This window comes from Anabrus simplex, chromosome 11 (assembly GCF_040414725.1).
Source record: "Anabrus simplex isolate iqAnaSimp1 chromosome 11, ASM4041472v1, whole genome shotgun sequence".
Classification (NCBI taxonomy): Eukaryota; Metazoa; Arthropoda; class Insecta; order Orthoptera; family Tettigoniidae; genus Anabrus; species Anabrus simplex.
Window position 1 is genome coordinate 16293277 of NC_090275.1, and position 72089 is coordinate 16365365.

Consider the following 72089-nt stretch of genomic DNA (forward strand, 5'->3'; position numbering starts at 1 on the left):
ATCCGGAAAGTGCTTTCAAATGAAATTCAACATTTTTTTTTTATCAGCTCTTAACCTTACACGTTATAAGACGCTCGGAGCAACGAGTAGAGTTGTCTCATGCTTTATAATGGTAGGTAACAATAATAAGAAAATCTGTTCGTAATTTTATAGAGAGCAGATTTCTCCGTTAATATTCGCCGTATCGAAAATATGTACATAATGGAAGTTGTTTGAAATATAATTCCCTATCTTTTATGTTTCGTGCGATTTTAGCGTGTAAGAAAAAATAGCACATTTGCACGATTATAATATTTTTCACAAATTTCCAAATATCCCCGAACATATCTGTAAAACCTGTACGTAACAAATGTTAGAGGAAACGTCACTCCCGATCATTTGTCTCGCTCATTTTCACCATATGAGGTATCATGATGGATGTCTGTCTGTTAGGTCATCAGCCCAGAGGCTGGTTGGATCCTCAAATAGCACCACCAAAGGTTATGCGGTTATAAGGAAACCGCAAAAACCAATGGCAGCACCAAAATGAGGCGTACTAGGCAAGACGAGGAGTGAGGTAGTTTGTCATTGCTTTCCTCACTGAGTCAGAAAGTGTTATTGCAGCACGACTGACCCTATGAGCAACACCTGTTATAACACTCAGATGCACTAGTCGTGTTCTGAATGTCATTACTCAGCACCACCCATACCCCAGCAGCTTCCATATTGTCACAGCCATGGATGAGACTGGGACTTCGGTGGAAGCTACACTTTACTCTGGCCCGTGCCAAGAGATGGATACAAAAGTACTGTATCCATCAAGAAATGGCAGCAGGCAAATCATGATAGATATATTCTCATATTCAAGCTTTTATGGCTATTCATCTCTTGAAGGACGTGGTTATAAGTCCCGCATAGCATCGAGTTGAGTTTTCTCATACATTCTAATGTTAAAAATAATGGTCCGACTCCGTAGATGAATGTTCAGCGTACCGCCCTTCGGTTCAGAGGCTCCCTGGTTCGACTCCGGCTTGGGGACGGGGTGCTTGTGTTTGTCCCAACACTATCCTCTTCATATTCAGACAACATACCACACTACCAACCTCCGCAGAAACACGCAATAGTGATTACATCCCTCCATATAGGGTTGGCGTCAGGAAGGGCATCCGGCAGTTAAACAGGAAAATCCACATGGGTGACGCACCTCGCACCCACAACCCCACGGTCGTGGGAAGAGCGGTAGCAAAAGAAGACGGTCTTGTTAATAGTAATAACGATGTATTAGCAAAACCAGTAGTAGCAAATAGAAAGTTTAAAATACAGCGGATATCTACTAACCGAACCGGGCCACAGAATTAATAGCACATCACGGGGATCGAACCGCGGGTGGTCGGTAATAGAGTGCTGAATTCAAGTACTCGGGGCCAGTATAACTGCTTGTTTACACCGAGCAACAAGTAGTACTTCCTGAAACTATATTGTGTAGTGATACCAATATTTAATTGCTCATTTCGGTGATCAAACCGTAACCGTCATTAACAGAGCGCTTACAACTACCCCGCGACCATGGCAGTTGCTTGTTTTCACCACTAAAAAGTAGCAAGTTTTCGTTATTATTTATATTAGTACCACGAGTAGAATTGTGCAGTAGATTATGTTAACTTATCTTAACGAAATATGGAGCTAGGTAACACCATTTTTTCTACTCATCGGTTAACTAAACATTATTTTCTATCTTACTGTGTGTGGTAAGATTATATACACACCGATAGATCATACACAAAAAGTACATTTTAAATTTTTGTTTGATGATACTTCGTTTTATATTCTGATATGTAAAACCAAGGTACGTAGAATACAAGGCAGGGATCACGAGAGAGGTGCGCAGTGGCAAAGCAGAGCTGTGACGTCACGCAGGACCCTCGCGTTGAATCTGCTCAGAGTGAGGTAGAGGTAGTTCGAGTAAGAATCGCTGTGCACGCAGAAGCTAGGTGCTAATAATACACGATAGCAACATATCTGTGGTGTATAAGAAATCGTGTGTGTTTATTTTATGAGATAAAACGTAAAAAGCAGTAATAATGTACACTTTTCAGTATGCTTTGTCATGCCATTGCAGGCTGCACAAATCATAGCAGGCACGCGAAGGAACGAAACATACACTTTCATGAATTCCCTAAAACCACTGACGTAAATAAATGGCGACAGAAGTAATCAAGACATTATCGAAAGCTATCTTTCTCAGCTTCGAGGGTTCGGAAGGCTTTATGACGATCCTCTTCCGACAGCTGTGACGCGAAAGGTGAAATCATTGCTTCTAGCCTCAATGCTTCCAAGGCGATTAGAAATTCCAACTGTTCTCCGGAAGATTATAAAATATTACGCCCAAATATGTACTGATGAACTCGATCAAAACTCGGATATCGTGTGCCAGTCTAAGGCCAGCGTTGAGCCCACAACATCCTATTTTTTTTCGGAGGATGAGCAAGGGTTCGTTAAAGCCCTTGAAGATCTAGTAAAACAGCTCGAGGGGAGTCGTGAAACCAAGGAGCTGCTTGAAGACTTCACTGGCTATATAGCTTTTAGGATAAAGAAGAACCTCGATATAGAAAGTAATTACGGAGAGAAAACAGGTCAAACTACAAGGGGTGGAAATTAAATTTCAAAAAGATTCTTTTTTTTTTTTTTTGCAAGTTGCTTTACGTCGCACCAACACAGATAGGTCTTACGGAGACGATGGGACTGAAAAGGGCTAGAAGTGGGAAGGAAGCGCCCGTGGCCTTAATTAAGTTACAGCCCCAGCATTTGCTTGGTGTGAAAATGGGAAACCACGGAAAACCATCTTCAGGACTGCCGACAGTGGGGTTCGAACCCAATTTTCCGAATACCGGATACTGGCCGCACTTAAGCGACTACAGCTATCGAGCTCGGTAGTTTCAATTTTACCACGGGAAAGAAATGAAAGAGGGTTCTAACATCATCACAAACCTTACGGATATCCTGAAAAAGAAATTCTCCGAAATTTATGAGCTTGCAAGTTGCTTCGTGAGAAGCCATTCTTTTATTCGAATGGACGCTTTAAACAGAAGTAAGACATTGAAGAGACCGGGTTTCTGTTAATACAACACCGATAAAGAAAGAAGAAAAGCAAAGAAATTCCACTGATGCTATGGATAAGTGTGTTTTGTTATATATATATATTTAATATCAGCATTATTCTTTGTGTATAACATACCCGTTTTTTTATGAAAGGCAATTTATTATGTTGTATATGAAACCAGTGCTAAGAATGTTGATATACAGGCTCATGAATATGGCCTATCTAATGTTAACGTGGAATTTGTCATTTCTTGGCACTTGCAGGAAAACATTTACTGTACTGTTTGTATTGTGGACAGTTTCCTAACATTTGCTGTTTGTGTTGTTGACGGTGTACATAGTTTCCCAATACTGCTTGTAACAACGGATATATTTCTTGCAGTCATCAAGCTTTATGTTCGAGTCTGTAACAATTAGAGCCCCTTGTTATTGTTATCATAGGTGTTGAGAACATGAACATATGGAATGGCCATTCCACTGCTATCACAGTCTTAGCATTGGTACATCCTTTTATACAGATCGAAATACTTCAGAAACGCTGCTGAATTCACACTGCATTTGATCTCCTATTATTATCTCCTATTATTACTCTACTGTAACAGTGAAGTGGAATGCATTTTCTTAGGTGATGTTGAGATATCAATGAAGTTCTCTTGTGGCTAAAACAGAATAGCTTACAGCTGTGTATTAGCCTACCTCATATAGAGGACAAGGCGCTGAGGGTTCAAGTGACGTCATCGACAGCCAAGCTTGGTGAGGAGACCTGCGCGTGATCCCTACCTCTTACTCTAACTACCTTGTGTAAAACCATGTAGCCTGGAATATGGTAAGGCTATTTTTTAAATTTAAATGTAGGCTAACTTTACAGTCATCACATACATTACTCAAGGGCATAACTATACTATTTAATAATAATAATAATAATAATAATAATAATAATAATAATAATAATAATAATAATATTTGCTTTACGTCCTACTAATACTTTCACGGTTTTCAGAGACGCCGAGGTGCCAAAATTTAGTCCCGCATTAGTACTTTTACGTGCCAGAAAATATACCGACACGAGGATGACGTATTTGAGCACCTTCAAATACCACCGGACACAACCAGGATCAAACCTGCCAAATTGGGGTCAGAAGGCCAGTGCCTCAACTTGTGTACTAGTTTATGCCACGTGTATTATAACAGTCCGTCTCTGTGGCGTAGTGGTTAGCGTGATTAGCTGCCACCCCCAGAAGCCCATGTACGAAAAGTGGTATGAGGGTTGGAACGGGGTCTACTCAGCCTTGGGAAGTCAACTGAGTAGATGAGGGTTCGATTCCCACCTCAGCCATCCTCGAAGTCGATTTCCGCGGTTTTCCACTTCTCCTCCAGGCAAATGCCGGGATGGTACCTCACTTAAGGCCACGGCCGCTTCCTTCCATCATCCTTGCCTATCCCTTCCAATCTTCCCATCCCCCTACAAGGCCCCCTGTTCAGCATAGCAGGTGAGGCCGCCTGGGCGAGGTACTGGTTCTCCTTCCCAGTTGTATCCCCTATCCAACGTCTGACGTTCCAGGACACTGTCCTTGAGGCGGTAGAGGTAGGATCCCTCGCTCAGTACGAGGGAAAAGCCAACCCTGGAGGGTAAACAAAGTAAGAAAGAAGAAAGAAGATTTATTCTAATATAAATGTTGTTATGGGCCTAGCTACCAACATGTTGTGACTTGTATGCAAATGAAAACCTACAACCTGTTTTCCAGTCGTGATCGGGTCAGGGATATAATGAATGAGCCATACATATATAGGATATTAGTACACTAGGGTTGCCACTCCCAAGGTGATTTATGAACGACTGATAGATGCTATGAAATGATAATGGAAGGTGTTGCTGGAATGAAAGATGACAGGGAAAACCGGAGTACCCGGAGAAAAACGTGTCCCGCCTCCGCTTTGTCCAGCACAAATCTCACATGGAGTGACCGGGATTTGAACCAGGCCTACATACACACTATAAGCAAAATAAATAATTTCTTAAAACATTGAACTAGTATATTATTTATTGAAACAATAAGAGTATCACTCTCCCTCATCTATCAGCTGATTGGCTAAAACATGGCGGCTGGTTTGGACTTGGCCACACTGTACGCTGTAGCGCACCACAGCGACACTAGGCAGCCATGCCACGAACTTAATGAATCTACTACGTATAAATAACAACTTCCATTTCCCGTACCAATTTGAGCCCGATAAATGACACGCCAATTCTGTAGGGACAGGAAGCAGAAAGTTACGGCTCTTTAGCCGCTGCTTCCATGCAGGTGGACTGGAGATATCCTTGGTTTGTTCTCGAGTGGCGAAGACAGAGTTCGCCGTCAAGATGAATGGTCAGCGGTAAGCGTACGTAATGCATTTCTAGTTCATGAGTTGAGCTACTGAAAGTTATTTGTGTTACGTGTCAGTATGGTGACGTATAGTATTGTACAACGGGTATTTCTAGTGGAGACATTCCTTCTACGGAAGAAATCGTCTGACAGATCCGTTCACAAATTTCTATGTCGAGGATTTTGACCCCCCTTCGTTTCCCCGACGTACGTTTCTGTGTTTTTTTTAAATTGTGGTGAACTTTGATACAAGATTAATACAGTGGAAGGCCTGGAGAATGCACTCGGACGACTGATTCGGAGATACAACTCGAGTTTCGGAAATGTCTACGCCGATGCAATGTTTGTATCGGAAACGCTGCTTTGATGAACGGTAAGATCTACATTAGTTTTCAACTTTAGTTATTATTAACCCTTAAATCATCATTTTGGCCTATTTGAATGAAACAGAACGCCCGTCCACCGCTGAGTCTATAGCTCGGCAGCTGGAATTGAAACGCCGCAGGAAATGCCAACTTTGCATAACTTCCTCCTGCCCTTCTGTTCCTATTCATTCAAAAGCAATAGCTTTTAATCTGTTCCGTCTCGAGCCAATCGAAGTGAAGATTGCTCACCGCTGCCGAATAGTCACCGCAGGTCAGTGCTCCCCAGCTCCCATGGGAGATGTTTCCGTGCTCTAGGTCCGTGATTTGTCACAGCACACAGCTTTGCAACACGGAGGCCTAAATAGCCAGTGTTGGCGACTCTCAGGTGTTGCACCGTACTGAGTTTAGATTTTCGCTGACACCTTTGTTAGAATATGACAATTTATCCTATTGGAAATCTGTTACCTTCGCTTGTTAAGTAACGACAAGTGCTAAAAGCAAAGTTGTTGATAATGAAGAGAGAGAGAGAGATACAGTCCAAATACTTCGGAAATGTCCAGCGCGGGAACCGGCCGCGCATGTAGGGAGAGGCAATGGGCTGCCTTGCCTCCCACTCCTCTCGCTGCCCAGTCTTCGTTTACGTATCGTGCTAAGCGCTGTAAGCAGTGGCTGAACACAAGAGGTTATGGGACGAACCGGGAAAAGAGAGCGCGCGCTAATCTGACTATCCACATTACCTTCATGACCACGCCTCGCCCGTCATTCACAAGGACGTTTACTAAGTATTTAGACTATAGCAACAACACGTTCACTGTCTACTCTCTCATATTCACCCTCCACTCTTTCACACTGAATTAGCGCTAACGTAGTTTAGCTTCGAGGGTCTCACTTCAACTTGCTGTGCTATAGCAATAGATTGAGGACAATCGTCCCCTGAAATCTGAATATGGTAATATAAAATGACTGACTAATCAAAACGGAAGACAACATTAAAGCGATGTGTTCAAAACTTATTTCTACCTAGTGCAACACATACAGAGTGCAGGAAAAAGTATACCGGTACCTCATTTCCCTTTGCGAAAAACTAATGATCATAAATATGTCTCTCGGTCATGGCCATCTATCAATGTTTGCTAATTTCAGATGACCGTCAGCCATGAGACACAGCCTGCATGGTTGCTAGGAAACAACACTTTACATCACAGCCTGCACAGTTGTTATGGTTATACTTCCGCCACACACATTTTTGAACCACCCCCAGCCTTCAGACATATTTATGTCAAATTGCCGACCAATTATCACAAACCGTAATGAAGGGGGTGGGGATATGGACAAACTCTCTAACATCCAGTAAAGTAATGGGAGTCTTCCCGTTCGTTCTGTTTGCTCTCACAAGTGAAGTGTCACGCCCTTGATGTTGCAACCTACCTCAGTACTTTGGTGACGTAACCGATATGCTAAAGGAAGACATGCAATAGATTAGCTGCACTTTTTCAATGCAAGACCATGAAATAAACCCTAAACTACGCATGCGGCTGTAAAAATATGGTACGACCAAACTTTCGCGACACACGTAGAAGAAAATAAATTATATTGACACGGGTCCGGAAACTCTTTATTTCTATGTTAGAACACACATGGTACAACCCTGCATGGTACACTAATCATAAGAAACACACAGGAACAGAACGTACAAGCATACCACATGACACTCTTTCTTACGTGAAATGTTCAAAATGCCATCCATTAGCGAACATCTTCCACGTTAGCCCCCGTGTCAACTCCTTTTTCCCAGTATCTGTTATTCCCATAAGAGCAATGTATAGCGGCCATGTTCCACGTTAGCTCCCGTGTCAACTCCTTTGCCCAGTATCTGTTATTCCCATAAGAGCAATGTATAGCGGCCATGTTCCACGTTAGCCCCCGTGTCAGCTCCCTCACCCAGTATCTGTTATTCCCATAAGAGCAATGTATAGCGGCCATCTCCCACGTTAGCCCCCGTGTAAGCTCCCTCGCCCAGTATCGGTTATTCCCATAAGAGCAATGTATAGCGGCCATCTTGCACCTTAGCCCTCTGCCAGCTCCGTTCTTTTATCGCTGCTACATACACCAATCTTACTGTCGCAATGATTCCCGGTACAAGTGTCTTCGTGGCCGTATCAATGCTAACACGAAACTTCCACCTCTGCCATAGTAAATATCTAACAACATTCGAAATGAAACGCATGTCATTTAGAACGTTGTTTGTCAAAATCTGTTGGTTCTCTTGTTTCAGGAGACGTGCTGTGCCCACAATGTTTCGTGTGAACAACTTCTGCTGCTTCTGCTCACTCCAGTGCGGTGCCACCATAGTGGGGCTGCTCAGTGCGGTAAGTCACCTCACTGGATGTCCGGCTCCATGGTTAGCCTGCTGGCCTTTGATCTAAGGGTTTCCGGGTTCGATTCCTGGCAAGGTCGGGGATTTTAACCTTCAATAGTTAATTTGGGTCGAGGGCTGTGTGTGTGTGTGTGTGTGTTGTCTTTAGCGCAAGGAGGACATATGACATTAGTTAACCTCAGTGTGCCGTAGTTCAATTACTGTTGACTCCATATTAACTCTTGTGGGTGTCGGCGGTAGAAATGTCCACGGTATCTTCTGATTGTCGTGAGGGCTGGGAAGATTGGAAAGGAAGCGGCCGTGGCCTTAAGTTACGCACCATCCCGGCATTTTCCTGGAGAAGTGGAAAATCACGGTAAACCACTTCGAAGATGGCTGAGGTGGGAATCTAATACCTCTCTACTCAGTTGACCTCTGGATGCTGAGTGGATACCTGGTACCATTTTTCTAATTTCTTTGCAGAGCCGGGAGTCGAACCCAGGTGGCACATAATCACACTAACCACTACAAAACAGAGGCGGAGACGTTGATTAATGTTTTGGTTATTTATTCTTACTTTGAGGAAAGCAACAGGAAACTACCTTTCTCCGCATTTCCCTAGTACTCCTCTTCAGTGACACCCAGGCATTCTATGACAGCTAATGGTGTACCTGTTGAGGATCCTACCAGCCTTCGGGCTGAATATCCAATATATACACACACACACACACACACACACACACACACACACACACAAACAGTCTTACTTTATTGCACCGAGCTCGATAGCTGCAGTCGCTTAAGTGCGGCCAGTATCCGGTATTCGGGAGATGCTAGGTTCGAACCTCACTGTCGGCAGTCCTGAAGATGGTTTTCCGTGGTTTCCCATTTTCACACCAGGCAAATGCTGGGACTGTACCTTAATTAGGGCCGCTTCCTTCCCACTCCTAGCCGTTTCCTGTCCCATCGTCGCCATAAGACCTATCTGTGTCGGTGCGACGTAAAGCAACTTGAAAAAAAAATTATTGCATGAGCACATTTTTACAAAGAAATTAAATAAGATTCACATGTTTCTTGACATGAAAATAGCAAATAGCCTACCGGTACAGCCCCCAGTATTTGGCTGGTGTTAAAATGGGAAACAACTGAAGCCATCTTTCGGGGCTGCCGACGGAGTGTTTCGAACCCAACTCCTCCCACATTCAAGCTCACAGCTACGTAAGAAAACAGTTCATCCAACTCCCTCGGTGTCAATTCATCTTATTGTGAATGATATAGATTCTTTCATGGTTGGCGTCGACTGTTTCGATGGAAGCAGACCATGAACCAAGTATAATGTAGCCTATTCGTCTTATTACAGTAACATCCCGTTAACTCAACAACTTGACTAGGGATATCTTTTCCTTAATTTTTAATCGCTAAATTATTTTCACTGGTGGAGATGTAAGATCCATATTTCTCCCTCCTTAACTGACTTCGATGTATAAACCAATGGATCAGGGCATTTTGGAAACACTGAAGAAGAGATTACGTATGTATCTCTTCCTTCTTCTCTTATCTTGGCCGTGGAGGAACTAAACTTGGACGTAGTAGAGTGGATGTCTGAATCTTGGAATGAAATCAAGCATAAAAGCCTCTTTCACTCCTAGAGAAATTTGCAGACCTTTCTTGAAGCGAGTTTCAACGAAGCAGGGAAGAGAAAGGGAATTGTGTAATAGTGGACTTATTAAAGAAATATTCAGGCTGTGGAGATGTTACTGGACGTGATATTGAGGAATGGTTGGAGCAGGATGAAAACTGTGAACTTTAAGATAGTGAAATAGTTGTACTAGTGAAAGAGAACGAAGATCAAAATGAACACGAACCAGAGACGAAGAGATGAAGACGACAGAAAACGATAACTCACAGCGGAGGATTACAGAACACTTCAAGGAATTCTCCGTTACGTGGAAGAGCAAGGTGAATCTGGCTAAGGACGGTTTCTTTCCTCGTCGCCTACGTGACGAAGCTGCACAAGGACTAAATGAATGCAAGAGACACTCAAGCATTAAGACATATTTTCCAACAAATAACTTGTTATTTCTTCCGGTTTGTAAGTTTCTTTTCTTAAAAAAAATATTTTAGTGTATGTTGTATTGTTCTGTCTTTCTTTTTTATTTGTAACAATTATTTTAGGGCAAGTTGTACTTTTCTGTATCTGTATCGTGCTAGAATGTTCATTAGAGTAGCATGCAGTTAAGGGGTCTGGTACAGGTTACCATGGTAACATTTTAACAATTATCATTTCTTCCCCTTCAAAACCACAACAGTTACAGCAGTGACATTTTGTGCACATGAAACACTGGCGTTATTTTTTGTGAAAAAACAGCATTACCATAATGTTAAACAATAATTTGCGAATTTTTTCAAAATTCAAAATGGTGGTTGTCCATCATAACTTGTGTAATTTAACATTTTTAGGTTCTGTTAATTTTATTTTATTGCAAACATATCCCTCTAGAAATGAAGGTACTTTCAGCAACATATCGTAGCAAATAATATTTTTACTTTTGTATTGAGAAGAAACTGTCAAAATTTTACAATATTTTTGCTACATTTCATTTTTTTAAAAGAAACTACAGTATCTTAGAGAGAGACATGAATTTACATAGTTTTGTAGATATAGTAAGCAGGAGTACACGCAAAAACTTTCATTACTGTATGTCAGTTAGTTGTTGAATTATCATTAAAACGGATGTCAAAAATACAACTCTGAGAAAATGAGCGATAAACATTTGTGCATAAATATTACATGGCATTGGAAGTTAAAATGCCCCTGTAGCAAAAGTTATGTCGTTGTGCCTTCTACCTCTGATTTCTGTGCAATTTCTTCCAATCTGAGCCTCTTCTTGCTTTCCTTTTCTCTGCCGTCGTTACTCTTGTTTCATCTTCATCACATACAGCAAGTTCACAAAATGTTCCAGGTTCTACCCCTAACGCTTTCAGAACAAGCAGCCTACTCTTCATGCCAGCATTGAATGTGATAATTGCATCATTTGCAGCAAATTTTACTATCTTCTTCCCACAAAAGCCAGTTTTAGGACAAAATTTCCATATTTTTGTGTTCAAAGACTCATTTTCATTTTATGTGTTTGATCCCACACATCTTGACAGCACTTCAGTTGCAACTAACCTTTTAAATACAGGCTTGATTGCCTCCATTACTGCAGGTGGTAAGGTATTGTTATGTGTATGGAAAGACCACGCGGGGGCACTCCATCATGCCAGGATGAACAACAGTGGGTGCAGGACTTCACCGTTTAAATCGTAACTCAAAAAACGACAAAGGATAATGACATTTCTTTTCACCAAAATGTTCCTAAAGGATAGGAGAATAAAATAAAAAATATTTTGAAAACTGATTTTTTTGGAAGTCCTAAGCTGTACCAGACCCCTTAAACGTATGCGTTGTGAATAACTCATCCTTTATTCCGTAAAAATCGATACTGCGGAAACTGGACACCTTCTCCGTCCTCATTAAATCGAGTTTGCAGGACTCTGCTGTATTAGTTATATAAAACAAATCCAACACAGTATGAAGAAAGTACTGTTGGTTTGCGTTACACATACTCGTATCGACCTCTTAACTCAAATAGAAAACTTCGCATGCGGTTTTAGTAAAGTGTTAGCGTACTTGTAATTTCTATTTTTGACTTGTCGATTAAGAATTTTTCCAAACATATTTGATTGAGGGGAGGGGATTTGGACTTGCCCCGCACAGCACTCTTAAAATACTGGCAACCTTATTGAAACAAGTAATCAATTCCGTATACAGAACTTCTCAAGGAACAGTTTCAAGTACTTAGCATCCACTATGTCTGCTGATGGGAATCTAGATCTAGAAATTACCCGCCGAATTCAGATTGCCTGGTCTAACTGGGAAAGGAGACTAAACATCCAAAGAAAGCCTATACATGTGCAGAAACGTGGCTAAGAGTGCATTCACAATGTAAGCGGTTGGAAGTATCTGAAATGAAGATATTTAGATGGATGTGTGGGGTTACGAGGAAAGACCACGTCAAGGCCACCTCTACACGAGACAGCGTTAAAGTGACTGAAATATCTAAAAAGGTCCAAGAAAGACGATTGCTCTGGTATGGCCACATTAAGTGTAGGAATGCGAACTATGTAGGAAGAAGAATGTTTGACATGGAGGTGGACGGTAGGCGGGAGAGAGGTAGACCAGAAGAAGATGGATGGATTGCGTGTGGGAAGATCTCAGGGAGAAGCAGTTAACAGAAAATGCCATGTGGACCCGAGGAAAATAGGAAAGACTTGTCAGAAACGTCGACCGCGTATGAACGGAAAGACAAGAAGGGGAAGAAGAAAATCATTCACTTCTGTGAAAACAATTGCCAACATTAAAACCCCAACCCTCATAATTTAAAATATATTCTATTATTAAAAGGAATAAGATGTGTGTTTTGTTCCAGGTCATATCCGTGGGGCTCGTCATTAGCGGAGTACTATGTACAATCGCACCGCCCACTGGTGCAGACTTCCCGGTTAACAACACCATGCCAAATAACACGACGGATCTTATGAACGATTACAGGTTAGGTGAGTACTCACAAACACATTATATGTCATCATTAAAAAATCTACCATTTTACGAAATGTTTATTCTTTTCATAAAACTCCACCTCAGTGTAGAATTATAAATTACTTGTACACGATGATCCAGTAGGGATATCACAAGAAAAAGTTGTCAAATTTCCCTTTCGGAAAAAAAAAAACTTCCTCAAGGATAAGGTGTTTTTATTCACAAATAATGTGACAGACAATTCATTGCAGGAGTATATGATTAGAAATTCAGACAAAATTAAACACACGTGTCACAGTAAACAGTCGTATCAATACAGGGTCCCTCATATAAACTAACAAGGGGAGGTCACAATGTCCATATCACCGATTTTGTTCAAACTTTGTAGGTTGGTAGTACTGGCAAAGTAGTAGCGCACAACTCTCAATTTGCTTTTCGAATAAAGCGATTTCGAAAATGTCAAAAACGTTACAAGAGGTTTAGCATGCGAATTACCATCAATCAAGAGACTGTGGTTAAGGTTCCCGGATTCAATTATGAAGGTGGCGAGTTCGAGTCACACTCGTGTCAACTCGCTTTTATTTCCTGATCTTCTTCATCTGTTACAAATTTATTTTCTTCTATTATTGTCGAAATAGATATTGAAAATTTTCTTTTCCAATAATTCCGCCTCTTCTGTAATCTCTACAGAGTCGCCGGGATCCAGTATGCGATTTATATAAAGAAGGTGCTCAACGTAAGCCATGGCCCCTTCCAACTGTTTATTTGTTGCTTGCTCTCCCGGGAGCTCGTTTGCACTTTGCGTAACTTAATATTAAAAAACAATTTCGCTCGAACATAATTCAACATGCGAGATCTCCATGCCGATCGAACTTATAATGAGCACGTCCGGTTCAATCGCACACAACAGCTGCTCTCATTCGCAACACGAGGAAAACGGGGATCAGGAAAAGTCAGAAAAGAAAGCGAGTTGGTACGTGCGTGACTCGAACTCGCCACCTTCATAACAGAAGGGGAGAACCTTTAAACACTCGGCCATCGCACCACAGTCTCTCATTCGCTTGATGGTACCTGGTATGGTAAAACTCTCATAATTTTTCTCGACATTTTCAAATACGTTTTCGAAAAAATGTTGAGATTTGCGCGCTACCACTTTGCCAGTGTGTTTTTGTGATGTAGCACTGCCAACCTACAAAGTGTGAAGAAAATCGGTGATGCGAACAACGTGACTTCCCCTTGTAAGACCGTCAAAGCGGAGTTTTTATTCTCCGATACAGTAGGGCCTACGTAGCTACAGAACGGGATCCGCGCGCATAGTTGTTGACCTTGCAAGCAGCCTGCATGTGTTCGATCTGACAAGCATCAGTCGCCAGTCTGAATCTCAGCTGTTGAGGGAAAACCCTTAGTAAAGTCTGTTTCATATGTGCAGTACGTTGTAATCTGAGATTCCATTCAAGGCGGTCCGGTTAACAAGAAACTGGTCCAGTATCGAATACTCACTCTAGTTCACAAATTAAAAGCGGAGAATCGCCGTATACATTGCAACTTCCCTTGCAACATGCGCCCGAAAACAAGGCACATAACTTCTTTCCTGTTGCGCCAACCAACACAGTAAACGACCTTTGACAATTGCTGTCACCGCATCCGCGCCAAAACATCTCGGTGTGGGCATCATTTTACAGTTTGTGGACTATGTCTGGACAACTGTATTAGGTTTTGAATAATTTTCGACACACTCAATTTTTCTATTTTTGTTCATTAGAGGCGGCACGGTGCGACACCTATTTTTCAACTTTTTTTTTTACAAGTTGCTTTACGTCGCACTGACAAGATAGGTCTTATGGTGACGATGGGTTAGAAAAGGCTGAGTAGTAGAAAGGAAGTGGCCGTGGCCTTAATTAAGGTACTGCCCCAGACTTGCTTGGTGTGAAAATGGGAAAGCACGGAAAACCCTGTTCAGGGCTGCCAACAGTGGGGCTCGAACCCACTATCTCCCGGATGCAAGCTCACAGATGCGCGGCCCTATCCGCACGGCCAACTCGTCCGGTATCTCCTAATCTGCAGACCTTCAGGCCAAGCAGCGGTCGCTTGGTAGGCCAAGGCTCTTTCAGGCTGTTGCGTCATGGATTTTAGGGCGGTTGGTATGTGGTTAGAATGGTATACACAGCTGCACCGAATTAATTTTTATTATTATTATTATTATTATTATTATTATTATTAATTATTATTATTATTGTGGTGGTGGTGGTGGCGGCGAAACGTATACTATCGGAATTGGATTCCCCGTCAGCGGACACGACCTGAGACTTGTGATGTGTTTAATGTAATGTTTGAATTTACCTTTATTCGGAGGTTCATCTCCCTGGCAACGAACATGTGTTTTTTACGTTTTCTACGATCACAGTATTTATTTCATGAGTATGATAACTTTCTCTATTTTAACTGTGGTCTTCTCTTTCAGTATGGTACAGGATTGGCATCCTGACGATCTTACTATACTTTGGACAGTTCATAGTCAGCTGTCTCCTCGTCTACGGAGCCAACATGGTAAGTGCCGTATTAAAAACATCTTAACATTATAAACTGTTATGTCTTTTCTGTTCAGTCTGCAAGTCTATGTGAATTAGGCAAGCGTCTCCACAATCCCATATTTTCAACAAGTTTTGTACTACTTTCAGTTCCACGTCTAATTGTGTACATAATTAAAACAGAGTCTAACGATAGCCGCCTTGGATTCCCTCTACTTCTCTTACCCTCCATTCGCCTCACAAGACCCCACCACCGAAGCCAGATTATACAGGGTCTCTCATATAAAGTAAGGCCGTCGAAGCGGCGTTTATACTCTCTGATACCTAAGCTCCACTACAGGAGGCGCACGCATAGTTCAGACCTTGCAAGCATCAGTCGCCAGTCTGAAGCTCAGCTGTTAACATTTTGACACAATTTTCATTGCGACACCATATTTTTGTATGTAAAAGTTCTGGTTTCATCTTAATGGTCGTGGGAACAGTAATAACTCTTGCTATTGGTGTGCGGAAAATCCGAAATGTGTTTATGAACTCCCTCATTATGATAGGAAAATTGGTGTTTGGTGTGCTGTTAGTGAAAGACGAATAATTGGGCCTATTTATTTCGAGACGACAGTAAATGCAGAGAGGTACCAAGATGATATTTTGATGCCGTTCTTGCAAAAGTTAACGGAAGAAGAAAAATTGTGTGGGTGGTTTCAACAAGATTCAGCCTCCGTCCATACAGCAAAATATCTGAAGTGTTTGCAGGTAAAGTGATCAGTGCTGGTCTATTTCCCACTCGTTCTACAGATCTAACAGTGTATGATTTTTTACTTGTGGGATAAACTGAAAGAAACTATTACTAATGAAATCAGAAACATTACAGTGGCAGAACTCACTCGTGACAGCCGGATACAATGCCTGTATAACCCGGAAAGCATGACACTTCCAACATCTTTTATGCGGTGAGATTTCATATAAGACTAGCGAATGTACCCGTGCTTCGCTACGGTATTCTACATTGTATTCGAATATCGAAGTAAATAGTGTGCATGCAGTAAATAAGATTGTTTTAAAATTGCATGTCTCTTAGCGTTATCCGAGAAAGAGCATGGGGAGGTCCCCGTACGTTGTTTCCAATGTAAAGTGTTTGTTATGGATTTGTGATATAACGGCAGGCTCACTTGCCTACTGCCATTCACAATCGAGTTGGGAAGTTTACATTATAATTGCAGGCCCCATTGCCTACTATGCGGAGAGAATCGATTTGGGGAGTTTTCGTTAAAATGGCAGCCCCCCTTTCCTACTTCCACACAGATTACAGTTTTTATTATAATGGCAGGCAATTACCCTACTATCACTCGAAATTGAGTTGTGCAGTTATCATTATAATGCCAGGCCCATTTTCCTACTTCCAGCCAGCTTACTGCCAGTCACACCAAGTTGGTGAGTTTCCATGAAAATAGCAGGCCACTATGCCTAATGCCAGTCACATTTTAGATGAGGACATTTCTTTATAATGGCGGACACCCTTGCCTACTGCCAAACACAATCGGGTAGGGGAGTTTTTAACAAAACTGCATGCTCACTTGCCTTCTGCAAGTCAAATCGAGAAGTGAACTATTCATTACAATTGTAGACCTTCCTTACTAATGACAGTTACACAGAAGTTGGAGAAGGAACCCTTTCATACTGCCAGTCAAAGTCGGTGTGGGGAGTAATGATTACAATAGCAGACCCACCCTTTCTCGATCGCTACAAATCGACATCAGTGAATATATATAGATCGACATACGAAAGTATATGCGTGTTTACAATATTGAATATTGAAGACCTTCATTTACAGATTAACTGCTACTAAACGTACGTCATATCGACAAAGGATTATACCATAAGACACGCCGGATTTAGTGGCCTAAATGGCTGGTCCTATGATATGTCATCTATTCTTGGGTCAGATTGAGTTAGAAACGTGGAACAGGGTAACGTTCTTGTAAGATTATCTCACATTACATTACTTTTCGGATACATACATAGCATTTGGCTCATATATGGCTAATGGGTGGGCCAATTTTCGTGAAGAGTTTGATGATTCTGTATTTCATATAAGTAATCGAAGGTATGAATTATGCATGTGAAAATTCCAAATTGACTTAACATCCATTAATAGAGAAAAATCAAACGTAAAAGGGATACAGATACGGCAAATGTCATAAGACCAAGGTTGTAGATCATTCCAAATTGAACGGAGATTGTGCAATCTGTTATGTGATAGGAATTTCCGAAGGTCTGCACCATCATTAAAATTGCCTGCATATTTCGATATTCTTCGGGGATAAAAAGTGAAAAATTTAATGATCTTGGATATTTTCCGTTCGTTACAGGCTAAAACGTATAATTTTGTCAAATTTCAATTATCTTCTTTTTCTTCTGGCAGATTATGCCGCAATCTGGATTTTGGGCGAGGCGGGTAAAAATTAGGACTTTCAGGAAACTAAACCAAAAATTATGCAGATGGTCATTATTACCCCTTAAACGGAAAGCTGTACGAAAATTTCGCCAAAATAGTCAGTGTAGAGGCACACAGTCGTTACGATTTGATTTATATAGATAAGGAATCTGCTCCATGTAAAACACCTTTTTGGCTATGTCCGCTGGACTTAACCTGCAAAACGGACCATTCATGCTATCTCCCTTATTAATCCTCCTGACGAAACAATGCACATGAAAAAAAAAAGGTTTAGAGGTGGAATTCCATCACGTTTGGTCGATTTCCAGTCAGGTTGGTCTTGTTCTGTATATATTGTGGAAGAGTAAAATCACCATTTGTTTTCCCTATAAACCGCCAGTCCATTCCGGAACATGAAATGTTATTTACGTTTAAAACCTACCTTTGGACAGGTGGATGCTAAATATGAATTTTGGTTCGAATGTCTTCAGTAGTTTTCAAGTTGTAAGGAATACGCTTTACACGCACCCGCTCGTGAGTTAAGTCCGATGGGACTTGTACAAAAAAACGGTCCGTTAATGATATCTCCCTTATTAATCCTCGTATCGAAATGATGCACATGAGAAAAAAGGTTTAGAAATTAATTTCTACCAAGGCAGGTAGATTTAAATTAACGTTGGTTGTGTATATTTTGTGGAAGTGCAAAATCACTGTTTCGGTTTCGTATAAACCCCCAGTCAGTTCAGGGATTTAGAAACAATATTTGCCCTAAAACTTATCAAGGACAGGTGTATTCTAAATATGAGTATTTGTGGAAATACATCCAGTAGTTTGAAGCACTCGCGTACATACGGCGTAATTAAGGAAGAAAATAATACAGTTAAGAAAGTTGAAAGTAATAGAAAATGGATTATAACTGAGGACAGCCGGATAACGACAAATATGTAAATACCAAGTTAATGTATTGGAAAATCAAATGCCCCTCAATAAATTATGTTAGTGTGAGTTATGGATATAATAAAGCGGTAACAGAGGAGAAATTTAGGTCCATTGATTCCTAGGTAAACAAATAATAAGAAGATGACTAATGGTGTTATTACTTAATCTATTCGAAGGCGGTTATAACATCCAACGATATTCCGCCAATATCCCGAAGATAGGCCGATTGACGTCTCTCTTGCCTTCTACCCAAGGAACAACCACGAATTTAAAAGCATGATGAGAAAAATGGCAATACGTTACTTCCCTGCTGGCATGCAGTCAGAGACGTTGCCATGGTAACCTGTAGGTTCGTTGTCGGTCTGTCGGTCACTCAATGCAGAGCATGGTACCAGCAGAAAATTGTAAATTTCTCCGTCATGTAAAGAGTAAGGTAAATTATGAACATAACGAAAGTTGTTTATAATGAAGAGACGTTTCACGTACGGTAAACGAAGTTTACAGAAAATCAATAGTATAAGAGAAAATGGAGGAAAACCATTGTGGGTTTCCTATAAACCCCCCGTCTATTCAAAGATTTTAAAATGATATGCATATTGAAACCTTCCCCGGGATGAGTATACTCTAAATATGAAGTTTAGTTGAGATCTATCGAGCCGTTTCGACGTGATGGTGGAAAAACCATTCTGGTTTTCCTATAAACCCCCGTCTATTCAAAGATTTTAAAATGATATGCATATCGAAACCTTCCCCGGGATGAGTATACTCTAAATATGAAATTTGGTTGACATCTATCCCGCCGTTTCGACGTGATGGTGGAAAAACCATACTGGTTTTCCTATAAACCCCCGTGTATTCAAAGATTTTAAAATGATATGCATATCGAAACCTTCCACGGGAGGAGTATACTCTAAATATGAAGTTTGGTTGAGATCTATCCAGCCGTTTCGACGTGATGGTGGAAAAACCATTCTGGTTTTCCTATAAATCCCCCGTGCATTCAAAGATTTTAAAATGATATGCATATCGAAACCTTCCCCGGGATGACTATACTCTAAATATGAAGTTTGGTTGAGATCTATCCAGCCGTTTCGACGTGATGGTGGAACAGACAAACAGACAGACAAACAAACGGACACGAACAATTTTATTTATATAGATAGATGACGGATAAGCATGAGCACGTTGAAAAGTGCAGACTTCCACTTCGAGATTCATATCTCCTAAACGGTTTATGATATTAAGAAATGGTTTGCGCCATCAGACGCGTCATTATTCGCTCTACATGTTTGTTTCTAAACCATTTCCTCGTATCTCCCATATTAAGGGGGTAAATTGAGTTAAAATTTTGAATAGGGTGAAATTTGGGTACATTTTTAACATTTTACATTACATTTTGCCTACTTATGTATAAGCTAGAATCATGAAATTTGGTACATATATGTCCCTTAATCGTGCCAATGTGCGCACACAACATGATGATCCTATCATTCTTATAAGTGTGTCAAACAATAAAATATACTTGTAAAAATCACCAAATTTACGAACAATCCAGAAATACGGCCAAATTTAACGTATAAGGGAGAGAGATACGACAAAATGTCACAGGACCAAAGTTGTAGATCACTCCGAATTGAAGCGACATTGTGCCATCCGTTTTGTGATACGACTTACCGTTTAGCCAAAAAATAGCTCAAAAGGAATGTCTGCACAGTCATTAAAATTGCCTCAATATTTCGATATCTTTGGGGGTAAAAGGTGAAAAATTTGAACATCTTGGAATTTTCCCGTCGGTTAGGGACCAAAAGCTATAATTTCACCAAATTTCAATTGTCTACCTCGTCTCGCAGGTTGTGCCGCCATCTTGATTTGGGGGGATGGGGGATAAAAATGAGGAAATTCCCGAAAATTTTTAAGCCCACGAAACCTATAGGTTATCGTTTTGGATATACTATACGACTGTGTTCTTATGCTGAGCCCAAAATTTGAGCCCCCCCCCCAAGCGTGCCCCCTTCAGGGAATTTTGAGAATTTCCGATTTTTCTAGGGATCCTGGGGTCATCAGTTTCCCTCGTACCAAGTTTCAAATTTCTGAGATTTCTGGAAGTGCCTCATTAATTCACGTCTTTTTTCATTTTTAAATATTTATATATACATCGCTCCAGCCCGACTTGCTTTTATATATATAGATTGTATACACGCAAGCCGCGCGCGACATAGGTTCGGCTGAGCCAGCTGCCGCAGCGCAAAGTACAAACACTGTGCGTTCGGTCTTAGTTTGTATGAGACACCCTGTCGACGCGGACACCGGTCTGTTTGCTACATGGGAGTAAAGTCTGGGCGGACTTCGCATATCTTATTCATTAAGTGGGTCATGTGAGACGGATGCAATAAGGTGAAGCTACAGTCGACATCATGAGGTAGTCACTTCCCTTCCACAACGACACTTTGGAGATCCCCTAATTTCTCGTGGAACCCAATTCCTGTACCCTTCCTTCTCCTCTCACGACCTAGATACCCACAAATGAAGTTATCCGCTTTCAAGTCATTTGACCCAACTTTAAATTTTCCGCGAGAAGATAACGTCATTGTTTGTTATGAACAATGTGTGGCTCGTGGTGGTACACATACTGTACCACCATTTCAGAAAGTATGGTGCTGTATGTTTCTAGACTCTTGGTGTTGTGTTCCAGGATAAACCTCGCTACGTGAAGCCATGGATCGTGTACACGATGGTAGCCCTGGGAGAAGGCATCATCACTTACATGGTGGCAACACTGATGGCCTTCAAGTTCGTCGGGGTGACCGAGGGCCTCACCGTTCTGCTCTCTACAGTGACTGTTGCACGTAAGACGAGACGAAACTAACATTTACATACTTTAACAATTCATCCTCCAATTTCAGTTGCCTACCCTTTGCTCGCACTCACTTCCTACAATGCCAATTCATAAAAACTAGCTGAACATTCCTTCTGTACATACACAAGGAAAGAAACAAAATTTTAGTATGAAAATAACTGCCTGGCTATTGTGTATTAGCAGCAGCAATGCCGTCTACCGGAGACGAGACCCCGAATGTTTCGCCAGTAATAGGTTAGAATGCAAACTACCTTGGTTAGTGAAAGTCTAGTCCGTTTTTCACTTATGTAGCGGGAGTACGGTTCTGAAGTGCCGTACCCCTTATGTTTATGCAAAGGCCATAACATAACCATTGTGCAGGGTAGACTATACTTGTTACATTCTAACCTATTACTGACCTAAATTCCGGACTGTCAGATGTTTTGTTCCGGGCCGGCAATATTGTAGGGAATTTGAAGCCTACAGCAGAATTTTAACACCTCTACGCTTTCTTTATGACCCTGTTTGTCCTCATTCCTCGACCAATTGTTCCTTCCAGATTTCCCTCTCATTTGGACAGTCATCTTTATCATCTTCCTGTCATACAGACTGAGCTGTATTTTCATATCAGCGATGCTGACCGTTGACGAACTTGGCTACAAAAATCTTAAATATCTCTATTAATAAAATGTTAAAATGTATCAGATATCAAACAGACAGCACAACGTTTCAAAAAGAAATAGGCTACGCACTGCAGGAAGTCTTTGGCTTAATGATCGGAAGCCGTAGAACTACTCCCGAAATATTTCTAAATTTCTGAAAGTTATTTTCGGTTTCTAAGTGGTCGTTCTCGCACTAACATGTTGAATACAAATTCTGCAAAATCATTTATATTGTCTATGAAGAAAAATTAGGCGTGCTTGCAGAAAAACTGAATTTATCAAACAGTTTAACAATTATATTCAGTTATAACTTCTTTTTATAGCATATATAGTATTCTTTGTCTTATGGCTATCTGCAGTGGCAGAAAGAAAAGAAACTTTGATTTTCAATATTTTTTGTCATTTACCCTTCTAGATAATAATAATAATAATAATAATAATAATAATAATAATAATAATAATAATAATAATGGGAAATGACACCATCACCAGGAATCAATACTCACAGACTCCGTTACCAACCCACGTAGAATAAAAACAGAAGTACTGTAAATAAAACCTGTAAAGAAAACAATGTGGAAAACAGAATACAATAGTTTGTATTAGAACTGCGGGGTACTCGATTAATGCAGCGTTTCGCCACTGTGGAACGTAGAATGCGCTGCTGTCATCCATCTTGATGTTCGTACAACGTGAGTCAATGGCTGACAGGAAACAAAGCCTTTGTTAAGCACCTCTGACGTGTTACACCAATCATATTTGTCACTAGCCAGGACATGCTCAAAGCAGTGAAGAAAATAGTATCCAGCATACTTCATTAATTCAAATTTTCGTCACTGTGGAACGTAGAATGAACTGCTGTCACCCTAAGGGATGTTACACTCGTATTGGGGGCTTCGCTGCTATTATCTGCCTCCAGACCTCCTTTGCTTGCCCAAAGCATTATGCCTTGTGCCGAACAAACGAAGAACGCCTAGATGTCTGCGTTGCAACTCATAGTGAAGTTTTGCCTCCCCGTGCAGAAAAAAAACCCGCGTGAAACATAACTTTCACTACCATCAGTATTTTCATACAGCTTGCATTCTGGAGATAGTGGGTTTTAAACCCCACTGGCGGCATCCCTGAAGAGGGTTTTCCGTGGTTTCCAATTTTCACACCATGCAAATGCTGGGGATGTACCTGAATTGAGGCCACGGTCGCTTCCTGCCTACTCACAGCCCTTTCCTGTCCCATCGTGGTCGTAAGACCTATCTGTGTCAGTGCGACGTAAATTAAATTGTAAAAAAAAGGCGATTATGTAGATATCTTTGTCTTCTCTCTGTTTCAGTTGCCGCCTTCTATTTTATCATCGTCGTCCACAGCTTCCATTTCAAGATGTACGGAGAAGAGGGGCCACCCAAGTACTCTCCCATCTAACTGCAAATATTTCTGTCAAACATCTCTGAACAAATGCATTCAATGTATTCTACATGAATCAAATGTGTTGTCTAACTCCCCACAACCCGAAGTGCAACAAAAGCTGCTCGGATAACAGAAAATTCAGTTGATTTGTAAATACATCCTAATACTACTATAAACCGTACTGAGACTTTTCTAAATGCATACACGGTTTTTTTAGACTCAAATCGAGTGAGAAACAATTTAATAATCTGTCGGGTGAATTTCTTTACTGTACGCTATTATACTGTATAACACAAACATATACGTTATTAGTTTAAAATAATTATCGGAATTTGTACCAGGATTTGCCAATAAAGATATGTAAGTCGTAAGCAATAATGATTATGTATCTTTCTTCACTTTCTCGTTTCATTTTAGAAGTTTGGGACGCTGTGGTTATTAGCTGTGTACAAATGCGTGTTCTATCGAAAAACATAATCGAAAATATTGATATTTATAAGAGGAAAATAAATTTTAAGTTAAGAACAAAAACATGCCCCAGGGAACGTAAGAAAACAGGAAAACTACCACCACCGTGCAAAAAGTACTTTCAATTGGAGTTTTAAGAAAAACTGATTTTTTTCTTCCTTTCTTCCTTAATCTGTTTTCCCTCCACGATTAATTTTTATCTCTGACTCAGCGAGGGATTCCACCTCTACCCCCTCGAGGGCAGTGTCCTCGAGCGTGAGGCTTCGGCTCGCGGGGATACAACTGGAGAGGAAGACTCATTAATTTCCCATGATAACAAGAAACAAGCCCGCCTCTTTGGTGTAGTGGTTAGTGTGCTTAGCTGCCACCCCCGGACGCCCAGATTCCATTTCCGACTCTGCCACGAAATTTGAAAAGGGGTAAGAGGACTCGAACGGGATCTACTCAGCCTCGGGAGGTCAACTGAAGCCATCCTCTAAGTTTTGTTCCGTAGTTTCCCACTTCTCCAGTCAAATGGTAGGTAACTTACAGCCACGGCCACTTCCTTTCCCGGCTCCTTGTCTATCCCTTCCAATCTTCCAATTACCACAAGCATAACAGGTTAGACCACCTTGGGAGGTACTTGTCCTCCCCTCAGTTGTATCCCCAACCAAACGTCTCACGTTCCAGGACACTGCCCTTGAGGCGGTGGAGGTGGGACCCCTCGCTGAGTCAGAGCACAACAGTAAATTTGTAAGGATACAAATGTAGGTCCTCGACACAACGGTCTCTTAATTCTCACTTGCACAGGTAAGTGGCGTTGATATATCGTCGGACTTCTTTTCAGGCTTTCCTTCACTCGAGCAATGTTGTTCCGGAGTTCGAACTCTTTTCGGATAGTTACGGTTTCTTATTCGCTACAGAGCATGTTTCGAGCCATTTTGCCACTGAGTTTTGCATTGCAAACTTCGCTGGAGGTTTTGCCGAAACGCTCCCAGTCTTAAACACCTCCTCACAGGTGTTCCACGAATCGTGCTTCGCGTAACACTCGACAATGAACACGCGCTGTTTTATTGTGAACACATCTGCTCCTCTTACTCACGGACATGGAATGACTCGGCGACGGATGCGGGAGATGCGCGCGTTCAGACATGCGACAGCAAGCGACTGGTGCCACGGTTTACAGCATTTCATGTGATGGGCAATTCTGCGTCAGTCTTGTAAACATTTTCCGGCCCACTCTTATTTTACCCACCCGGTATTATGGCTCTGACTTAGAAGAAGGTTCTCTGGCAGGTGAAGGGGACACGAGAGCGGGAGTTTTTTTCTCAGTAGATGCATATTTCACAGTGGCCGTACACTGGTGGATTCCCTGTTGGTAGCCTCTCACAACAAGCAGATGTGGGTGTGATCCAATGCCCCCACACACAGCAATAGTCTAGTACATTCATCTAAAGCGTTTCAATATATACACGTGAGATGTACAAGTTGCAAACTTCTCAAGCACACCCTTTAAATTGATATCCACCAGAAACCCCACGAGTAAAATCAAGGAAGAGCTTCCTCAGAACAACAGAGGCTCTTGTCGGGACACCACAACATTCCCCAACTGATTTCTGGCGTGCAAGGTTTAACAGCCCTGAGGGATGGCTCACACACTGTGAAAAATTTTCCGCTGGATACACAGAGAAATGGACCATATCGAGACCGCTAAATAGATTTCGGTCAGGTGCTGCTAAATGCAAGAAGAACTTAATGAAATGGGGTTTCCGTACGGAGTCGCCGCTATGTGAATATGGCGAAGTGCAGACGTCCTCCCACCTGCTCTAATGTAGTCCGTGTCCAACATCATGTACTCTGGAAGACCTGATTTGTGCAATCGATGTTGCTAACTTCTGGGCGGCAACAGTGTAAACAAACTGTCAATTCAAAGTTATATTGTTCATGTATCATGTGCATATTATGTATTATTACTATATTCATTATTACCATATTAACTTCAATCATTGTAAGTACTTCTGACACGAATAAGAATAATAATGACGATAATACGACCTGGCCAATCACAATGAATGCTCGCAGTGTGTGGACGTGGTGATGATGATGATGAAGATGATGATGACTAGTGTGTTTACGGTGATCAGCTGATGAGAAGATTTATGAGCGAAGTCGGCCTAGTTATGCCATCTACAGTATATAAGTTTTCTGATAATCTAAAATAGAATAAGAAAATTGATGAAAGTAATACTACGGAGTGATTTCAGGTTATTTTTTTAAGAAATCAGAGTCAGAACTGTTATTAGCCCTAATTTACAATTGCGTAACCAATAGTTTTGTATAGATTTTCAAGCTTTCTTACCAGAATGAAAGAGGATTAGGGCCCGGATATTTATGACATGTCATATTTTTTCTTTATATAATTTCCATGTAAAATACAAGTTAAGCATGATTTTATCTAAGGGGACAAAAATTGTGCAATTTTTACGGACCACATAACGTCATATTTTGGTTTTTTAACGTTTTATGTGGTTTTCCGGTAATTTTTCATATTGTGGTGATATTTCCCCGTGATGTTTCGTATTTTTGTAATATTTTTATACTTTTGTTGCATTTTTGCATACCTGCTTGCAGTCTCCTCAAAGACGGATTTTTCACATCTCCCGAATGTTGTCTGTAATTTTTTACAATTAACTTTCTTAGACATATATATTTGTGTAAATTAGAAGGATAAACTGTCTACAAAGAAGAGCCTCCGTGGCTCAGGCGGCAGCACGTCTGCCTCTCACCGCTGGGTTCCGTGGTTCAAATCCCGGTCACTCCATGTGAGATTTGTGCTGGACAAAGTGGATGTGGGACAGGTTTTTCTCCGGGTTCTCCGGTTTTCCCCTGTCATCATTCATTCCAGCAACACTCTCCAATATCATTTCATTTCATCTGTCAGTCATTAATCATTGCCCCAGAGGAGTGCGACAGGCCTCGGCAGCCGGCATAATTCCCATTCTGGCCGCTAGATGGGGGCTTCATTCATTCATCCCTGACCGGAAAACAGGTTTTAAAACTGTCTACAAAGAGACAGATGCGTGTAAAGTGCCAGAATAGCGAACCTCAATTGCATTCTAATAATGATTTGACGTCTTTCAAATATGCCCCAATAACATCGTACGATGCTGAGCGGCCTTTTTCCCGTTACAAGTCAACGCTGCGTAAAAATACAAGATCGTTCCTATTTTGAAAACTTTAATATATATATAATTTGCTATTGTAATTCTTTCTAATCGCGCATCAAAATGTGACTTTTATTTCGTTCTGTGCAGAGTCGAGAGTAACCTCTGGATTGAGTAATAATATAAAATTCAAAATTTAATAAAATTAATATTATTAGTTATTAAATATTATTATTTTTGAATGCCCAAGATTTTGAAAGTATATTGTTAATTTAAACACCGGCAAGATGTTGATTTCGAAAATGTGACCAAAAAACTTTTAACTCATATTTATTGTCATATTTTAATACATTTTGAGGTCATAAAAATCCGAGCCCTAATTATTACTGATGAATTATGAAGTGAGGCATATATTCAATCATCATTAATCTGTATTTAGGACTGGATACTTCGACAAATTAATGTCAGTGCTTTTATTAATCCACGTTTACAACCAAATAACCTGTAGTTTTGTACACGTTGTTGGGACTGTTCAAGCTTCATTACCGGAAAGAATGAGAACTAGGGATGTTCTTTCACGTGTTATAATATCATTGATGAAGCATTCCATCAAGTCAATGTTCACTGATCTGTATTTAGTGCTATAACCTAGTTGGCAGATTCCCTATCACCTTACCTAGTTTTTTCTTAAATGATTTCAAATAACTTGGAACTTATGAAACATTTCAAAGTGATCACATATTGACACACCGACTTTCCCGTCCATTTACGCAAAAACAACTTGTCAGTCAATTGTCATCTTTACTACAAATCATACCAGATACTTTCGCAAAGGATGGAGGCCGCCGTCAGCCAGGGTGCGAAGTCGGAAAAATATGGTGATGGCGGGGGAGAAGGATCGTAGTGCTTAACTACTAGTGTTTATTTCAAACAGTATATAGGGGTAAATACTTCCCTTCTAAGTAAATTACCCCCTCCTCCTTAAAAATGTAAATTTAAAAGGTTTTTGTTTGAATTCTGTTGCTATAAAAAGAATGATGTTCAATGGAAAATTATTCCCGGGTTTCAGATGGACTTGCCACAATGAAATACGAAAAATAGGCTGCATGTGCGGAGTTGCCACCGCTGCATTTTATTATTTCTCATGTTCTGGCAGTCATCCTATTATTTCTATCTTATCTGTATTATTGTTGATGTTTTTATGAAAGTAAACACAGTAAAATGCATTGATTTCAGTAATATATGCGTTACATTTTCCTCATTTTGTAATGAAAGAATCCCCCCTGGGCAATTTTAGTGGGGGGGGACCTATGAGATAAAATCATCGGTGGGGGGAAAACCCTCCCTTCAACCCTGCGTCAGCGGCCATCCTTTTCGAGAATGCGTTCTGACTGGCCAAGTCGCAGTGTTATGGCTTGTGATTCAACGTTCCGTCTATGACACATCTTTGTGAATGACGCCCTCTCTTTTGTGAGTCCAGCTTGTACATCCCTGTGGCCTACATTCTCAGGTTCTGTTTTTCGTCTCGTTCACCAGGGTTCGCTGTGTGTGTATGCAGACTGTACTCCCATCTGTTACCAGATAGAGGAGCTCTCACCAGGGTCACGTGATCTTTGTTTACGCTCGGTGCAGTGACCTGGTCGCCATACTGTGTACCAATTGACCTTGATAGAACGTCATTCTATTTATGTAACAGTAAGAGCGGTCTGCCATACTTCAGTCTGTCGTAACGCGTGAAAATGGCTGTTCAGCGTCAAGATTTCTCAAGAGTTGGCCCGTGAACTCCGAGAACGAGCTGCCATCATATTACCTACCGCTGGAGTCGCGACCGAGGTTCCACGGACTTTTCGAAAAAAATCCAATAATAATAATAATAATAATAATAATAATAATAATAATAATAATAATAATAATTGTTACGGACTTTTCCGTGGTAGGTAGAGGTGAAAGAAGGTGCGGGTGTGAATGGGTTTCAAGCTACGAAATTATAGTGCAATGTAAAATTAATTTAAAAGTTAACAAGGTTATATTTTCTTTTCGAAAACAAAGAAATAACAAGCATGGCAGGTACAAAGTAGCAATTCAAAAGGGGTTAGTTACAATATTTACAGAATTTGGGCTTCGCGCCCTGACTTCACAATGCTTGGGCAATCAGCTCAGTTTTACCTCAAACACAAGTTTTAACAGAGGGGGAGAAAACCCCATTCATACCTAGGAGCCCTTGCTCCAAATTACACTGAAAAACCTCCATGAGGCATACAACCCAGAATTTTCAAAAGAGCCACTCGCTCTCAAAATTTAAGCCTCTCCCAGGCCACACCAAACTCCACCTTCAAGTTGTCCTCAACGGACATAAACACAGGGGTAAAATACCCAATCTACTGAGGTCTATTAAAAGAAAAGCAGGTTAATTAAATGACCTCTAAAATAACAATTTGAGAGGAGGCGAACTTGCACTCCTAATACACTTTGATTAAGACCTACTTGGCACTAGGCCGTTAATACAAGGGCTAATCCCATGCTAAAGAGGTGACTTAAGAAAAGAACAATTTGTTTTACATTAACGAAGAATAGGTTGAGAAAATAAGTTCACCTCAAGACAATGTGAGTGGGAGCTCGAGAGGGATAGCACTCTCTATCCCAATATGTCGTTTTACAAGAGAATAGATGAAAAGAGAAGTTACATTTTAGGAAAAGGTTACATGGTTGAACGCTTAGAACCCGCCCCGAAAGTTAAACTGCTGAGCTAGCAAAGAAAGAAGTTATTAATCGGCCATTACCTTGTGTTGAACGGCTGGAGAAGAAAGAGGCTCTTCCCGCCCCCTGCTATGTACTTAACACACTGAAAGATGGAACAGAAGTGGCCTAGAGACCCAAAAATCAGCAGTTTAAATACTCTCGCGGAAGTTTCTAGGCGTTAGGGGAAAGAAAACACCCTCCCACAAACTCTTTATTGGATAGGACCCCGCAACAGATTCAAGTTGGGGGAAGATACATCTGATTGGATAGAAATTAATTTAAGAAATTCGGGATTGGTTAGGTTCAACACAAGGGGAAGAAAGGGGTAAATATTGCCAACTTAAACAATGATAGAAAGAAATTTAACAAAGAACAAACTCTTGAAATTAAATTTTCTCCAAAAAAATAGTTCTTTGACTCCGCACTAGGTTGCACTATTGTAGATCTTCAGTAGTGTCCTCTAGAAGAGAAAGTTCACACTTCTTACTTCAAGCGAAACAAAAACACATCAAAAATGACACAGTTCAAAAACTCAAAATTTTCCACGTGGTGACATCTTCTGAGACGGTAGAAAATTAATACAGTCAATAAAGTTCAGACTTCCTCCAGCAGAGGAGTTTCAACAGGCGCACGTTTTAAATTAGCGGAGTGGAGGTGTACCGCCCGGTACAATAATAATAATAATAATAATAATAATAATAATAATAATAATAATAATAATAACGCGTCATAAAAAGGGCGAGCTGGAAAATATCCTAAAAGAAGCGCGAAAAACCATGCGGAAAATTGTAGGACCATTACACACGGAAGAGCGGTACCGCCTCCAAACCCGGAAATTCGCAAAAAAAGTGTCTAATATTGCGGCAGACCTCAGGAAAAGAAGGCTAAACTTTTATGGACATGTTAGACTAAGAGGCTTCCAGAAACCAGACTAACCCACCAAGTTCTTGAAAGAGTTGATAAACTGAAGAATTTCCCTGGGATACAACAAACAAAAGCGGACGTGGAGAACGCACAAATTCAACCTGAAGAAATTTTGAATCGAAATATATATAGAAAGAAAACTGACAAGTGGGAAGTTACTCCAGAAAATGAAGTACCAAAAAGAGCAGGTACCAAGTGGACGGAAGAAAGGGAGAGGATCTTTTGCGATCAGATGAAAGCATTCTGGATCCTCCGCAAACGAAATCCTAAATAAAGCTTCTTGTGTTCCGAAAGGGACCATTTACGCATAATAATAATAATAATAATAATAATAATAATAATAATAATAATAATAATAATAATAATAATAATAATATCCGCCTCTCTGGTGTAGTGATTAGCTGCCACATCCGGAGGCTAGGGTACGATTCCCGGCTCTGCCACGAAATTGGAAATGTGGTATGATGGCAGGAACGGGGTCCACTCAGCCTCGGGTGGTAGAGGGGAGTTCGATTCCCACCTCAGCCATCTTCGGAGTGGTATTCCGTGGTTTCCCACTTATCTTCCAGGCAAATGCTGAGATGGTACCTAACTTAAGGCCACGACTGCTTCCTTCCCTCTTCCTTGTCTATCCCTTCCAATCTTCCCATTCGCCCACAAAATCTCTATTGACCATAACAGGCGAGACTGCCCGTGGGAGTTACCGGTCGTTATCTAGATTTGTATCTCCGACCAAATGCTCCACGCCCGGGGAGTTACGGGTGGGATCACTCGCTGAATCTGGAGGCACCATGTTTTGTAATCCTCATTACGGCACATTCATAAGCTTGTTTATTTATTGGCTGTGAAACTTGAGGTTCCACACAACCTCCAAGCTGACGACTTAACAGACAACAAAGGATCGATTGCAGCCGCAGTGTGTGTGTTTCTCAACCATGCTGACCGCGCGCCTGAGTGGCCATTTCCTGTAGTCTCGAACTTTTTCCTTGTTGTTACCGGCTCGGTTTCATTCCTACAACTGGTATATTCGCATAGCTGGGAACCCTCGCTGAAGTACGTTGATAGCTGAACAAGCAGGTGTTAGCTTACTTAAGAACGCAGAAGTACTTTAAGTCAGGTTTTTGTATCCAACGATTGTCGTGGGCTATTCTTTACACGTTTACCAGCTGAGCATGTATACTCCATGCATGCACCACAGCAGAGTGTCAAGTAGGCTACATGGACCATAGCACAGACCCTTAAACCCTCTTGTGTACTCATTTTCATTTCGAAGCGGGAATTTAAAAAATGCATTCCTCATTCATTGAAAGAATACAAAATACAATACATGTTCTAAAAATGTCAAGTTATTTTGGGCAAATCAGATGATCATAAATATAACTTTCAACAAATTAAACTCAACATGATAGCAATTAATATATTTGCAACTAACGAAACGTCTTCCAGAGACGACTGTGTGGATGTGCAGTCCACAAGTGCATCGAAAAAAGGAAACCGAGTCAGGGCTTACGCAACTACCACGAATGAAATAATAGTTTTCTAGAGTGTGATGAGATGAGCCTTGATGTATGCCTCTCAGTCATGGCCATATCACGGCCTCCTAGATCAAATCGACCATCTGTGCTCTAACGCTACTTTTTGATGAAATGCCTCTCAGCCATGGCCATCCATCAGTACTTCATATCACAGCCTTCTAGATCAAATCGACCATCTGTGCTCTAACGCTACTTTTTGATAACATGTCTCTCAGCCATGGCCATCCATCAGTACTTCATATCACAGCCTCCTAGATCAAATCGACCATCTGTGCTCTAACGCTACTTTTTGATGAAATGCCTCTCAGCCACGGCCATCCATCAGTACTTCATATCACAGCCTCCTAGATCACATCGACCATCTGTGCTCTAATGCTACTTTTTGATAACATGTCTCTCAGTCATGGCCATCCATCAGTACTTCATATCACAGCCTCCTAGATCAAATCGACCATCTGTGCTCTAACGCTACTTTTTGATGTTATATCTGGAAAGAAATGATGTAAAAGTGAGTCAATTTTCTGGAAGAAAGAAATGTGCGTGTGTAAATAATCCATTGAATGTAGCTCGATGTGAACTTAGTGAGCGCGGATGAAATGCAAAAACGGAAAGATTTCCTATTCAATGAGCAACAGGATCTCACAGAAGCAGAGCTTCAACTGACTAAATTTTATTTACATAGATAAAATATTTATCCTGGCCTCTGGAAAAGTTGGGGACAGCTGTTTCTGTCTTACACTTAACCAGTATCAAAATTAGGTTGATAACTAACTAATTAGATACTGTTAAAACGTAACCTATCAAAAACTTAAACTATGTACAACTATAGTTAACAGTAAGTACGTGTACATTAAAATTACAAACGTCAAGGAGAAAGAGCACAATAATACAGAAAAGGAGTACAGTTTTTAAGATATACATAAACAAAAAGTAGTAAATACAAAAAGAGAATTACTAAACAATATAGAAATATCTGTGAAAGATAACTCGTGTCCTGTGAGTTTCCATCGAAGTTGAGAAAGGTACAAGGGAAGGATAAAGTAGACGGGAGGAAGATAATTGACACGAAAGGAGGGCGAAGAAGTAGGAAAGTAAAGAGATTTTAACTTTTGTAAAAAAAAAAAACAGAATAAGACCTTCAAGTTAAGGCACATTTTGTTGCTAACTTGAACAGTGATGTTAAAAAGGGGGCAGACTGTTACATTATATATTTACAGTATTTAATTTGTGGATTGAAACAGGTTAAATTCTTAGTATAAAATGTCGATTCTGAGGATCATTAGCGTACGTGTCCCTTACTTTCATGTTCGAATGTTGGCAACCCTATATCACAGACATAACGTAATGAAATGCAGAAACCCCTCTTCTGATAAGTGTGGAGATAATTTTTTCAAGACCCTCAAAAGCACACATTCAGGCACCATATGGCGCGACAGATTAATCACGAGTGTTTTCCCTAACCGAGGGTATAACGCGAGTGTGAACAATAATGCAATCCGAAGTCCAACTTGAAGGCTGGTTGAAACCCCAGCAAATCCACCGTGGTCTGACAAAGACAGCAATGAGACGATGTACTGGGGAAATGAGGAGGTAGTTTTCCAGATATAAGCCCACTGAAATGATCGCACTAGCCAATGCTGTCAGTGCCACGATAATAGGTCCTGGCTGCGAAATGAGGGTGTTGGGGAACAGACTGCCCGCACTACCGCTAGACTCGCCGGTAGGCTGTACCAGCGCAAGTGCGCATTTTTAAATGTTCAAAACACTTGTTAACAGGCAAAGTAAAAGGTCCTCATACTACGAAAAACGTAACATTTAGCAATTTCCCCAATTGTACCAAAAGTTGAAGGGCTAAAGGGCCCGGGAAGGTTTTGAATTGTGGAGTCTTGGATACCTCTATCAAACTGAAAAATGACATTAAAAAACGCAAATTTCCAAGGTCACTTTCGGCCTCAATGCAGTTCCGGAAAAACAGTCTAAAATCGCTTGTTTCTTCGCTCGTTTTTATTCAAATCGTAGCCAAATTAACTTATTTAAATAATTATTTCTGTAATGTGTTCCTTGGTTCAATACCCTCAGGCGTTTCTTGATATTTTTGAAAAATATATACACAGAATGTAGTTATAAGTGCTTAACTTGAACAATATATTGACTCCCATTAGCGCTCGTAGTGGTAGAAACGGCAAACTACTAACTTAATCGACCGGATAACGATGATTAAGAAAAGGATTGAAAATTTTAGGAATAAATGAAGAATATATCCTCATATTTTATTATATTTTATTTACGTAAAATTCGTAAAATTCATATCCCGGATATGAGCTACAATGAGTTGCTTGCCTGATGGGATAGAACTGTGGATATTTTTACAAATGTCTTTACGTCGCACCAGGCCAGGTAGGTCTTATGGCGACGGTGGGATAGGAAAAGGCTAGAAGTGACAAGGAAGGCACCGTGGCCTTAATTAACAACAGCCCCAGCATTTGCCTGGTGTGAAAATGGGAAACCACAGAAAACCATCTTCAGGGCTGCCAATAGTGGTGTTTGAACCCACTATCTCCTGAATGCAAGCTCACAGCCGCGCGGCCCCAACTCACTGGGTCCAAACTATTCTCATGAGTTACACTCGCAAAATATCGAATGGCTGTGACACTGTAAAGGAGCTAAGAGGAAAACCACTCAGCCGCAAAGTCCTGAAATTATAAATACCCCATGGCTGTACCACAACTTCCTTTACGAGTATTCAAGATTTTCAGAAGTCTGATGAAATATATTACATATGAGTTGAAATTCGGGTTTTCATTAATTCTCTCCGTACTCGCATAGGGATAATTCGAAGACAGCAGAACATAGCAGCGATTCTTGCGGACAGTAGCTGAACTACAATGTTCCCTCACTGAATCGTACCGTGTCAAGGCCTTCTGTTATCTATTAGGCTTTGGTCATAGTTAAGAATGGGAGGCGGACAGTAACAAGTGTGTTCGAGCCCACGCCACAGTCTCACCAGAAATGGCGGGCTTGTTCATGCTGATCCACTGAAAATTTGGCGTGAGCAGTTCATGTATTAATTAATTGTTAATCATCAGATTGTCCTGATTGGTTTACCACACCGATTCATATGGAGGGAACTTGTGTGGAAAGTGGCATGTTCTTCATTCGCTGCTCATGACTACATCGTGAAAAGCGACTCTTACCTGCTGCAAATTATCTTCCCAATCAGAGGCAATTTCTATTCACAGCACCAAAATGTAAACTACTATCGTTCTTCTTGAACAATGTTTTTCATTAGTTGGTACTATTACTAGACTCCGAATTTGTAGGCAGTAATTGGCAAACTAATTTCGTTACTAGGAAGAGTCGACTAGTCCGTTTTTCTATTATGTAACGAGAGTAACATAAATTCTAGGGATTCTGGTGGGCCGTACCCCTAAAGTTTATGCAAGACTCATGACACAACCGTTTTGTAGGATAGACTATCCTCGTTATCCTCTTCAATAAATTTTCATTCTAATTTTATTACTGCCCGAAAATTCGGTCTCGTAACTATAACAGATGTTGTGTGGAGTTTTCGACGAAATTAACAGTAGGATAGGTGGGGGTGGTGGTGGTATTTATAATCACTAGATTGCGGTTATTCCAAACCTCTCTGCATTGTCCATATGGACCGACCGAATAAATAAATAAATAAATAAATAAATAAATAAATAAATAAATAAATAAATAAATAAATAAATAAATAAATAAATAAATAAATAAATAAATAAACAAATAAACAAATAAATACGTGAAATAGAACTAATCTCATCTTTTTCCATGACAATTAACTATTCTTAGCCTCACTACCATTTAACATTCTCCACGAAGATAAACCTTATACGAGTATATGCATCATGTTTTACTAAAGAGTGAACTTCGTCTGAAAATCGTAGGTCTTTCCTTCAATGAACTCATGGTAGTTCATACAAAAGCAATCGTTAACATTACATTTTCTAATTAATATGGTCTTTAGAGTTTATATCGTAAGTATTTTCGAAAAATAGGATAAGGCGGAGTTAAAAGTTAATCCAGATATTCCTGATTTTCTTAGAGCTGGGGTTACCATGGTTACGGCTGTCCATTCCATGATCAGTTTCCAAAGAGCGGGGAGTTTTTTGGAAATATCTCTGAAATGGTTGATTTTAGGACCTTAAAATGTTCTTTACGGAGACTCGAGTATTGTTCTTCGCAGTGAGGGATACAAAATGAGTCGTGTGTGGTCCTTTTACAGCTTCGATATTTTGTCTATATTTTTCTTTACAACATGGAGTTCAAATGTTGACCTGTACGACCCGACCGAGTGCCTCATGCGCCTTGATATAAATGTTGGTACTGAAGATCCAGAGAAACAAGGGAATGCCATTTGGTCCTTGTTTCAAAGACGGTGAAATCCTGACATTCACCTCCCCGCAACGACTGTCTATGACAATTTTGTTATATGCAAGCGGATAACGAATGAAGGGACCGAGTATCTTCCAGTATTAGAAGATCCCCTCTACCAAGTGCCAGCAGTCTCCTTGAGGGTGGATGAGCAGGTAGAGGTTAGGGCACTCTATTGTCCTTGGGACAGGAAATGGTCCCAAAGACGGAAGAACCAAGATGCTTTTCATGCTGCAACATCACGTTCGGAGCTAGCTATGTGGACCGCCAACCTCCACTAGAAGGCGCCTCAAGAAGACTGATCAGTGGCGGCGTACAGATTTGTGTAACGACCAAACAAACTTATTTTTGATTTTATACATATAGATGATAACACTAAGCTGGCCTCCCTGCACATCAATAACACAATTGTTCAGACAAGTGTCATCCTTGAAATATCCGGGACTGTAGTGACTGGGCATTGCAATCCCAAGAATTAAATCTTATTCAGAATTGGGCAAGTAAAAAATTTGTTCAACAGTATGAGGGTCTCTGTGGATCAGTGGTAGAGTGTCGGCCTCTGGATACGAAGATGGCGGGTTCAAACCCGGCTGAGGTAGTCGGATTTTTGAAGGGTGAAGAAAAGTTGTTGTACGATGTCGGCATGTAAAAGATCTCTGGTGACACATTTGGTGTTTACCCGACAAAATTCAATAAATCTCAGCCATGGGCGCCCAAGAGAGTTTCGGTTTACTCGATCTGCCATCTAGAGTAAAACGGAACGTCGAAATGGAGGACCAGACAGCCAGATGGCGTCAAATTGAAATGTCTGCACACGGTAGCTCCGAGTTCGGATGTTGCGATGCTATGTTTTCCCTGTTCTTCTATATGCTTTCGAAGGCTGGACACTCAGCTCTTTTCTGGACAGACAGATTGAAGTTTTCGAAATGTACTTGTACAGAAAGATGCTCCGAATATCGTGGGGAGAAACGAAGACCAGTGAGGAAGTCCTCAACTTGTTAAATAAGAAAAAAGAGCTAACAACCATCAAGGAGCACATCATGAGAGGTGAATGATATGAACTTCTCCAACTCATCATCGAGGGGAAAATTGAAAGAAAACGATCTGTGGGGAGACGGAGAATTTCCTGACTTAAAGACCTTCGCCGTAGATATGGACGAACTTCCACTGAAATATTTCGAGCCGCTGTTTCGAGAGTTATCATAATCAATTGGATCGCCAACCTTCGTATGGAGACGGCGTCCTAAGAAGAAGATAACTAGAGGCATGAAGTTTTCGCATTAACAATAAACGCGACAAGAAATGTGTTGAAGCGATTTTGAGATCTTCACGAATCATATGATTGTGGTTAAGAAATCAGTGATTTTGTTTTCGCGAATTAAAGCGACAAGGAAAGTTTAAAGCGAATTTTACTTATTTTAAGAACTTCGTGGAAAATAGCGATCCTGAAATTGTATTCCAATATCACGTGTGTGAAGACAGAATAAGGATTTCTCGCCAGAAATATCTCTCCGTATTAATATTCTATAAAATGGTTCTAGAACATTTCGTACCACTTTAAAGAGTGGGACGTATTGCGAAGTAAAGACTATATCCTGATGCATGTATTCATTTTTATATCGATTGCCCACTACTGGCGCAGAAGCCTCTGAAAAGTGTGGATTTTAACCTTCCGTCGGGCGCAACTGGTCTGGTGTTCTTATCTCGTATTCGTCATCCGCGGGGACCTAGCTACTTCCACCATTCAGTGGTTTCCCGTTTCCGCGTGACCTTCAAGCCCATATCGGCCAGTTCATCAGAATGTTTTATTTTACTTGATAATGAAATAATAGAGTAGTTTATAAGTATTCACAATAACAGTAATACACTGACTGACAGAGCAAATGCAACACCAAGAAGGAGTGGTCAGAACTTTATGCCAATTGCAGGGTAGACTGACGTCACTGAGGTATGCTCATGATGTGAAATGCGCCGCTGTGCTGCGCACGTAGCGAATGATAAATGGGACACGCCGTTGGCGAATGGCCCACTTCGTACCGTGATTTCTCAGCCGACAGTCATTGTAGAACGTGTTGTCGTGTGCCACAGGACACGTGTATAGCTAAGAATGCCAGGCCGCCGTCAACGGAGGCATTTCCAGGAGACAGACGACTTTACGAGGGGTATGGTGATCGGGCTGAGAAGGGCAGGTTGGTCGCTTCGTCAAATCGCAGCCGATACCCATAGGGATGTGTCCATGGTGCAGCGACTGTGGCGAAGATGGTTGGCGCAGGGACATGTGGCACGTGCGAGGGGTCCAGGCGCAGCCCGAGTGACGTTAGCACGCGAGGATCGGCGCATCCGCCGCCAAGCCGTGGCAGCCCCGCACGCCACGTCAACCGCCATTCTTCAGCATGTGCAAGACACCCTGGCTGTTCCAATATCGACCAGAACAATTTCCCGTCGATTGGTTGAAGGAGGCCTGCACTCCCGGCGTCCGCTCAGAAGACTACCATTGACTCCACAGCATAGACGTGCACGCCTGGCATGGTGCCGGGCTAGAGCGACTTGGATGAGGGAATGGCGGAACGTCGTGTTCTCCGATGAGTCACGCTTCTGTTCTGTCAGTGATAGTCACTGCAGACGAGTGTGGCGTCGGCGTGGAGAAAGGTCAAATCCGGCAGTAACTGTGGAGCGCCCTACCGCTAGACAACGCGGCATCATGGTTTGGGGCGCTATTGCGTATGATTCCACGTCACCTCTAGTGCGTATTCAAGGCACGTTAAATGCCCACCGCTACGTGCAGCATGTGCTGCGGCCGGTGGCACTCCCGTACCTTCAGGGGCTGCCCAATGCTCTGTTTCAGCAGGATAATGCCCGCCCACACACTGCTCGCATCTCCCAACAGGCTCTACGAGGTGTACAGATGCTTCCGTGGCCAGCGTACTCTCCGGATCTCTCACCAATCGAACACGTGTGGGATCTCATTGGACGCCGTTTGCAAACTCTGCCCCAGCCTCGTACGGACGACCAACTGTGGCAAATGGTTGACAGAGAATGGAGAACCATCCCTCAGGACACCATCCACACTCTTATTGACTCTGTACCTCAACGTGTTTCTGCGTGCATCGCCGCTCGCGGTGGTCCTACATCCTACTGAGTCGATGCCGTGCGCATTGTGTAACCTGCATATCGGTTTGAAATAAACATCAATTATTCTTCCGTGCCGTCTCTGTTTTTTCCCCAACTTTCATCCCTTTCGAACCACTCCTCCTTGGTGTTGCATTGTCACTGTCAGTCAGTGTATAATCCATCCTTGTGCTCGTCAGGCACATTAGCGCACTGGCGTGGAAATGGAATTCCAGTTTAACTTCAACTGGTACGAAATGCCCGGACACCCTATAAATTCCCTTAATGATATGGCGATATATGGTGAAGGCTATGGCCATGAAGGGTGAAAGGGTAATTTGTTATGTAATCTTGATTAGGGTTATATTATAATCAAAATTTCATAAGGAATAATGAATGATTATCAATATTGCTTTTCTTTATTTATCTAATTTTCAGATAAATAATTCACAAATCTCAGGAATTAAATATTTTATGAATAAATTTAGGAGAGGATTAATGCGAAATTAAAGCGAAGGGGCCGCCCTTTATCGCGAAATAAGACGAAACATTGTTTCCTTTTCGCGAAATCGAACATAAATAAATGCGCAAAAACCATGCCTCTCTGTACACTCCAGAGCGCTCTACTGCACGATCTTGGAAACAGGAACGAGCATATCAACTCTCCGTGTGCTACATAACATCAGCACCGTGTTATTATTCCAAGAACCGCAGCCCACACGTACGATGACAAATGTTCCCTCGCACTTTCACTCCTATTTACATTTCCAATGAAGCAATCACATCTCTTCTGCAGAGGCAATCCGAGGAGTGGGAGCTCTTTCACTAATCATGTCGCAGCACACAGCGTTGCCGAATTTCCCAATTACGCGTCTATTATTATATTTTCTTTTTCCCGAATATAAATTTTAATTATCCGGCATTACATAGAGTGTGATTTGAAGTTAAAAAGTGAGACGCAGTCAGTACTGTTATTTTCTCGAAATGCCTCTCCTGTACTGTTATTAAGGGGCTGCCTGGCCGAGGCGGTAAAGGTGTGCTTGGTTCACCCGGAAGGACGTGGGTTCAATTCCCCGCCAGAAAAGAGAAAAAATTAATAAGCGAGATTTTCACTTCCGGAGGTGCATATTCCCCTCAGTCTACACCAAATATGAATAGCAGGTTAATTCCTAGAGGACCTACTGTAGAGTTGACGACTCAACTCCATCAAGTGCCGAGTTACGGATAGTGGAAGCCTTCATCTTCCACCAGGCCTTCATGGCCTGTACGGAGACGACATTGCTTTGTTCTGTAATTAGGAAATACTAAACAAGTTGAAATTTTCACATCGTATTATTTATTCACAAATTTATTTTTAATTTTCATAATTATTAGAATTTTTTCAAAATGGTGAGAAAAGTGTTGCCAACTGTAGTAACAAGTCGCTAAGTCTGGAGAAATCTGGTTGTCATTTCACGATAAAATGCTCTTTATAGTGACGGTTGAATTTCTATGCTGCTGGACTTGGGCTTTAATTAGGTTTTGTATGTTGAATTTTGACATTTTGAAGGAAATGCCACCCAACTGTTGATAAATAACTGGCTAGATTTGGTTACGATTGATACGGAGCAAGTGGTTTGGGTGACGAGCCGGGCTCAGTGGCCTTCTGACCCCAACTCGGCAGGTTCGACCCTAGCTCAGCCAGGTGGAAATTACACGTCAGCCTCGTGTCGGTAGTTTTACTGGCACGTTAAATATTTCCTATGCGACTAAATTACGGCACCTCGGCGTCTGCGAAAACCGTAAAAGTAGTTAGTGGCACGTAAAACAATTGACATTATTATTATTATTGGGTCACGTAGCTATCAGTCTGAATTCGGTGCATAATGGGTTCGAACCCCACTGTCGGCAACCCTGAAGATGGTTTTCCGTGGTTTCCTATTTTCACACCAGGAAAATGCCGGGGCTGTACCTTAATGGAAACCACGGTCGCTTCCTCCCCACTCCTAGCCGTTTCCTACCTCATCATCGCTATAAAACCTATCTGTGTAACAAATCATGAATTGGTTCCGGTGATTCTTAGGGTGCAACCTAATGTTCTTCTTCATCCCGTGTCATACAGGGTCGGCGTTAGTTTTCATTTTCTTCCTCCAGACGTTCCTGTCTGCAGCTTCCTCTTCATTCCAGCCTTTCTCTCTCCGTTCTTCAATTATCTTGTCCCTGCATCTCAACTTTGGTCTTCCTTGCTATCTTCCACCATTTCCCACCAAGGTTTGGAGCACGGATGGCGAACGTATGACACGCGTGCCACTAGGTGACAAGCGAACAGGACTTATGTCGCAACTCAGACAAAATACCACATATTTTAATGTTTTAACATTTAACAGAATGGTCGGAAATGTAGCAACCTAGAATATTTTAATATTATGTTTTAATAAGGGAGTGTGTGTCAATTCTATGGCCGTATTTGTTTACAAATTGTACGTCGTTGATGTGGTCTTACACCGTTCTAGTAGATAAGGCGTCTAATGAACTTTAGTTGCAAACAAATTAACGAGCAAATTGATATTAAATTTACCTGTTTTTAAAAATGCAATTTTTAGTGATGTTTGCAAAATAAAATCATAAAGCATTCAGTCGAACGGATTTATATGTAATGCAATTAATACTTAACTGAAGTGAGATAAGGGAGTTTCATGATGATTTTATAGGAAAATAACCGGTGGCACACTAGTGGGTAAAGGTTTGCCATCTCTGGTTTGGACTCACTACTTCTACTCTCCTCGCTGCACTTGACTGTACCATTGCAGTGTCCCTTCGTGAATTTCCTTCCTTAGGCATCCCACTTTCACTGTTGCTCTAATAAACCGATTTCTGGACAGAAGTTTCTGGATATACAGATTGTCAGGGAGTCAGCCCTTTCAAGTAATTCGCTAATATTACTCTCTAATTCACATATCTTCCTCAAGCAGTATTGAAACTGAGGGACTCTTTACTCACCTTTATTTATTTATTTATTTATTTATTTATTTATTTATTTATTTATTTTATTGTTTTATTGCTTCAGATATCTCATGAGCTAATGCTCGTATTGGGACAGTAAATTCAAATCCACAGTTCTATCTCTGCAACTCAATGTTGAAAACATCCTAGGGATATGAGCTACGAATTTTAGGTAAATAAAATATGATAAAGTATGAGAATATATTCTTTATTTATTCCTAAAAATTACAATCCTTTTCTTACTCTTGTTATCCGGTCGATTAGATTAGCAGTTCGAATTTTTCTGCCAATACGAGTGCCAATGTGAGTCAATGCATTGTTTAACTTAACCCCTTATAACTATATTCAGTGTTGACAATTTTCAAGATAAAAAAAAACGCTTAAGTGTATTGAACCAAGGAACACATTACAGAAAGAATTATGTAAATAAATTTGGCTAGGATTTGAATGAAAAAGGAAACGAGTGAAGAAACAAGGGATTTTAGGCTGTTTTTCCGGAACTGCTTTAGGCCGGAAATGATTTTCAAAGTTTGTTGTTTTAGTTTGACAGAGTCTCTTAACCTTCAAATTTCGGTACATTGAGGAGATTGCTTAATTTTACGCTTTTCGTAGTATGGGGACTCCCCTTCTATGTCTGCTAAGAAATGTTTTCAGCATTTAAAGAAGGAACTGAAAGTTATGATACCAAATACGAATTATTAATAATGCAGATCTGAACAATTTAAATCTAAAATACAACATTTTTCAAGGATACGACTCTCTGTTCAAAAGTTTAAATAAACAGAACCATACAGCTCGAAATGAAACCTGATAATAGGTTCATTTAAATAGGCCAAATCTAAGTGAATTAAATTGTGTCCATAAATGTATCTTAATATTTCTTTTCAATTAATGAAATTTTGAAAAGCTTCTATCGAGTCTGGAATGGAATTAAATAGAAATAGATTAGGCCTACAGAGTGCAAGAAATTGAAAAGAACAAGCTAGGCTTCATTATTGCCCCAACTATAGGTTCAGACACCCTCAGCTGGTGGAGCAAGAAAATTAAGATATCTAAAGTCGAATACAATCAAGAGGAGGTACTAATTGTAGAAAGTTACTGTTACCGGACAATTAATTGGCAGCCGTGGAAGAATCCCAATATAGTTTCTAAATTTTTGTACATTTTTTCCATCAGCATGCAGCCAGGCAATGAGGAGACTTTGAAGGGATCCATATAGATCTTGCGAAGCGATGTGTATGGTTTGTAACTATTGCATCCCAAGTCGCCATAAAATGTACATAATTTGTACAAAATCTAAACTATGAATATAGATTGTCACTTTGTTTGTGAAGAAGTTTAACGGTTTCGACACTCCTAGTGTAACCTTCAAGCAGCGAGCCTTGATGCTGTCTAGAAGTTTGTCCCAGGTTAGTTCCAGTGCATACGTGAGAATGGGGACAAACTTTGTGTTGGAGATTGCTATCGAAGTTTTGAGGGACAGCTTAGTTAATACTTTGATATCATGTATTGGCTTTTGTGGCTGCTGTTGCTCTTTGCTTGGTGTGTATTCTGAAATAATTTGTTGTGGTGTGTAGGGTCAAACCCAGGTGTTTGACGTGGTTTGCTGTTTCTCTTCCTTGTGCATCTTAGCCTCTTTGCCTAAACCTCAGACAGTCAGTTTCCTTATCAATCAATCAATCAATCAATCAATCAATCAATCAATCAATCAATCAATCAATCAATCAATCAATCAATCAATCAATCAATCAATCAATCAATCAATCAATCAATCAATCAATCAATCAATCAATCAATCAATCAATCAATCAATCAATCAATCAATCAATCAATCAATCAATCAATCAATCAATCAATCAATCAATCAATCAATCAATCAATCAATCAATCAATCAATCAATCAATCAATCAATCAATCAATCAATCAATCAATCAATCAATCAATCAATCAATCAATCAATCAATCAATCAATCAATCAATCAATCAATCAATCAATCAATCAATCAATCAATCAATCAATCAATCAATCAATCAATCAATCAATCAATCAATCAATCAATCAATCAATCAATCAATCAATCAATCAATCAATCAATCAATCAATCAATCAATCAATCAATCAATCAATCAATCAATCAATCAATCAATCAATCAATCAATCAATCAATCAATCAATCAATCAATCAATCAATCAATCAATCAATCAATCAATCAATCAATCAATCAATCAATCAATCAATCAATCAATCAATCAATCAATCAATCAATCAATCAATCAATCAATCAATCAATCAATCAATCAATCAATCAATCAATCAATCAATCAATCAATCAATCAATCAATCAATCAATCAATCAATCAATCAATCAATCAATCAATCAATCAATCAATCAATCAATCAATCAATCAATCAATCAATCAATCAATCAATCAATCAATCAATCAATCAATCAATCAATCAATCAATCAATCAATCAATCAATCAATCAATCAATCAATCAATCAATCAATCAATCAATCAATCAATCAATCAATCAATCAATCAATCAGATTTCTGGACAGAAGTTTTTGGATATACAGATTGTCAGGGAGTCAGCCCTTTCAAGGAACTCGCTAATATTACTCTCTACTTCACATATATCTTCCACACGCAGTATTGAAATTGAGAGACTCTTTACTCACCTTTATTTATTTATTTATTTATTTATTTATTTTAATGTTTTATTGCTTCAGATATCTCGTTTATCTGTAGCTCGCTTTGGTCAATCCAGCCTTTTGTAGTTCATTTCTATCCTGGGATCGCAGTACTAAGTCATCAGTATACACATCTTGATCTCTGATGATACTTCTCTTATCTGTTTAGTTTATGAGGTGATGATGGTGATTGTTCTTTAATTGGGCCTAACGGCTAGGTTATCGTTCCCTAATGTTACGAGGTGCAACGAAATGAAACGATAATTAAAACTTCAAAATATATCCACTGACTAAAATCTAAAACGAATGATAATTAAAAAATGACCATGAATACAAAACAATCAGTGAATAAAATTCACAATACCTTAGTTTCTGAGACGATGCTTCTTCTCCAAAGGGGTCCAAAATCAAGGTCACCGGCCCCTCATAACAGTACTAATCACTCGAAAAGCAGAACCATGGTGTTCATCCTATAGTGGTACTAATCACAGGTGATTTAGACCCATGGTATGCCATATATTCATAGGTAACACCAAATAATAATATTGGCTTTACGTCACACCAACTACTTTTACGGTTTTCGGAGACGCCGTGGTGCCGAAATTTAGTTCCTCATCAGTTCTTTTACGTGCCAGAAAATCTACCGACACGAGGATGACGTATTTGAGCACCTTCAAATAGCACCGGACTGGTGTTGCTCACATAGTTGTACTAATCGCAAGTAAAGTCGACCCATGGTGTTCCTCGCGTGATGGTACTAATTACAGGTAATCTCATGGTTCAAGATCCATCATCCCTTGGTCTCCCCTCTTTCGATATGCAGGGATATGTGGGTGCATTCTTCACCCATGGTAGATATGGTCCTGTGCTTGTACATTTGATAAGCTCGGCCTGCACTCTGTCATAGAGGAAGCTAACTGGAACTCATGATGTTGATGCCTGTCACTTTCCGCCTAGTGTTTACATGTATACTTGACATGGTTTCCGTTCCCGCTAGAATTAAGCAATCGTCTTGTTGGCATTAAGCTCCAAACAGATGTAAACGAAAGGTGATCTGCCCCCTATTTTTCGAATTTCAACAAGTCTACCGAAGTGAGGCCAATGTTAGCAGGAGTTTTCATGTTGCGCAATATTGCTCTTCATACGTAGGTCCACTCTCACTTCCTTTCCTGGTGTAATCAGTCACTAACTGACGTAAAGATACGACGCTGAGTTTCAATGTCGGTAGTTCCGTCTAGCATCCAGGAACTAATTAAAGGAGTGGAGTCCCGGGCTTCCTCCGCGCAGTACGATCGGGACTTGCCGGCACGCCGCATGCAGTTTGTCTTTTCCTAGTGTGTGAATCAGATTGAGACGGACACAACAAAATACTGAAGCCACTGTCTGCACAAGAAAACAGAGGTAATTATTTATTATTTTTTGATTTTGATGAAATGTTTAACAGGCACATCCTAGTCATGGCCCACTCTTTACAGAAATGAACAATTTTGAAGTAAAAGTCATTTTTATTCTTTATATTACTTTATATTACTTTCAGATGTTTCTGTAATCATTATTATTTGATTCGTTACGCCCAACTAAGAAGCGCGTTCTCCTCCTCATGCTCTCGCTGTGCTCCTTTATACATTGTTTAGTCCATCCTGAATTTAGTCGGGTGGGATTTACAGAAAATTTGTGTTCGTGAATTGAAGTTCTGAATTTTATTGTATCTTGAATGATTTCTTCATTAGCGCCAATTTCATTGAGGTCTTCACTGATTTCTTTTAGCTAACTACTGTGATTTTTCATTGATGAGGCTAAGTTTAACATTTTATTTGCGAGCCTGTTATTATCTATATATATAAAATAAGAGTTTTGTCTGTACATTGCTCAGAATCTGAAAATAATGGTATTTCTGTATCGGTCACGTCCATAGTAACAAGAAAATGCACTTTTTACTTTTCCGTAATTTCTGTCTGTCTGTCTGCCTGTCTGTATGTATGTACACGCATCACGAGAAAACGGTTAAAGAGAATTTAATGAAAATCGGTATGTGAAGTCAGGGGATGAGTCTCTACAATCTAGGCTATAAATCATTTTACTCACGCTGAGTGAAATGGTAGTTTAGGGGAAGGCCTAAAATTGAATTCTCAACTATTTATGTTATTAGTGGTCTAATGAAAATCGGTATGTGGAGTCGGGGGATGAGCCTCTACAATCTAGGCTATACATCATTTTACTCATGCTGAGCGAAATGGTAGTTTAGGGGAAGGCCTAAAATTGAATTCTCAACTATTTATGTTATTAGTGGTCGTATTTTAAAGAAAATGGGTATGCAAAGTTGGGGAATAAGTTGCTACAATCTAGGCTATCAATAATTATATTCACGCTGAGAAAAATGGTAGTTTAGGGGAAGGCCTAAAATTTAATTCTCAAATATTGTTGTTATTAGTAGTCCTATCTTGATGAAAATCGGTATGCAAAGTCAGAAAATAAGTCGCTATAGTCGAGGCTGTAAATTATTTTATTTACGCTACGTGAAATGGTAGTTTAGGGGAAGGACTAAAATGTAATTCTCAAATATTTCTTATTAGAGGTGTAATCGATGAATGCTACATAACTAAGGTTATATAGTATTAAATTTCCTATTATTCATGTCTTATACATTGTTACCGTACTGGCTATGATCACAAAGATATTCATGAACTTGGATTTTTGTTACTAAGCCCATATCAGCGCCGAGTTACGAGAAAATGGGTAAACAGTATTTAATGAAAATAAGAAACTAGAGTCGGAGAATAAGAAACTACAGTTTACGGCATAAAATATTTCACAAATCACAGAGTCGAAAGAAAACTAAATGTGAAGGCCTACAATATAGAAAGCTCATAACATCGATCAAGAATAACATTACATTGACCATTGTTTGTCGTGCTGTGCTTTGTGTCTTCTGTTGCCCCTCATCTCCGGTAGATAGGGATACTGCTGCGTACAGAGTATTTTTTATTTGATTTACGTCGCACCGACACAGATAGGTTTTATGGCGACGATGGGATATGAAAGGGCTAGGAGTGCCTTAGGCCTTAATTAAGGTACAGACCCAGCATTTGACTGGTGTGAAAGTGGGAAACCACGGAATACCATCTTCAGCGTTACCGACAATGGGGTTCGAATCCACTATCTCTCGGATGCAAGCTCACAGCTGCGCACCGCTAACCACACGGTCAACTCGCCCAGTCGTACAGAGTATAACAGCCTGCCTGAATATTGACGGGAAGTAGCTGGGGAGTTAGGTAACTTTCTTCTTTAGCATGCCATTCCCCTGGTTTATAAATTTTCTGATACTACTGGTACGTAATACACTGGATCATCATAGCATTCGGGCTATTCAATCCCTACTCTGAGGCACTGATTAGAATGAACAGTGTGCATATTTAGCGGAATAATGGCAGATGAGTGTTCATGGCAATCTGCGGCCTGCTCATCCCAGCTCTGGAAGTTTGGACTATTAGATTGGCACCGCAATCTAACCGCAGCACGGTTCGTTAAAAGTGATAAAACGTGCGGCTTTCCATTTGATCGAGTATTTTATATGATAGCATTGCTTTTAATCGCTACATTCATACTTAACGTTTTTGTAATGACCTATGGTGTCTTCTGTTGCCCCTCATCTCCGGTAGATAGGGATACTGCTGCGTACAGAGTATTTTTCATTTGATTTACGTCGCACCGACACAGATAGGTTTTATGGCGACGATGGGATATGAAAGGGCTAGGAGTGCCTTAGGCCTTAATTAAGGTACAGACCCAGCATTTGACTGGTGTGAAAGTGGGAAACCACGGAATACCATCTTCAGCGTTACCGACAATGGGGTTCGAATCCACTATCTCTCGGATGCAAGCTCACAGCTGCGCACCGCTAACCACACGGTCAACTCGCCCAGTCGTACAGAGTATAACAGCCTGCCTGAATATTGACGGGAAGTAGCTGGGGAGTTAGGTAACTTTCTTCTTTAGCATGCCATTCCCCTGGTTTATAAATTTTCTGATACTACTGGTACGTAACACACTGGATCATCATAGCATTCGGGCTATTCAATCCCTACTCTGAGGCACTGATTAGAATGAACAGTGTGCATATTTAGCGGAATAATGGCAGATGAGTGTTCATGGCAATCTGCGGCCTGGTCATCCCAGCTCTGGAAGTTTGGACTATTAGATTGGCACCGCAATCTAACCGCAGCACGGTTCGTTAAAAGTGATAAAACGTGCGGCTTTCCATTTGATCGAGTATTTTATATGATAGCATTGCTTTTAATCGCTACATTCATACTTAACGTTTTTGTAATGACCTACGGAATTTCAGTTAGGAAAACCACAAAGTCAGTCTTTCTGAGAATTCCGTAGCGAAGCTCGGGTACATCAGCTAGTTCATTCTATACAGTGTGAAGCGAAATTCGCGCACTCGGGCGTCGCAGCGCGACTCCTCACATGCCAGCAATAAAAAAAACAAAAGTTCGTCCTGCGAGTATATCCGGAAGAAAAAGGTCGTTGAAGAGTGGCAATCTGGCAACACTGTGACCACATGTACGGTAACTACCTATGTCAGCCCTTCCTAGTCGTGTTGCACAGTTGGAGCAGTGGATGGAGTTTTGGGTTAACATGCAGGAGGTCGAGAGGTCGATCCTGGCTTGCGGCGTATGATTTTTTCTTAAATGTAGTCCAGGTGGTATGGTGTCTGGCATCTTAATCGTCAACAACGATTGCAGCGGTTTCTCTAGAAACAATTTGCACTTCCATACTATGATCCTAGAAATGGACGAACATTCGTTTTCATTGGTCAGCTTTGAAAGACGCCCTTTCCACGTCGTGGGCGTGAATTTATTCGCACCACTGCATCTATTAGATGCATTAAAACGTGTTCAGCGTTACTTAATTTTGTAAATGTAGGGTACATGTGACGTAAGAAACGGTGTCTTACTGTGTTACAGTATGTAATGTCCGATGGAAATTAGCAAATAAAAAACGCGCCTCCACCGAGGATCGAACCCGTGACCTCCTGCATGCTAACCCAAAATCCTATCCACAGCACCAACTGTTCAGCACGACCAATACTTGCTGACAGATGTAGTTACCCTATATGTGGTTACAGTGTTGCCGGATTGCCACTCTTCAACGACCTTTTCTCCTGGATATACTCCCAGGACGAACTTTTGTGAGAGACATTTTTTTATTGCTGGCATGTGAGGAGTCGCGCTGCGACGCCCGAGTGCGCGAATTTCGCTTCATCCTGTATAAGCGACCATAAAATAGTAATCCTGATTGTATCTGTGACTTGATAGATTTCATGCGACTTCTTTTTCAACCAAATTCCATTTTCCAATTTTGGTTCAAAGATTTTCCTGAGAAATTTTCTTTCTTGTTTTTCGATCATCCTTATTCAAGATTTGCCACCAATCATAAGTTTCAGAAACATAAGGTGTTTCTCTTTTAACTACTGCGTTATAATGTCGTAATTTTGCCTTCTTTGATATGGTTCCTTTATTGTATCTGTTCCAAGTAATTTTGTATGCTCTTTGAAGTGTTGCAATTCTTTGTTAGCTTGCTGATATTATTATTATTATTATTATTATTATTATTATTTGAGGACATTTATTGCAATCAAATTACGAGATAATTGTATTGTGAACAGTGCACATACGACGGGATGCCGGAATTTAGTCCCGCGGGAGTTCTTTTATGTGCTAGTAACTGTACCGACACAAGGCCGACGCGACGTATTTGAACACCTTCAAACTCATCCGGACTGAGCCAGGATCGAACATCCCAAGTTGGGGTCAGAAAGTCAGCGCCTCAACCATCTGAGCCACTGAGCCCGGCTACTTTTAAAAACACCAAAGTTATTCATGTAGGCCCTACTAATATCATTCCATTCCATCTCTCCAGTGACAACTCTGAACATACTGATTAGTAGAGCAGCTAGTCTCCTTTCTTCCCAGCCCAAAGTTTACAACGTTTTAAATACATTAGTCTTCTGTCGGAAATCACTCAGAACAAACTGAGCTGCTTTTCTTTGGATTTTCTCCATTTATTGAACCAAAGAATCTTGGTAAGGGCCCTATAGAAGATATAGAAGGCACGTGGAGAAACTGTGTGGAGGATTGTTGTTTGATTCCGGTAGAGCTGATAATTCAAATTGTTATTTTTCCAATCCATGGCTATTTTCTTCATACCTTGAAATAGTAGTTTCTATTTTACTGTGTCAAATACTTTCCCTAAATTAAGGAATGCAAGATAAATGTTCCTGCTATATTCCAGTCTTCTTTCAAGAATCATTCGTATTGCTATCTCAAAAAAATATTTTCGAGATGGTGCGACGGTGAAACCAGTAGCATTCTTCTGTAACACCACATTTCAACAGCTTCTATTCTTCTTTCTCCGATAGGAACTGTGCATACTTCAATTTCATAAAATGCCTGTCACGCTCTAAACCAGAGTCTTCAAAAACAGATTTAATATTGTTACTTAGTTTACCGCACCCCTCGAATATAAGGAATGACGAGGGCAATCTGACTGAGCGAGGGTTGCGAACCAAAACCTTTAACACAGCAGTCTAGCGGTTATCGAACTGGGGCAAGTTATTAATAAAGATGAAAGCGCGACTCTCCTACAAGGTGATGTCAGATATGTGAGATCGTATTATTACAGCGCGGATCAGACTGGAATAAGAAGAGGTGATATCACCGTTGAGAATAGTGTTCCGGGGAGCTGTGGGAGTAACCTCGCCATTAAAGATTGTTCATTCACAATGGAGTAGTGGTACTGATTACTGTTTTAATGGGAAGAACAGCTAGCCAGCCACTCCTTTCAACACTAATCTGAGGCCATTTAATACCAAGTTAAGTAACAATCACACTTTACTGGAAGCCTTCTTTGCAGCCCAAAATCTTTGCTTTCTTTCTCTGGCAGCCTGTCGCCTTTCCTTTGTCCATCCAGTATTCAATTTCTTGTTGTTGTTGCTATTTTGCTTTACGTCGCACCGACACAGATATGTCTTACGGCGACGATGGGAGAGGAAAGGCCTAGGAATTGGAAGGAAACGACCGTGGCCTTAATTAAGGTACAGCCCCGGCATTTGCCTGGTGTGAAAATGGGAAACCACGGAAAACCATCTTCAGGGCCGCCGACAGTGGGGCTCGAAGCCACTATCTCCCGATTACCGGATACTGGCCGCACTTAAGCGACTGCAGCTATCGAGCTCGGTATATTCAGTTTCTGTTCTTCATGGAAGCCTCTGAAGCTGCCGATCACTGATCTATACTTTTTTCGCTTTAAGATGTATTCCCGATTTAATCCAGACTGCTGAAGATCCTTTCTTACCTCCCTGAATCATTTGTCGGAATCTTTAGTTCTACTGTCAAGCGTTTTCAAAGTCTGTTTTGTCAGCCTCCTCTCGTCCATTTTAAACAGATGTCCATAAAATGTGAGTCTTCTTTTCTTCATTGACTCAATCAGTCTTTCACTTTCTTGGTACATTTCTCCGCTTCCTCGTAACCTACATTGGCCATCCACGATTTTTGGACCCATTATCGTCCGGAGGATCGTCCTCTTAAACCTCTCGACTTCTCTTAGTCCCGAGATTCCTCCCACTCGGAGGCATTGACTAGCATACAGACACCATGGTTTGATTACTACCCTTGAGATGGATTTCCTCTTGTATAAAACACAAGTCATACAAAAAGCAGGGGCCATCTTTTTTCGCCTGGTGTAGTTTTCTACTCTGTCGCTAGTTTTCAGCTGAACGATTTCTCCGAGCTACTTGAACCTGTGAACTATTTCTAGCGTACCATGTTCTGTCTTCAATAAATAATAACAATAATAAAGCTGTTGGTTGCATCATGTTAATCAGTTGAATGTTATGGGGAGATCAACCGTAATCGATCTCAAAATTAAAACTACGTTTTGATCCTTAAAGGTTGTCTCAAGATGTATTCTGCAAACGGCGATTACAATTTTATGGTCACATATAGAATGGATAATAACAGGCTCACAAAGAAAATTTTAAATTAAGGTTATCAGTGAAAACTCACAATAATTGGCTAAAAGAAGTCAGTGAAGACCTAAGTGAAATTGGTATTAATGAAGAAACTATTCAAGACAGAATAAAATTCAGAATCTTAATTCACAAACACAAATTTTCTGTAAAGCCCACCATCTAAATCGAGGCAGAATGGAGTGAGCAACGTAAAAAGGAACACAGCGAGAAGATGAAGAAGTATTGGGAAGAGAAGAAGAAAAAAAGCCTACAACCTATGCAGGAAGGGGTCACCACTATAAATCATGTGCTACAGTAATTAAATCGGAATTTCCTTTCGCGGCAGAATCCCTAATCACTACAGTCCGGGTAACAAGAATAGTTGATCCTGCAGTATGGTTATGCTATGGGTTTTGCATAAACGTAAGGGGTACTGCCCGTTAGAACCCCTAAAATTTATGTTGTTCCCGCTACATAAATGAAAGACGGGCTAGACGACACTTCCTAGTAACCAAATTAGTTTGCATTCTAACTTATTCCTACCTAAACATTCGTAATCTACTAATCGCGAAAGAGGCAAAACATTTCAGAGCTCAAGGAGAGAACCATCCAGAGAAAGGCCTGAAGATTATAAACGGAGAAAGATACCTCAGACCCAGTGCGGAACCATTCTCCTCCTTGTCCTCCTCCCAGAACCTCTTCATCGTCTCTCTCTCTCTCTCTCTCTCTCTCTCTCTCTCTCTCTCTCTCTCTCTCTCTCTCTCTCTCTGTACTGCTCTTACTGAGTTCATTATTATTCTAGCTAGCCTATGCTCCTCCATTCGCCTCACATGACCGCACCACCGAGGCCGGTTTATACGTACATCTTCATAACTGGAGTTCATTCCCAACTTAGCCTTTATCTCCCTCATTCCGACTACCCTCCCGCCACCGATGATTCTCGCTACACTCATGTCTGTTACTTCTAACTTATGAATAACTCTATCCAGACTTTACTCCCGTACAGACAACTGTAAATACAGTCTCGTCCGGGAGCTGACTTCCTACAGAATACTATTGGTCGCTGTATTACCTTTACTGCACCTTGATTCAATTTCACTTCCTACATTGCCATCCTGGGAAATGAAATGGCGTATGGCTTTTTGTGCCGGGAGTATCTGAAGACATTTTCGGCTCGCCAAGTGCAGGTCTTTCGATTTGACTCCTGTAGGCGACCTGCGCGTCACGATGAGGATGGATGAATACGACACATACATCCAGTCCCCGAGCCAGATAAATTAACCAAGGATGGTTAAAATTCCCGACCCTGCCCGGAATCGATCCCGGGACCCCTGTGACCAAAGGCTAGCACGCTAACCATTTAGCCATGGAGCCGGACGCCATCCTGGGAGAACACACATCTTAATACTTGAATAATGAGATCATAGACTTTCTATTAATGGTGTTTCATTTATATCAGAACTATGGTTATCCGCGGATATTTTAAGTATTTAACTCCTGGATATTACACCCAAGGTACTGAAACGGATAGATCTGTTACCATAATACAATAGGCATAAGAACTTGCACCAGACACCTTGGTCACTAGTTAATGAGGGATTTTCCCTTGCGATAACTACTGATGTATTGACCTTTGTTCTTTCTTCCACTAATTGCGGCCAGGGGTCAGTTAGGCTTAGCTCAGATTTACTACTTTATGGACTTACGACCCTTTATACTGGATATCATCATTCTCCCATATCACTGTCAAGGGCTGCCTCACCACAAGCAAAAATAAGAGTGCACCTGAATGAAAGTCAATAAACTTCATTATCTAGAAATCTAGCTAAATTATCCGCACTGCCATACAGTTTGCACCCGCCAAGACACTAACTTCACTGATAAGGATATTCGCATACCTATAAGCACAGGAATATCAAATGCAACATCATCTATTACCAATACCGTATCTAATCTTCCAGATTTCACACTTGACGGACGAGGAAGATTGACGGGTGCGGTAAACAGTAAGTGAGGCCGCTGGCTGGATGTTACGACTATGAGGTTACATTTAGGAGACGGTCGTACCGGTACCACAAGCTCTAAAGGCAGTTTTCCATGGCTTCCCAGTTTCACACCAGGTGAAACCCATTCTAATACATCCAACGCCGAAAATCTTTATACGTTCTTGCGAAGTTAAACGCACTTTTAGAGGGTAAATCTATTATTTGTAAAAGTGTCTCATCTAGTTTCCTTTCCCGTCAAATTCCGCTCATAAATTTTGAAAATACTTTGCATAAATGTTGTAGCAGAAAACTTAAAAGACCTCCGGGGGATAAGGACGTAAACAAAAAATGTTTGAAACATGGAACTTCTTTGGAAATAGTATCATCACGCCTCTATGCTGGTGTGATCTTATGTCTTACATTTGAAGTTCAAGCCGTTTCAGTGTTGCCAGGTCTCCCGAAATTTCAGGAGATCTCCCGATTTGTTTGAAACACACCAGAAAACCCAAAAAAAACAAAAGATCTTCCGAAATTTCTTCCAATCCAAATTTAAGAAAAATGAATAATAATAACAGGTACATAATATATTTGTGCTGAAAAACTATTTCCTCGTCTCACTGCGCGACGTTTTATCGAGAACATCACTCGTTAGGTACTTCCCAGAATTCATTTTAGACTCGAATTACGTAATTTCTCTTCTCTGATTATTGAACTCAAAACTCACGCTTCACTGCATCATTCGAAGGGAAATCCCCGACCCGCATGTAATCAGATCAGGATGTTAAGTGAGCGAGTCCAGTCAGTCGATCAGACTATTTATAACTGCGTGTTAAAAACTATATTCAGTATCTTGACAATGAGTGGCGGATATTAAGAAATACGGAGGTGAATGTTGACAGTACAGATGCAATAGAATTTTGGAATGCAGTATGTAAAGTACGATAAAAAAAAAAGGAAGATGGGTCACAAATGTTTCCCAAGTTATCAATCGAATGAAATAGGCTGAGCACACAAAACGATCTCTAGACTTCTGCAATCAGAAAGGAATACAAAATATGCTTCCTGCTAAGACTTCAAAATTGGCATACAATTTTTACGCTTAATGAATAACGACATCTACAGAATAAGAAGCATAGATTGGCCAGAAAGTAGGGGTGAGTGAAATTGTATATTTTCCTCATAATAACTTCACACAAATACAGTAGAGACAATACACGGCACTGAGCGAGATATCGAGGGACAGCTATTGGAGCTCACTCAAGCGGATAGACCTGAACGGTACTGATTCTGTCATAAGAGTACGTGTATTTTTGTGTTAAGTTTTTGGTGTTATTTATGCGTTTTCAGTGAGTTGACATAATTAAATAGTAGCGTGTGTCATTCCTTGATATCTCCTCAACATGAGGGGAAAGGTATGTGCTGTGTTTGGCTGCAGTAATTACGAAGTAGAGAAAAATGCGCGCTCGTTCTTCAGGTTCCCTCGTGACAAGAACATGTAAGGAATGTGCCGATATTTTTATTGACAAATGTCTTAATGTGATGATACATTGTTTTTAAATGAGGAAAAAAGACAAATCCAACCGTAAGATTTCAGCAGGTATGCTAAAGCTAAAAAAGTAATGCATAAATGAAAGATCAAGCCATTTCACAGCAGTCCATTTCACACCTTGTTCATATGTCTAATTTCAGTCTTTGAATAATAACCTTTTAAATAATTCTTCATTAATTTATCCAGAATTGCTTTAGCAACTTCGAAGTTAATATCTCAATACCACTGTCTTTCTAGACGTAATTTATTTATACATTTCCATTGATATTTGAATTTAGCGCGATTTGTTCAGGTCAAGTCACTAGGAGCGCCACCGTCGAATTGTCTCCCATTTTAGCAAGGCGAAATCCGTAAGTGTCGTGTATTGTCTCTACTGTATTTGCTTCACATCACTATTGCATTCCTTAATTTAGTTACATTACAAACTTTTCGGTGCTCGAGAAACTAACGACATTTTCATTAAAACTCCCGAAATTTTACGTGCATTCTACCGATATTTTATTTATAGACCTGGCAACACTGAGCTGGTTTACAGGCAGAAGACCTTCGTCCGTGTTTGTGATGTTTCGTCATCAGGTGGAACAGATCATTTAAATAAAGGCCACAGACGAAATCATATCTATATTTTGAAGTATTATGCTGACACTTTTTGTCATTGTTGTTATTATTACACTAATATTATTTGCTATCTTTTGTGCTCCAAGTGCGTGTACAAGATTTCTCTTCTGTTATATACAAACCTAGGACGTACTTGCAGACTATTTTACATTCTATCACTTACAATTCAACCGTTATTTTTAAAACCTAAACTTTATACATTTGCACATGCAACTGGTTCAACTACTGTATACCATGAAATAAAATCAAAAAGTAAATTTTCTCTCTCCTGAAAAAATAGTGACTTCTTGGTTACTGCCATATTCAACTGCTGATGGTAGAAGTAAGGAGGACAAAGTGCAGACTAGCAGAAGCACGGAAGGCTTTTCATAATAAAAAATGTGTTCAGTTCAGCGTTGAAATGCATCTATTTGAAAGATGTTCTGAAGAAGCTCAGACGGCTGAGGGGCTGGCCTTTTGACCTCAACTTGGCAGGTTCGATCCTGGTTCAGTTCCGTGGTATTTGAAGGTGCTCAAATGCGTCAGCCTCGTGACGGTAGCTTTACTGGTATGTAAAATAACTCCTGTGGGACTGAAGTCTAGCAACCTGATGTCTCCGGAAACTTTAAAAGTAATTAGTAGGACGTAAAGCAAGTAACATTATTTATTAATGTTCTGAAGACTGTTATATGAGGTGTGGCATTCAGTGGCGATTTATTTGCTAACCTTGGGCAGCAACCTCATTTTTTAGACAAAGGTTTCCCAAAATTTTTGTCTCTGAGGTTCCCTGGGTATATCGCATTTATGTCCAAGGACCCCTTAGCCACAGAACATTACAGTACATACAAACAAAAAACCCAATTTTGTAATAACATATTTGATTTTATTCGCATAATTTAGGACTACTATTTACTTTCTTTGAAAGTTTAACTGAACTTCATTTACATAAAGATACCTTGTACATGAACAGAAATTTTGAAACAATGTGACACTTGGCTAATAATTACAACAATCTGGATCTGGAAACTTGCTTGAAAAATTCACTTTTTGCAGCTATTGCATTAATGGGACGGATGTTGCAATTTTCCAAACACCAAGCGTTTTACAAGCGTACTTAGAGGAACCGAAGGTCAGCCTCTACATTAGCTTTGTTTCTGTACTTCGGTTTCGTTTGTGTGAGAGCAGAAAAGGTACATTCACACAGGTATGTTCTCACGAAAGGCATTAAACTCAGTATTCCCTTTCTAGAAATTGTAGGGTGTAGGAGGATGTCATCAACACAAAAGCTGATCAAAGACGTTGAGTTGTGATACATTCATAGAACTTCCTGGAGCTAAACATGCCACTCCATTTGATTCTCCACCAATATCATTTATTTTTCACTTTGTCTTTCCAAAGATACTTCGGTTAGTTGATCTTCCCCAAGGAAGGGCAGTTATTGTTCAGTTTCAAAGAAGAGATTTCTGATCCACGAGATTTTCTCAGTTAAATCATTTACACTGCCTTGTAGGATTTCTTCTTTTTTCGCTGCTAACTTTTACTATCTACCGGCCAAGTTACGAGTTACATGTATGTATTGTATGCAAGTTATACAACTGTTAAAACATAGCTACTAAATTAAATATAATGGTCTATGAGTTTTGTGTGTATAATAGAATTTCACTCCTTAAATATTTACAACTTACATTATTATTGCGGCCCTCTTGGTTTAATGGTCGCGGCCCACCAGGGGTCCGTGGACCACAGTTTGAGAATGGTTGTTTTAGACAGGAATTCTGTTTATTTGCAAGTTATATTTGTTAATGAATACATGTATTTATAACCACTCTTATTTGAACCTTTATATCTTTTTACACAGAGTACGTGCTGAGCAACTTGTGACGTTATATGCGCCCAAAACTATTCCCGCTTCCTTCACTTTGTCTTACCCTACTCCTGTTTCTAAGGCCTGCAGATCATGGGGTGCCACGTGGTCAGCAGAACGAATCGTATCGGCCATTATTCTTGGATTTATAGAGCCAGCCCTGAGTTCCAGGTAAAATTCCCTGACCAAGCCGGGAAATGAACTCGGGGCCAGCCGTCAGCGTACAGACCTCGAAAGACCCTTGGAGCGGTAATCCGTAATCTCGGCACTGAGTGGGGAAAAAAGCGGTTAGCTCTACGCGCGGCCGCCTTTGTCTCCAGATACTAACCTGGTACTGTGTGTGTCCAGAAACAGAAATCTCATTTATAAATTTTTGGACTTCCTGACGGGGAATCGAAACAAGGTCCTTTTGGGTGAACGGGGCACACCTTAACCGTCTCGGTTAGGCAGCCCGTTTCTTGCTATGTAATGTTGGGAAAAATAAGCTAACAACTGAAATATATGAATGACTTTGAAAGTACAACGTGTGGCAATAGGAAAGTTTTCCCATTCCGAGTGGAATGCCCCAGGGTTCGATATGTGGTTCCTTCCTGTATCGTTAATTAATCGTAATCAAGCGTTTACCTTATTTGTATACAAACAATTTCCCTTCCGGGTACTTTTCGCCACAGGGACTTGCTAAAGACCTAATTGCTTGACAACAATTCTGTAGTGATACTCTGTGGAAGTCTTGAGGGGAAATTCAATTAGATAATCATTTCCTAGTGATTAATAGCCCTATAAATCACATTATTTTGTTTGAACGAAACACCTTACTTACTGGTCCTTTTATTTTATGTTTTATGGCGACGAGGATAGGGATAAACATGAACTCAACATTTCCTGAATGCAAGCTCACAGATACGTGACTAAAAGCGGCTCGGTAGAGATGAAAGGCGAGCCTGATACAAGTAAAAGAAAGCCACGCTAAAGCCACGTAGTCGCCAACAAGTAGAACTCCCCAGGGGGTATACCGATTTAAGAATGAAATTCAGAACATTGTTTGGTTTATCAAAGCAGCGGCTCATAAAGACAGTTATGAGGACTAGATACAGCGGAAATGAAGCGTAACAAAAGAAGTTTTGTGGCAATAGTAAACCGCAGACAGGCGATGCGAACAGTGCGAGCCAGTGAAGTGTCGGAGCGCTCATTTCCTTATTCTCAACGCTGCTTACGAACTGTGATAGACATCAATTATATCGGGCTTCCTCTACATAGGAATAGGGACGTTCGGATATAATAAAATATTGATATATTACATTCGATATCCATACTTAATGAGATCATCGATATACAGACAAAAATATTTATATTTCCGGATATAAAACTATATTTCGTCCAAAATGCAAGAATTTGAAGTTATATTTAAAGTAATTTAAAATTGGGATCCCCGCAGTTTCACGATAAAATAAGATAATTAAGGGAATCAAATTCGATATATTATTATTATTATTTAATCCGTGAACCCTCCAGGATTGGTTTCTCCTCCGAACTTAGCGAGGAGATCCCACCTCTACCGCCTTAAGGGCAGTGTCCTGGAGCGTGAGAGATATTTGGTCGGGGTTACAAGTGTGGAAGAGGACCAGTACCTCGTCCAGGTTGCGTCACCTCCTATGTTGAACAGGGGCTTTTTAGTGGATGGGCAGGTTGGAAGGGATAGGCAAGGAAGAGGAAAGAAAACTGTCATGGACTTAAGTTAGGTACCATTCCCGGCATTTGGCTGGAAGGAAAATGGCGAAACCACGGAACCACTTCTTAGAAAATGACTGAGGAGGGAATCGGACGCCTCTCTACTCAGCTGACCTCCCGAGGCTGAGTGAACCCCGTTCTAGCCCTCGTACCATTTTGTCAAATTTCGTGGCAGAGCCGGGAATCGAACGCGGACCTTCTGGGAGGGGGCAGGTAATGAAACTGACGAACACACCACACACACGCCGACATCGAAATAAATTGTGTGAAAAATCATGATCAAATTTTTCTACGGAATTTGACATGTTTAGAGGATTTTTTATTACACTGTGACATCTGACTATTTATGTCAGCTTTATGACACTGAACTAGTCGGGGGAGCAATTTCCGCAATTGAAAGTAACCTTCACGAGAAACCATCAACGCAGAAACATTATATGCGATTAATAGTTGAGATATGCTCGCAAAGTAAAAATGTTTCCAACAGGCGAACAGCAACTAAAAAACAAACAAGACTAACATACACACACACGCAGGACAAGGAAAACTAAATGGATAGCCAACATTATAAGAGCAAATTTCCTTGTTATCGGTCGCTACCTTTCTTCTTGATTAAAATACTTCATGGCTTTATTTTAGGTAATAATCGATTCGTGTAGTTTACTCTAAAGGAACCGGGCGATTTGGCCGTGCGGTTAGGCGCTCGCACCTGTGAGCTTGCATTCGGGAGATAGTGAGTTCGAACCACACTGTCGCTAGCCCTGAAGATGGCTTTCCGTGGTTTTCCATTTTCACACAATGAAAATGCTGAGGCTGTTCTTTAATTCCTTTCCCATCGTCTCCATAAGACCTATCTGTGTCGGCACGGCGTAAAGAAAACTGTAAAAACTTTTAATGAACGTAGATTTTTGTGGCTTATTGTAGATGAATAAATATGATAACTGGCTTAGAACCACTTATATTCTGACTAAACAAAGCCAAGCTTTCAACCAAATTTTAACAAGGTCATAGTAAATATGTCTGGTAAAGTATTTTACCATAACTCATCGCCGAGAAGAATTCCAGTAGAGAAGATGGTCTGTGGGGTAGAGTGTGCCATCAGAACTTTACCATTAAACAAGGCGGAAGAAGTTAGTCAAGATGTATCGTATGTATTGAAAAAAAAAAAGAGAAGCCACGACTTGAAACTTGAGCAAAGGTGAACTTAAGGAAGCTGATGTGTTTCGCAAAGACGATAGCATAATTGTAATTCCAGCTGACAAGGGTAATGTTTCAGTCATATGAATAAAACTGATTAGGAAACAGAAATGAAGAACCCACTAGAAGAAGAAAGTAAGGAATTAAAACACAAGTCACTCGGCTTGTTTAGTGGTCAACAGTTCCAGAACACTTGCAGAAGACCTTACTAAATTCAGACCTGGTACGTTCCTTGAAGAATTTATTTGCTCACTGTCGAAGGCAGGCATTCACATGCCGTGATGAAGGCCAATGTAATCTGGCGAAAACCTCCGCTTTGTATCAGTATATCGAATATCGATAGAAAAATATCGGTATATCATCATATCGATAATGTCATGACATCCCTGCTTGAGAACAAGATCAACTAATCGACAACAACTAATTCTTTAATAACTGAAATAACTTACATTTACTGATCATGTATCTCAGTGTGAGTAGGTCTGACCGGCTCATTACGTCCTCTACAGCACATGTACTCTGATGGTGATAGTTATTTACGCAACAGCGGCGGGAAGTGAGCTTTTATGTTACGAGTGTGATGTTTACAGGCGAGCCTCAGGCGAGGTCGGAATTTCGAAACCAGTAACGTATACTTATCCCTTTACTGGCTGTTACGTACAATATTTTCTTTTGCTTGCTTCTGCTAATCAGCATCTTTAGTCTTCTTTACTTATTCTACCACCCAAATAACAATGTTCATCTACTTCCTTCAAGATTTCATTTCCTAATCTAACACTTCCTGCACCACCTGACTTCGTTCGACCGCACTCCATTAGTTTCGTTTTCGATTTATTTACGTTCGTATTATTCTACGGACACTCGTTGATCAGCGTACTGGCCTTCGGTACAGAGGGTTCCGGGTTCGATTCAAGGGCGGGTCGGGGATTTTAACCTTCATTGGTTAATTCCAATGGCCCGGGGGCTGGGTGTTTGTGCTGTCCCCAACATCCCTGCAACTCACACACTACTCATAACATTATCCTCCACCACAATAACACGCAGTTATATACACATGGCAGATGCTACGCACCCTCATCGGAGGGTCTACCTTACAAGGACTGCACTCTGCTAGAAACAGTCACACGAAATCATCATTATTATATATATTTATATATTTTGCGAATGAGCCCATTAGGACTACGCAAAGTACTTAGAGACAGGCATTTGCCTTTCTTTGTGCCCACACTTCCTTCATTCGTTTGCTGTGTGCTTCTTTTCTCTCTTGAGACCATGTTTTCCGGTCTTCTTCTTTGGTTTTTCCTCTTGGTCAACTTGCCACTTATGAAGTTTGGTTCTGAAGATAACCCGGCTTTGGATGTCTTCACGTGTAATTCCTGCCAGTTTGAGATCTGTTTTAATTTCGCCAATCCATTTTATTGTGTCCGTTTTGGCTTTACTTCGGTTTTCATAAAATTCACCTATTTGCTTGGTAAGTCTATCTGGGTTCATCCTTTTTATATGTCCAAAGAATCTTAATCTGCGTTTTCTGATGTCGCTGTGAATGTTAGAAAATTGTTTGATTTCCTGTTTCCCTCTAAGGCGGTACTTTTCATCTACGAGTTTTGGGCCTAAAATTTTTCGAATGATCTTGCGTTCCTTTTTTTGAAGATTATTATTATTATTATTATTATTATTATTATTATTATTATTATTATTATTGCTATTATTATTATTATTATTATTATTATTATTATTATTCTACGGACAGCTAGTAAGGCCCGTATTGACGAACACAAGTAAAAGTTTTTACCTTAGTTTGAAGCTACGTAAACCGAGATAACACTTACGGTACGTTTGTATTCCAAAACATTATCTCGGGTAACGAGTAATACCTTAGTTTAAAATTTTACCGGAGATTGGTTGGCCGGTAAAGTAGGAAATCTAAGATAATAGTCTTCAAAGATGGCAGCTCGCAGACAGCTGGAATATCTAAGTGAAAGAGAAAATCACAGCGGCGTGTAATATGATCAAGATTATGTAATTAATAAACGACCTAGGTGGAGCGACATATTTCGAGGACTACGATTTTATGTTATATAAAGCTTCCACACTGTCAGTGTTATCCGTGATCGAACATAACCTGGAATTCCCAACACGTAGGTAGACCTAAATTCTCGATTACAGGTTATATCTTGTACGGTACACAACTGGCTGACATTTTAATTATGGAATAAGTTACTACCTTATTTTTTGAGTGAAATATACAATGTGAAGGATATAATTTATTTTCTAATGCTTTCTGCCACCAAATTCAATAACAATTCATTGTCTTGGAAAGTCATATTAGGTTTCTTTATTCGTTTCTGCTCAATAGCGGACGAACTTGTTTACATTTCGATAGTGGCGGCAGCACGTACTCATTTGTTTTCCGCACGTCAGTATGAAAAAGTTACGGTTCAAATTTAGGTTGAAACGAAAACTTAGTAAACCAAAAAAATAAATTCTGTAGTGAATACAGAAGTGAGCGTGATCCGAGATAATGATATTATACGAGTCTAAAGTAACTGACATGGGCGAATACTGGCCTGAGAATGGATAACAAACGACTGAGCAGAAATATCCTCAGATACAGGGCCACCTGCAAGTGGCTAGAAGAAGTTGGAATTACACTAGAGAAGAGAGTTCAGAAGAAGAGTGGACAGTCTAAAATCATTTGAAGACAAACCACTAAAACGGAGGCCGAACACGACAAAAATCTCTTCCCGTAATTTTGGTCCAAATATTTTAAATCCTGTTAGCGTCCTGAGGCCTGTCCTTCGACCACTCTCCCACTAGTCAGACTTCACGGTGTCGTGTTCAAAATGTACTTGTGCTGACGTTGACATCTTACTTTCTAGATAATCATTAATATGATGAGAGACTGGAATGCAATGATAGTCCAAGGAAGACAAAGTAATGTCGTAGAAGATTTCGGACTGTGACGAAAGAATGAGTGAAGAAGTCTGCTAGTTGAATTCTGCAATCATCATAATTTAGTCCTTGCTAATACTTGGTTTCGAAGAGCAGAGGAACATGGGAAGCAAAAGAATGAAAAGGTTCTGGAATTTTTTAAATATAATTTGTTTTACGTCGCACCGAAACAGATACATGTCATGGCTATGATGGGATAGGAAACGCCTAGGAGAGGGAAGGAAGCGGCCGTCCCCTTCACTAAGGGAAACCACGGAAAACCATCTTCAGGGCTGCCGACAGTGGGGTTTGAACCGACTATCTCCCGGGTGCAAGCTCACAGCTGCGCACCCCTGACCGCACGCCCAACTGACCCGGTGTTCTGGGTCGAGATGAGAAGAAATGTCAAGGAAGCCTACGTGAGCCACTGTTGGCCAAATTCGGAAAAAAAAAATATCGGCGGCAGGCTGTCACAAGCACGGTTAGTTGGCTGTATCAGCTAACCTCCAACTGAGCGCGCGAGTCAACACAGCGCCATCTTGTAACAGAGTATGCGTGCGACGTCAGATATTGAGCACAAATGTTGCCTTACTTGTGAATGCTGAACAAGCTTTGAGACTTCAGCGAGCACAAAGCTCATGCATACGATATCCCTTCCAACTGCGACATGGCGTTCATGTTACACCATATTTCAAAACAAGGATGGCTACGCATAAATGAACGAAGGAATTTTCACCTAATGACACTTGTTTACCAAGTTCTCTCGACGAACACTCCTACTCACCTCTCTTCTAATTTTTTGTCTCCTTTCCTCATTCCATGAAATAAGTACCCGTTCTGGTTCCCTACTTGAAATTCCACCAAGTCGAACGAATTCCTACAATCATTCCTATTTAGTTACCGCATCGAGACTCTGGAATACACTCCCAATGGACATTCGACAGCTTACTACGTCTCATAAATTCAAATCTCCCAGCCGAAAGTTTTTTCTAGGAACATAAAACTGAGTTGTGTGAGTCATTGTGTGCATGTTGTGTGAATGGGTTTTCTTCATTTATTATTATTATTATTATTATTATTATTATTATTATTATTATAATTAGAGCCTCCGTGGCTCAGACGGCAGCGCTTCGGCCTCTCACCGCTGGGTTCCGTGGTTCAAATCCCGGTCACTCCATGTGAGATTTGTGCTGGACAAAGCGGAGGCGGGACAGGTTTTTCTCCGGGTACTCCGGTTTTCCCTGTCATCTTTCATTCCAGCAACACTCTCCATTCTGATTTCATAGCATCTATCACTCATTAATATAAATCACTTTGGGAGTGGCGACCCCATCGTAATAACATTGATTCATTCATTAGATCCCTGACCCGCTCAAAGACTGGAAAACAGGTTGTAGGTTTTCATTTTCATTATTATTATTATTATTATTATTATTATTGTCACACTACTGTACTGATATGTAGGCCTAACTTAGTCTTGAAATTATCTATCCGTAGTATTATTTCTTTTTACAATTTCTATGTCTTGCTTTTATGTTTACATTTTAAATTTTATTGTTTATAGTGGTTAAGTGTAAGAGAGGACCGCCACAAATGTAAGTCAGGAATAAATAAATAAATAAATAAATAAATAAATAAATAAATAAATAAATAAATAAATAAATAAATAAATAAATAAATAAATACATTTCATGAAAAATACGTTTCAGATTTTCAATTTGGTTTTGTAACAGGTGGCGTCTTCTTTTATCTGCCAATTGAGACATTAAACATAATGGTAAGTTAAATACTCTAGGCGCTATACGTGTTCTACCCAAACACTAAACGTATCTTAATATTTTTCTCTCCATGTACCCCTTGTCGAGGATTGTAAGTCTACGTTAAGAAAACTCCCTAGACTTCTGTTCTGCAGTCTCGTCACTTCCATCCTGCCTCCGACAGTGCTGAGTTAAGTTCGAGAGTTAGTCACACTACGGTTATAACAGTAATTTCCCTAATCTACTTGTGTTTTCCTGCAGCAGACATTGTACGTGCTGTGACTTGGTTCAGATATCAGTGGGAAGTTAACTGTCGTACATAATACTGCGTCAAGTCACGTCCTTTATTAATGGCGTCAGTGATGATATGACGGCCGCTTTACCCTACACCTTCTTTATAGATTTAGTCCATCTGCGCAAAAGGGCCACAGTGCCAGCCTCGGAAACCCCAAATCGCTGGTTCAAAATCTGATTTTTGAAGGCAGGAAAAGAATCCATTCGGCATTCCACGTTCTGCGATGGTCGGCATGTACAGTAACTCTTGGTGATACATCTCATTTTTACAGACAAAATTATTTAAAACTCAACCACAGGTCAGCCAACAGGGATCAGTTTCTTTTCCATCAGGTAGAGGAAAACAAAACGTCCAAACTGACACTCGGGCAGCCTAGAAGGCATCAAATGAAACCACCTGCTCCCGGAAGCTGAGGTAGTATTTGTATATTTACTGCGTCCATAACAGGGATTTTTTGGCATTACAATAGAGGTTGATAGAGTAATTTCCACCACGTAATATTTACAGAAATAATAATAATTTGATATTATTTACATGTCTGCCTCCAAGTAGAGGTTGCCCAAAAGGATTCAGCATACCCCAAACACAATAATAAACACTAAATAACTGCAATATTAAAAATACTGTATAAGAACACTGTTAAAGGATATCTAGAGGTGTTGATTAAGATGGTGATCCAGAATTTGACAACTCTTCTTTAGGGCTATGGTGACAATCTCATCTCGTACGAAGTTCTCAAAAAAGCGAGGTATAGCACCTTGTGCACCTAACAACAGATGTATTATATCTATCTGCACAACGTTCATTCCTATCGTCGCCATAGGACCTATCTGTGTCGGTGTGACGTAAAGCCACTAGCAAAAAAAAAGTCTCCATTTCCCCCTGAAGGGGACGCCTTCTCTCAGGCCAGGAGATTTGTTACGGAGAAGGTGAGGGGGTTGGTGGCAGTGGCCTGTCCCAGCATTCGTCTTAATGCAAGAGAGTGGAAGACTGCGGAAAACCATTCTCAGGATAACCGACGGAGCTTTGAACTTAGGGGACTATCCTGTCCCTTCTCTATTGTTAATTCGTTTCGGTTTTTTCCAAATTCGAACGTTCCTCATCGCCAGATGTTTCATTCCAGACTTGTGTCAATGTCATGCCTTCATATGTGGGTACGCCTCTTATGTGACCCTCTCAGACTGATTCTGATGGTTCCGTCAACTTCCGCTTCGAACGCTAGCGCTTTAGTGCGTCCGAGGAGCCATCTGGTGACGAATGAACGTACCATTTCCACTTCTATTGGGTAACGTCTAAATTCAAAGTTCATTGTTTTAGAAGCCTTTCTCGAGTACAGTCGAGATTTTCTTCTGATGACGCAGAGCACAGTTCTCTGGCAAATGTAAAGAATTTCACCTTATTTTCTTGACACGGCATAAGCCAAAAGCCTATATCATGTCAACAATACACAAAATATTCACAGTGACATTAGAAAAGCAGGTTAAGATTCTTTGGATATGTTAAAAGAATACATCCAGAAAGACTTACAAAACAAATAATTGAATTCTATGAACACAGGGGTAAAGTTCAAACAGACTGGTGAAATCAAAACCGATTTGAAACAGGCAGGAATTACACCAGCAGATGTTTTCAGACCTGTATGTATGTTCAGTCCGTCAGCGATGCCGCTGGTGGGATCCTCAACAGCTCTGCCATCAGCTGTCATAGATGGCCTGGGCATCACTGAAGAGGCGTACTAGGGAAATGAGGAGCGAGGTAGTTTCCCGTTGCTTTCCTCACCGAGCCAGAGTTGCTATTACATATCAGTCTACCAAGCCCACTGAAATGCACACACCAACCGATCCTATGAGCAACATTTTCACACCATTCATAGCAGGGACTGGCTGCATAAGGATTGGCATTACTAGCATCGCTCATACCTCAGTCACTTTCATATTGTCAAAGCCAAGAATAATACAGAGACAGATCAATGAAAGTAACAAAATTGATCTAGCCTATGCCAGAAGATATAGTGCACTGTAAACACTAGGTCCTGCCAGTAAAGGCAATCTTCAGACCTGAATTTCACAAATGGCAAGTTGGCTAAAACGAAAGACCAAGGAAGAAGACTGGAACAGCCTGGTCTGAAGACAGAACGGAAGTCCAGAATAAAAGAATGAAAAACATATGGGCATAGAGGAAGGCAATAGCACGTCTCTATGTACTTTGCGCAATCCTAATGGGCTTATTCATACACATATATAATAAACAATAATAACGATAAATAATAATCAACATTTATCTGACAAGAGTGGAAAAAGAAAAATCAGAGAGATTAAACAAAACTAAATTAAAGCAATAAACAATAATTAAGTTTCTTAAGTTACTAGAACATTCCAATGCCATTAGACATTTTTTGTGCAGTCATGCTCAATCTCTCCCTACCGGGTCAGTTAGCCGTGCGGTTAGGGGCGGACAGCTGTGGGCTTGCATCCGGGAGATAGTGGGTTCGAATCCCACTGTCGGCAGCCCTGAAGATGGTTTTCCGTGGTTTACCCATTTTCATACCAGGCAAATGCTGGGGCTGCATCTTAATTAAGGCCACGCCCACTTCCTTCCAACTCTTAGCTCTTTCCTATCCCAACGTCGTCGTAAGACCTATCTGTGTCGGTGCGGCGTAAAGCCACTAACTAGTTTTGTGAAACAACTTAGGAAAAGGTACCGCAAATTGAAATTCATTGAAGTTCATTGCCATTCTATTAAAATGCTCACGCATTCTTATAACAGGCGAATTGTTATGTAGTAATTATGAGGAAGCCATGCTGTAGAAGGATCAATAATAATAATAATAATAATAATAATAATAATAATAATAATAATAATAATAATAATAATAATAATAATAATAATAATCCTGCCCAGTGTATGGGACGCAGAGCTGACTGCGACCAGGCGGGTCCACAGGTGGCGGATAGTGGGCATCCCTCCAGATATGGAGGGCAGCTGCGATATAAGCAGGGAAACCTGACAAATAAGCAGTCCCGGACCAACAGCGGCATTGCCACCAGGATGTGGTGGGACTATGGAGGGCACCATAGTCTCTAAAAAATGCCACATATATCCAGTGACGGCAATGTGACAAGGCGAGTGAGTGCCGCCTAAAAAGCACTCTGCCATTCCCGTAGCGTCTGTTCCCCATGTTAGGGGCGGCCTGGAAAACTTCTTGGTGCAGCGAACCAAGTCGTAGCAGATGGAAATGCAAATTTCTAGAAGCACAAGCTCTAAACAAGTATCAGTCATGAAAGGTGCAATGAGTAACTCATATCCTCGTGGTGGCGAAGCTACCGAAGCTGGGCATTCGGATCCGGGGGTCCAGCAGCATTGCGCAAGTCAAGACCAGTCGGAGGGTCTTAGAATCCCAAACACAAATCAAAAATGTACACACAGAACGTTCATAGGGACACTGAATGTAAACTCGATGTTGAAAATAGGGAAACAAATGGAACTGACTAAAATGATGGATGAACAAGAGATGAAAATATTAGCTATACAAGAAACAAGATACCAAGACGAAAATACAGTACAAACACACAACTACAGGATTTATAAAGGTAAACCAGCAGAGAAAATACAAAACACTAAAGGTCTCTGGATGTTTGGAACAGCATTTGTAGTACACAATTCAATGGCAGACAAGATAACGGAATTCAAATCCACCTCACCAAGGATGTCAACACTAACTTTCAAAAACAAGAACAAGAAATACACAATAATAAATGCACATGCACCAATAAATAAGGACAACCAACAAAATCCAGAGAAAGTAGAAAAATTTTGGGAAGGTCTGGAAGAAATTCTAGGAAATACTCCAGAGAAAAATGTTGTAATTCTGCTAGGAGACTTCAATGCACAAATTGGAAGGAATGAACCATCAAGAACCACTGGAAAATTCACGGCTCACAGCAAGACAAACATGAATGGTAAGAGGTTGATAGAGTTGTGTGAAAAATTCAATTTGAACATCATGACCACCAAGTTCCAGAAGAAGCCAAAGAAACAAACAACATGGATATCACCTAACAAGTTATTGGGCGAATTTCAGATTGACCATGTTGCAATCAGTTATGAAAACTCCAGAGAAATTCAAGATGTACATGTAGCTAGAGGAGCAAACTTCGACTCTGACCACTATCTGACAAAAATTAAGATGAAATTAACACCAGAAAGGAGAAAAAGTAGTGGTACAAAAATTACAAGATACAGAATAGAAGATCTGAAGTTCAATCAGCAGACTGTGAATGAATACCAGAACAGGATAAATAAGATTCAAAGTCACAGTTGGACTGAGATGGCAACATCAATACAACAAGCAGCGGAACAAACAATCCTACGAAATAAAAAGAAGAAACATCCGTGGTGGAATGAAGTTTGCGAAGAAGCACTACAAAGAAGGGCTCAGACATGGAAGAAATGGAACTCAACTAAGAAACCAGAAGACTGGGAGTCATTCAAAGCACAAAGGAAAACAACAGCTAAAACCATAAGAGGTGAACGAAAACATTATGACACACAGCAACTAAAGAAACTAGAAGAAGATTTCGTGAAAAACAATACACGTAATTTCTACCAGACATTCAG

At 40.5% G+C, this 72089-nt stretch overlaps 1 protein-coding gene across 1 annotated transcript; it reads left to right on the forward strand.

Moving 5' to 3' along the window:
• The first annotated feature begins 8024 nt into the window (after positions 1-8024).
• LOC136883372 (uncharacterized) lies at positions 8025-23848 on the forward strand. Its single transcript, XM_067155645.2, has 5 exons — positions 8025-8178; positions 12638-12764; positions 15209-15294; positions 21338-21491; positions 23471-23848. The coding sequence occupies exons 1-5, from the start codon at positions 8026-8028 to the stop codon at positions 23557-23559; spliced, it is 609 nt and encodes a 202-aa protein (XP_067011746.2). The 5' UTR covers position 8025; the 3' UTR covers positions 23560-23848.
• Positions 23849-72089: the final 48241 nt, after the last annotated feature.

What these genes read in the sequence shown, in the direction of transcription:
- LOC136883372 (XM_067155645.2), top strand. Translation starts at nt 8,026, where the DNA reads ATGAAACGCATGTCATTTAGAACGTTGTTTGTCAAAATCTGTTGGTTC. An exon ending in TATGAACGATTACAGGTTAG is followed by an intron (nt 12,765 to 15,208) that starts GTGAGTACTCAC and finishes CTTCTCTTTCAG; the next exon opens with TATGGTACAGGATTGGCATC. An exon ending in CTCTACAGTGACTGTTGCAC is followed by an intron (nt 21,492 to 23,470) that starts GTAAGACGAGAC and finishes TCTCTGTTTCAG; the next exon opens with TTGCCGCCTTCTATTTTATC.